The 72089-nt window shown below is 41.0% G+C and overlaps 1 long non-coding RNA gene across 1 annotated transcript; it reads left to right on the top strand.

Moving 5' to 3' along the window:
• The first annotated feature begins 35659 nt into the window (after window positions 1-35659).
• LOC142140290 (uncharacterized) lies at window positions 35660-66876 on the top strand. The gene is made up of 4 exons (XR_012688377.1): window positions 35660-35821; window positions 63249-63319; window positions 63760-64284; window positions 66812-66876. It is a non-coding gene; the product is annotated as an uncharacterized LOC142140290 (long non-coding RNA).
• Window positions 66877-72089: the final 5213 nt, after the last annotated feature.

Here is a 72089-nt window from a genome sequence, read left to right as displayed (position 1 = left end):
CAGTCACCCTACAGAGTTAGAGTATACATGTTTTTCAGCAGCGCATAACATTATGTCCACAATAGATTACTTCTTAATCTCAAACTTCCTTGTTGTCAAGACATTGGCAACTGAAATTAAAACCATAGGTTTATCTGACCATGTGTTAATTTGGTTAACGTTAGAGAGCAATAATCCGCATAGCGGAAACAAACAGTGGAGGTTTCCTGGCAGCCTATCTAATTCTATTAAATTCAAGAATATGCTTGATGCTACTCGGAGTACTCCTGCACTGTATAACCAACAACATGTATGTGGCAAAACTGGGCCTTACATTGAGAATATCGGGCCAGCCCAGTCTGTCAATCAGGGCAAATTGAACAACAGCAGCCCATTCAGTTATTAAAAGCCACTTGGTGGCCAGATTCACTTTGTTTAATAATACTGGCAGGCAGCCAAAGCTGGTCCTTGGGGTGAAATTAGCTCCTATATGAAGCAATCTAATAAAAATCATAGAGACCCATTTGTAAATGCACATCTAGCGATCTAGCTGAAGCTTATAAAAAACTAAAATCTGGGACCAACCACCTTAGTGTATGCGTATGAAGATTGTCCTGAACTGTCCCTCCCCTACCTTCTCCTATGTGTGAGCCCTCACACAGAGGGAGAACACACCACATAACAGGTGCCTAGTGTGTAGACAGCAATAATACAGGGCCGGATGGAGAAGGTAAGTGTGGGGGGAGGGGAGAAGCTTTTAATCTGGTGTGGGTGGGGTTTAGGCTATTAATTTATTGTTGGTTGGGGGCTATTAGTTTACTTGTGGAGTGATGGTAGGGGCTATTTAATTTATAAGTGGGGTCATTCTGCGGCCCATTAATTTAAGTTGGGGTGAAGGGACCTTTTATTTAATGTTGGGGTGGTTTGTGGACTTTTAATTGAAAGTGGGGCGTTTGGGGAGAATAAGAATTATTAATTACATGTGAATACTAATAAAAGACAATGTCACGGCTGGTTGTGGTAAATAGGTTTATTAAATGTAAAATACTATTAATTTATTGTCAGATCTGTTTAGGGGTTAGGGATAATTGTTTTATTTATTAAATGTGAATACTGTTATTTTCATGTCCGGGCTGTTTGGGGCAAAATAAGTTAATTTATTAAATGTCAATATTATTAATTTAATGTTGAGGATGGTTGGGGTAAATAGGTTATTAAATGTGAATACTAGTTGGGGCTTTCTATATCTTTTTTAACAGACGTGACTCCCAACATTCCAGGGTCGAGAAAAACAGCAGAAAAAAACACTGCAATAATATCCCAAAGTCGATGGATAGCCGAGGCAAACAGTGTAGACTCTTAATTACTCTTGCAGTTGTTAAGGAGACTGTGCTCTAAAACACATTCGGAAACTTTAACAAGACTGAGATCAATTCACAGAAGTGTACAGTACTTTATTATTATAGCTATGTCTTATTCCTTCATAAAAACTCCAGAGAACAGGATTGATTCCAGTACTCAAGTATTACTCCGGCACCTGGACAGGTTTGTGGGAGTACACTTAGAAGTACTGAAGTGGTGGGCTGGCGCCAGTTTGCCTCTTTGCATTTATTCAAAGACACAGAAGATAAGTCCCATTGATTGTAAGCTTGTGAGCAGGGCCCTCTTACCTCTCTGTCTGTATGTATTACCCAGTATTTTTTTATTAATGTTTGTTTCCAATTGTCTCCATTCGTCTCTCACCCAATCTGTACTTCTTCAAGCGGGCTCTTAAAACTCACCTGTTCCTTAAGGCCTACCAACCATCCACTTAACCTCTCACCTCTTCTGGTTCTCCCCTGCCCCCTTTCTCTCTCCCCATTGCTTCACTGGCTCCCTTATGTACCTGATTCTGTTTACCCTCCCTTAGGATGTAAGCTCGTATGAGCAGGGCCCATCTTCCCTCCTGTCTCCATACCTGTTCTTCCGCTCCGTCTCTACTGTAACTGCCTGCCTGGAGTTTCAGAAGTACTGGTACTTTGTGTTTATTGTTCTGTACTGTCTTACCCTGCATAGTCTACTGTTTGTACCATGTACGGCGCTGCCATAGCCGGATTAAGGGGGGGCACAGGGGGCACGTGCCCCGGGCCCCCTCTCTCCGAGGGCCCCCCGTCGCCGCGCTACTAACCTCTGATTTATTTTTTTTATTCTCCTGTCTTTTTTTTCAATGGTGCCCCCCCCGGTGGCGGCGCCTGGGTGGAGGGGGGGGGGGGGCTTGCGGGCTGGCGTGTACGGGGCTCCCTTCGTTGGTGGGGGGAGCAGGGTAGTGAAATAAAGAAAAAGAGAAAAAAAAAAGATACTCACCTCACCGCGGCGCTGGCGTCCCTCCTCCTCCCTCTCTGCACTGTTAACACTGAATGAAAGGCGTGACGTCATCAAGGCACGCCTGTCATTCAGTGAGGAGCAGTGCGAAGAGGACCAGGAAAGAAAAAAGAAGACAGAAGAGAAGAAAGAAGCTAAAAGAAAGGTAAGTAAAAAAAAAAAGGGGGAGAAGAGAGGCACAGTAAGGAAAAAAGGGGGAGAAGAGAGGCACAGTAAGGAAAAAAGGGGGAGAAGAGAGGCACAGTAAGGAAAAAATGGGGAGAAGAGAGGCACAGTATGGAGGAAAAAGGGGGAGAAGAAAGGCACAGTAAGGAAAAAAGGGGGAGAAGAGAGGCACAGTAAGGAAAAATGGGGGAGAAGAGAGGCACAGTAAGGAAAAATGGGGGAGAAGAGAGGCACAGTAAGGAAAAAAGGGGGAGAAGAGAGGCACAGTATGGAGGAAAAAGGGGGAGAAGAGAGGCACAGTAAGGAAACAGGGGGAGAATAGAGGCACAGTAAGGAATAAAGGGGGAGAAGAGAGGCACAGTAAGGAAAAAAGTGGGAGAAGAGAGGCACAGTAAGGAAAAAAGGGGGAGAAGAGAGGCACAGTATGGAGGAAAAAGGGGGAGAAGAGAGGCACAGTAAGGAAAAAAGGGGGAGTAGAGAGGCACAGTAAGGAAAAAAGGGGGAGAAGAGAGGCACAGTAAGGAAAAAAGGGGGAGAAGAGAGGCACAGTATGGAGGAAAAAGGGGGAGAAGAGAGGCACAGTAAGGAAAAAGGGGGAGAATAGAGGCACAGTAAGGAAAAAAGGGGGAGAAGAGAGGCACAGTAAGGAAAAAGGGGCAGAAGAGAGGCACAGTAAGGAAAAAAGGGGGAGAAGAGAGGTACAGTATGGAGGAAAAAGGGGGAGAAGAGAGCCACAGTAAGGAAAAAAGGGGGAAAAGAGAGGCACAGTAAGGAAAAAAGGGGGAGAAGAGAGGCACAGTAAGGAAAAAGGGGGATACACATAGCATGAGGAAAAAGGGGGGGGAGAGGCACAATAGTGGGGACAATTAATTAATTTAAGATGGGGTGGTTTGGGCGCTACTGAATGTGGGGGTGAGTTTGGGAAGAATGAGGTCTCTTTAGTAAATGTGCCTATGAATTATTTAATGGTAGTGACGGTTGTGGGAAATAGGTATATTTCTGAAATGTAAATACTATTAATTTATTGCTGGGGCTGTTTGTAGGGAGGGAAATAGGCTTATTTATTAAATGTGAATACTATTATTTTAATGTTGGAGGAAGGCCTAATTATTAATCATGGGTGGTACTGATTTAACGCTGGGGGTGGCTGTAATTTTCTAAATGTACCCATTTTTTTCCCCAAATAGGGCCCCTAACATTCCAGGATTCAGGCAAGCAGCAACTAAAGAAACCTGCAGCACAGGTGGTGAAAGTGAGAAGAACAGGTAGGAGAGAGCAGCAAAGTCTGTGAAATATTGTTATTCTAGTGGGACAATCCCAATTTTTGGTGACCGTTCAATGGTGTACACAACAATGCAGGTTTTTTGTCTGTAGGAGGGTGGCCTGGCCATGCCCAATGATGCATTATCAATGGTATTTTAATTTGCGTTATCATTGCTAGTTTTAGCGTGTGGTATCATTGCTAGTTTTAGTGTACGTTATCAATGGTATTTTTAATGTGTGATATCACTGCTAGTTTTAATGTGTGGTGTCAATACCCATTTTAATGTGGTGTTTTGATGATTGTTTTAATGTACAGTATTTTAGTTTGTGGAAGCAATGATTTTTCTTATGTAGACAACTTAAGCGAGCCCTCTGGGAGAGCTGTAAGTGTCATACTGTGGGCTGTAGGTGATGTAATGCAGGATGTGTCACTATGCCCTTAATTTTAGATCTTAGGGGCTCCCCTGTCTTAAGTGCCCCGGGCCCCCCGAAGCCTTAATCCAGCTCTGGGCGCTGCAGAAACCATGTGGCGCCTTACAAATAAACGATAATAATAATAATAATAATAATAATAATAATTGTAAAGCACTATGGAATTTGCTGGCGCTATTTAAATAAATATTGATGATGATAATGATAAAGTGCAATAATCATCTTTGTTAATTTATTTCTTTGTTCAATTACTGCTAGCACGGCAGCATATGTTACAAACTTGCGGTTGTGGGATCGCAATGTCACTCTAATTACGTGCCGCCACAAATGCAATAACTGAATTAGTAGTATTGGCTAAGCAGCTGGCAATTCATGGAAGTCCAGAATTTCATTACAAACCCTATTGACTATTAATATCAGTTTTATATCAATATCCATGTCAGTAGCAAAGTATCAGTATCAAAGTGCTTTGATTAAGCTTTATTTTATATCCCACTACTCGAGGGATTATTGATCTCTAAGATCTTTCATCACGGCAATTGGGATTGCCATGTTGACAAAGCAATCCCAACAGCAGGTAGTGAAAGCTGCAAGAACAGGTAGAAGAGAACAGAACAGTCTGCCTGTTCTGATTCTTGTTGGGCAGTCCCAGTTTTGTCTGACTATCCTGCTTAGTCAGGTACAGCAGGAAGGTATGTCTGCTTCACATTGCTCTACTCATGAATGGTGAGCTGCTTGCACCTAACAGCAATTGGAATGGAATGCTACCTCTAGAAATCCTGTTTTTGCCCCTGGTTAACTAGATTTATGGGGTGCCATTAACACATACTATGGTTCTACATCCTACATAAAACTGATACATATGTCTGCATGTATTTAAAGCTTTCATATATGTGTTCACTATCAACTGTGTTGGCCAAACTAAGAAATCGGCGAACTGGCCAGCTGTCTGGATACCTACCTGCAGGGCCCAGGGACTTTTCTGTGCTGCCAGCACTTTCATCAGAAGGACAGAAAGTGCTAACAGCACAGAAACGCGTCAAGGATTTTTCTCACAATCTGAATAATGATGGAATTGGAATTCTTATTTCACATGCAAGATGATATTACCAGTCCTATATTTGTTGCTTCATTTACTTTTCAAACTGTGGCGGATGCTCCGGACGAATGGAAACTCTAATCGTTGAGTCATGTGATTGGGACTGCTAACATCTTGGGCTATGCTGAAGTGACTATCTTACTCCACATAGTGGAACTAAGTGTAGGACGCTGTATTAACTAAGCTTGGAGACATCTGTGAGTAGCCGTTTATACAGTAATTCAAACTACGCTGTGCAGTAATTAAATCTATACTGCAATAGTTTGGCTACTGGAGTTGATTCACGTGGACATTGACCTATATAGCAATCAAAGGACGAGCAAATAGGAGACTGTTTCAACTTTTGACCATACTATCAGATAGGTCATATCTATTGCCCGATATTCCAGTATGTCATTCACTATTTATATTTCATTTGCACTTGTGTAATGTTATTAAGATTTATATATTTTGCTTATGAATAAATAATTTGGGGTTTATTGTAACTGCTAATACCACTATTTATGATTACTGATTATTAGGGCAGTGACAACACCTTTTCTATTAGTAATGCCTATGGCCATTCCTAAACTATCCATTATGCAACCAAATTGTGTGAAAACCCCCAAGGCCACCATTTTTAACAAGGAAAGCAACTAATGTGTGCCAAAATAGGCAAAGTGCAGAAAGCAGATGCAGTGACATCACAAGCATTCAAAAGTAACTTTTACACTGCAGCACATGGATTATGCAATCCACTCCCCTAGGGAGTAATGTCCCAAAGCTGAATAGCAATTAGTCCCACCTAATACCTCCTGCAATTGGGTACCAGGGTAAAGTGCCCCAAAAATGACCAATAATAGTTGCCCTAAAAAAATTAAATAAAATCCCTCAATAAAATAATTTCAATAAATAAATACTTTTCTAAAATCTTACTTCTTTCTTGGTCTGATGTAATCCCAACGAGAAGGTGGTATTCCTTAAGATATAAAAAAGATAAAATAAAATACCCCATTGAGTGAATGGACCACTCCTTAGGAGCCTGTGCCCCAAAATAGTGCTAGATCCGGTCAGGGCTGCCAAGAGGAATTCAGGGCCCGGGTACAACAAATTCATGGGGCCCCCCCTTATAGTCGAGAAAGCCCCAAAAAATGTTTGCACCGCAAAATTTTTTTAGTGTGTGTTCATACATTCAGGGGCGTGGCAATGCGCCGTTGGGGCGTGGCTAGCCTGATGGCGGTGCAAAGTTTTTCGGAGGTGTGGTCATGCAGTGTGTACACAAACAGTTCAGTCTTGGCCTACACCTTACATTGGGCACAACATTCACCAAAAATTGGTATTGTCCCTACTAGAATCACAACATTTCACACACTGCGCTGCTCTCTCCTACCTGTTCTTCTCACTTTCTCCACCTGTGGCTGCTGGTTTCTTTAGTTGTGGCTTGTCCGGATCCAGGAATGTTGAAGGACCTATTTTGAAAAAAAAATGGCTACATTTAGAAAATTACAACCAGCCCCGGCGTTAAATCAATAGCACTCACGATTAATAATTAGGCCTTCCTCCAGCCCCAACATTAAAATAATACTATTCACATTTAATAAATAAACCTATTTCCCTTCCTGCAAACAGCCCCAGCAGTACCTATTTCCCGCAACCATCACTGCCATTAAATAATTCATAGTCACATTTAATAAATAGACCTCATTCTCCCTAAACTCACACCAACATTCAATAGCCCCCAAACCACCCCATCTTTAATTAATAGTCCCCACCATCACCCTACAAACAAAATAGCACCCATTAATTAGCCACCACCTACCTCACACTCACTACATTGCGACAAGCCCCCTGTGCCATCACACACATAATACTGTGCCCCATCTTCACAACTACACTGTGCCCCCTTATGCTCACACTGTGCCCTCCATGCTGCCTTCCCTCCTTTTTCCCTTTGTGCCTCTCTCCCACTCTTTTTTATTCCTCTGTTCCTCTCTCCTTTTTTTACTCCTCTGTTCCTCTCTCCCACTTTTTTTTACGCCTCTGTTCCTCTCCCACTTTTTTTTCCTCCACTGTTCCTCTTTCCCATCTTTTTTTCTCCGCTGTTCCTCTCTCCTTTTTTTTCTCCTCTGTTCCTCTCTCCCACTTTTTTTTTATTCCTCTGTGGCTCTCTGCTTTTTTTCCTCCTCTGTTTCTCTCTCCCCTTTCTTTATAGTACTGTCCCTCTCTGTTTTCCTCCCCTTGCCTCTCCGTTTCTTTACTTACCTTTTGTCAACTTCTTTCCTTTCTTTTCTTCTCTTCTGTCTCCTCTTCTGTCTTCCTTCTTCATGCTGGCTGCGGTGCTCCTCACTGACTGATGGGCGTGACTTGATGACGTCACGCCCGGCAGTCAGTGTGAATGGAGAAGAGGAGAGGAGGGACACGGCGCCGCGCGATCACGTGAGTATCGTTTTTTGGGTTTTTTTTGTTTTTTTTCCAGCTCCCCCCCACCAACGAATACCCCCCACCCCCCCACAACCCCCTGCCCCCCCCCCCCCCCCCCCCCGCGGGAAAAAAAAATAATAAAAAAAGATTGCAAAGATTGCTCCCCCCCCCTCTTGGCGGCCCTGGCTCCGGTATTCAGGTGAAGGGGCCGTTTGTATCCCACGTCTAGGGGTCTAATGCCGAGTTAGGAGCAAAGCAAAAACAAGGTACAAATTTGCACATTGGCAAAACCATGTTGCATTGGAGGGGGTAAATTTAAAATGTGGGACAGATTTATGGATAAGGATGGATAAAGATTTTGGATAAGGGTGTGTCCTAGATAAACTTTAAATGTTGGTGTAAAAATTAAGCTGTCCAGTATTTGTGCACTACAGGCAAAAGCAGAAAGTATTTTACCTGCATGCAAAAAATTAATTAATTAATTTGCACCCCATTGTAACATGGTTTATCCTGGAGCAAATTTACTTCTGTTTTCTGCTTTGCACCTAACTCAGCATCAGATATTCAAAATTGTGACCTTATAGTTTTGTTTCATGCTTTGCTGTGCGGTTTTGCCTTTAATAATGTACACTTCAGAAAGCATTAAAGCCTGTGATTTTGTTAAACCCCACTTTAGTAAATCTCTTCCTATGTTTTGACTTCTGCTTCATAATCTTCAACTTGTTATACCTATAGCTAAGCACCAGGTGGTGATATTGTATAACTTTTGTTACTAAGAGTGCTCAGAATTTTAAGTAGTGTATACTTTACGTGATGCAATTGAGTTAACTGTTAATGAAAGGTTTGGACCAATAAACAAACTAATGTCGAAAAAATGGATACTGTCTCAGAGCTCTTGTCAACATTGACTCAACTTTAAGGAGCCATGTTAATACCAGGCCCTATTATAATTATAAAAAAAAAGTCTGGCTGGACATCCTGGGACTCTTTCCAATCCCAATGAAGAATACTCAGAAGAATAACAAACCTTTGGTTTGTCAGTTTTTGCCTTCTCCAGATCTCTTCACACTTGCCTTGGCATTGATGTCAACAAGGTTTTTGATGAGTATCTTTAATACCAGGAACATGGTCAAGGCTGATTTGTGGTGTGGGTTGTCAGATTGGTGCAGAGCTGGGAATATATAGAGCAGGGTAAAGGCAGAACAGGGATGTGGCCAAATTTGTTCTGATTTTTAAACAGGAATGTTGGCAGCTTTGTCACTATGAAAATATAAGACTACCAATATTTGTATAAATATAAAAGGTTTATTTTGTGCAAATTCATATGGATACAATCCATAAAAAACTATAAATGGCAATAAAAGACAACTGTTCAGACTACAATTTGCTCTGGTGTATAGGAGTTAAATATGTAAAATAAAAGTCACATAAAAGGGAAACAATATGTACATTACATTATGCTTTGACATAAAAAGTGGTTTATATCATGTGAAATAAAATACAACAACATAAAAAGTACGAGTCAAAATGATTTGCACAAAGTGAAAAGAACTGTGCACTCAAGCCATAGCCAAGTTAAATATATTGACCCAGAACTGTCAAAAAAGGTATGAGAGAACCCAGTATTAAATATAATTCAGAAAGAAACAAGGTAGAACTGCAGGAAAAGAAATAATTGTGCAGTTTAGCTTACTAGCTCTCTTGTAGCCCATGTTTTGCACACCTCTTGTATTCACTAATTGATACAGCTGTTTATTTGCATACTTTTCTTTTATTCACTTTTCTTCCATAAGGATAATTGGTTTTCCAGGTCTGCAACTGGCATGGAGATGCAGTCCACAAAGGACTGGAAAATATTAACACATCGCCACACAAAAGGGAACTTAATAAAGAGAGGGTTTGCCTCAAAACAATACTGCTACCTTAATCAAGTATATATATATATATATATATATATATATATATATATATATATATATATATACACACATGACCTAGACTTGACTGTGTCTATATCCATAAATGTGCATGATTAAAATTACTGCCACAAACAAATAACCAGTATTAACTTGGATATTCTCTGATCTATAACAGGCTTCCCTCTCTCATACTCTCATAAATGGATTCTGGCATAGTAGTATTATCACCATATTAACTTCCAGCAGTATACACAAACAAACCAAGAATACAGTTGCTAGTTTTAAGCAATTTGCTATGAGACTGTACAAATGTTCTCTTGTGAAAAAAATATAGTGATTACATTGCAAGTATATTTTAGAAAAAAATAGTTATTATACACTCTATTGACTTTTTGTCAAGTGTCTTGTTGGGACAAAATTTGGTTCAAGGTTGCCTGTCTACAATAATCTGAGGCTATGGCATAAATAATTTGGTGGAGTATATATATATATATATATATATATATATATATATATATATATGCTCCCTGAGTGGATATTGTATTTGTATCCAGCTAAATCAATTGCAATTATGTAAGCTAAAATAGCCTAAATGAAAGTATCATTGTGGTATTCTAGGGATCGTAAAGGTTAGGCACCTTATGAGACGGTGATTTTACCATACAGTAAATATTGATGATCAATCTGAATTATTACCAATTTATTGTTGAAAAGAATGGATAATATTAAATGGAAAATGCATTCCTAAAACAGTCATGTAATTATGCAATAAAATAAATCATATCCATAAGAAGAACCTTAGAGTTCACATAATACATGCATAATATATAATATTACTATACTTAATCTAACTTGCGGTCATCACGTGATGCCAAAAAGTAAAACACAAAAGTCCAGAGTGAGTTCATGGTGTTAAATATCGAAGAAAAAAAAGAAGGAGCTTATCACGCAGTTACTTGCTTGGTCCTTAGGTGTTTAAAGAGTAGGTATCAATTAGAGATGCTCAGGCTCCGTTCCTCGAGAACCGAGCACACCTGAACTTAGGGGATCCGAGTACCAAGCCGAGCCGAGTTTTGAAATCTATAAATACCGCCCTCCATGGCGATCTAGCGCCATTTGAAAGAGAGACACAGAAGGGGTAACACACTGTGTAGAGCAGTTGGTCAGCCAAATAGATAGAATTGAAAGAGAAGGGGGCAGCAGTATTCAACAATGTCTACAGTGATACTCAGGAGAGATCCATTGCTAATTCTCATTGCAGAAAAATGCAAATACTAGTGCTGGCAGGGCTGGTGTAATTCTGCAGTCAAATTCTACTGTGTTATATAGGTAATACACAAAGAGGAGAGCTCCAATGATAATTCTCATTACAGAAAAATACAAATACCAGTGCTGTCAGGGTTGGTGTAATTCTGCAGTCAAATTGTACGGTGTTATATAGGTAACACACAAAGAGGAGATCTCCATTGGTAATTCTTATTGCAGAAAAATACAAATATTAGTGCTGGTAGGGTTGGTGTAATTCTGCAGTCAAATTCTACTGTGTTATATAGGTAACACACAAAGAGGAGAGCTCCATTGATAATTCTCATTACAGAAAATACAAATACTAGTGCTATCAGGGTTGTTGTAATTCTGCAGTCAATTTGTACGGTGTTATATAGGTAACACACAAAGAGAAGAGATCCATTGCCCCATTGCTAATTGCCATTGCAGAAATGCTAATACTAGGCTTTTCTTCTGACTTTTCTTTTCTGCCACTGCTGTGTGCCAATGTGTCCTAGATGTGATAGGAGCTGCCGCGTGTTTGAGTCATTGCTCTGTCGCTTAGCATCCAGCCAGGTCGCTGCAGTATTTGTCCAAAAGTGTATGAAAATAATAATGTGACCTGTGAGGTGGTCAAAATTGACAACAAATGACTTGAAATTAGTTTTATTGAGGTTAATAATAATGTAGGATCAAAAAAAGAGCAAAATTATGTGATTTTAGCATATTTTACAATTTTTCTTAAAAAATACAGATACAAAACCAAAACCAAAACACACAAGGGCGGTTTTGCCAAAACCAAAACACAAAGCTAATCCTGATCCAAAACCAAAACCAAAACTACTTCACGGGGGTCAGTGAGCATCTCTAATATCAATCAGCCAGCAATTGCTGCGCTGGAATAGCAAATCATCTATGTGGAATAAATCTGCCTCCGTGTGCTGTACCGATTCAGTAGTGGCAGTGTGATCAGTAACTGGGCGATAAGCACCTTCATTTTTATCTTTGATTTTTTTTACACCGTAAACTCAAAATAAAATAGGAAACTATAAATGTTCACTCCCTCAGGATAGGAGTACCTGTGAAGTATCTGTGTGCAGGTACATTAGGGGTTAATCTAACTATGATGACATTTCTAATGACCATTTGGTCTCTCATAGCATTCTGCTATGCTGTCTCCTGTTTCCCAAGAGGGAGTGTCATGTTCAGGAGACTTGCTGACTCCTGTCTCAGCAGCAGCTCTCCCGGATAAGAGTTTGTTGCAGTCTACCTATCACATAGTATTCTAATAGTAGTTTTAGTAAGGAGATGTATATATCAAAGCAATTTTATCCTTCAATTTGCAAAAGTCGCTATATAGCTGCATGATTAGTTCACCAAGGGACATTTAATATGTCAATAAAACCTGGTAGATTTATATTTTGCAGTGATGTTTCATGTCTACACGTAGATACATTTGTATAATGTTGATCATGATTCTGTGATTCTGAGATGTTTGCGAGGAAAGTTATGGCTTGAATAACAAATTTAGGCTATTCTTGAATATAATATGTTTCATACCCAGGTCTGTAGTTTCCCCCTCTTAGCATTTACACTACCTTCCTAAGGGACCTTACAAGGGTAAAGCATCTCTGTTAATTTTACCTAAAGACCAATCTGACTTGTAGTTATGATACATATTTCTGCATTCTCCTGCAACAGAGACAATATATTCAGTCATTCTGTCCTTTAATTTTAAGAAATTGTTTTGCATAATATTGTGTGTCATTTTGTTATCTTATTTTTTAAATACATTAAGCATTGTGGCTATTCTGGCACATCTAATTCCATTTAATAACATTCTGTCTCTGTATTAACAAATTTGTGTGCTTATTAATCGTGGTCATTTATAACGCTACATAACTTAAATACAGAGTATTATTTGATTAATGAAAAATCAGATTTAGTTAAGTTTTGATTTCAGTATGAGATGAGTAAAGGAAGCTCTTGAAACAAACCTTGTTGGTGGCATAATTTTTATATTTATAATGAGTGTCTGATATAAAAAGAAGACTGTAATAATTGCTAGACATACCTGTTGGATTTGCTGTGATTAACCCTTTGTCACATACAGGTCAAGCACACTCAGGTGAGTGCTGTGTGAGACAGTACTACATAAACAGACGAGAGTTTACACATTCAAATCCAGACTCACCCTAACATAATATCCACCCTACAAGGAGCTTCCACAGGCCTTAAAACTGTGAGGAGTCAGATAACACCTTGAATCTCATATAAAAGATACATGTCACCTCCATTCTCAAACTGAAAAAAATATTGACTACTGAAGTCGTTGGTATCATAATTAATACAGAATGGTGACCTGGTCGGACAAAATAGACTTAAATGCTCCAATACCAGAACCAGAAAATCCCTCAAATGGCTAAAGTTCTAGAATTCTATAGCTCTGCCAGCATCATGTTCTGAAATGAGGAACCACACATCCCCAAGAAGTATGTTCAGTTTGTTCTGGCTCTATGGTTCTGACCATGCCCCAATATATGACCACACTGCCATGTACACAACTTTGAAAAGCTTAGCAGTTTGCAAATTCATACTGGTTCTGTCTATCTGAGTGTTCTCTATGGATTGGATTGGACTGTTAAAGAGTTAGGGCATTGGATATGTTAGAGGTGGTGGCAGGAGTGGTCCTAGTGCAAAGCTTGGATTTGTGTTCTTCTTCACTCTAAACTGGTGGCAAAGGAGAAAAAAATCAGAGCAGCAGCTTGTCACTCACCGGACCGTGAGTGCCTCTGCTCTTGTGCATGGTTCTCTCTCCTTCCTGCCGGCGCCTGTCCTGAGCCGCGGCCGTCCGCCATCTTGATAGGACTGCGCATGTGCAGGATCCCTGAACTCTTATGACCTTGCTTTTAACTTAATTGGTGGGTCAATCACCTCTCCCTATTTAAGGCACCTGTGGCCTTTGTATCGTTGCCTGATCTTGATTCTCACTCCCTGTGAGTCTCTGAAGGTGTTTCCTGTGTCCTGCTCGTGTTTTCAGTTTCCTGCTGGATTACCTGCTCTGCTCATCGTGGTTCCCATACCCGCTACAGACTCCTAGATCTCCTGCTCGTGTCTTCTGCTTTCTGCTGGATTACCTGCTCTACTCACCGGCGGTTCCCATACTCGCTACAGCCTCCCAGCTCTCCTGCTGTGTCTGCACCAGGAAAAGCCTCTCTACTCAGCGGCAGTATGCATACTTGTTATTGACTATTAGCTGTTATCCTGCATATCTGCCTTGGACAAGTTTCTCTACTCAGCAGCGGTATACATACCCGCTATAGACTATTAGCTGTTATCCTGCATATCTGCTTTGGACAAGCCTCTCTACTCAGCAGCGGTATACATACCCGCTATAGACTATTAGCTGTTACCCTGCATATCTGTTTGGACAAGCTTCTCTGCTCTCCAGCTGTATACATACAGCCATAGACTATTACTCTACTTATCCGCACCTGGACAAGTCCTCACCTCCTCGCAGTGGTACAACTTGCTATCCGCAGACCACTGACTTCCCCGCTACCTACCTGCACCTGGACAAGTCTTCCCATCACAGCAGTGGTACAACTTGCTATCCGCAGACCACTGACTCCTCCGTTACCTACCTGCACCTGGACAAGTCTTCCCATCACAGCAGTGGTACAACTTGCTATCCGCAGACCACTGACTTCCCGGCTACCTACCTGCACCTGGACAAGTCTTCCCATCACAGCAGTGGTACAACTTGCTATCCGCAGACCACTGACTCTCCCGCTACCTACCTGCACCTGGACAAGTCTTCTCATCACAGCAGTGGTACAACTTGCTATCCGCAGACCACTGACTCTCCCGTTACCTTCCTTCACCTATTCACGTCCGCCCGGCTCTTCTTGGTTGATACCTGCCTCTGCACTATAGTTGCAAGTCGCTGACTTTCCTACTATTATAGCTGCGAGTCGCTGACTCCTATCTACTCCATTGACATTCTCTCTACACCTGCTGTTGTATAATGTTCCTACTATTCACCCTACTGCCCAGAGGATCGCTGTGTAAACCCCGCCCCTCTGGTAAGCATTATCATCTGGTGAATCCTGGGTAGAACTCCTAGTGCCCGTGACACAGCTATTGCAACAGGACCATAGAGGCTGGAAACTTTCCCATGCTCACACACCACTTGCTTTGTCCTGACATGATACATTACAAGGTGATTAAACAGGGAAGAGGTCTCATTGCACTGGAGCTTGGTAGATCACCAGTTTATACTACATGTTGGAAGACTATGCTAGAATCAGAGAGAAGTACCAGAGAGATATTCTAAGTAAATATCACTGTTATTCTTTGAGCAATAATCCTGCATGATGATTCTCCTGCAAGCATACTAATAAGCAAACATATAAGCTTGTAATAAAAGAAAATAGCTTTTCAAAAGGGTGGTTCCAACAAAAAACATGCAAAATTAGGTGAATTGCCAAGCTGAACGAATAGATAAACGCAGTCAATCTTAATCACCAAACTAGTCACTAAACCTGTTACTTAACTCACACACTATGAACCACAACCATTTCTACAGCAATTAACAGAAAAAAATATATAGAGGGGTATAAAACAGAAAAATGATCATTTGCCCAGTGAAGAGGCCAGAGAGTGATGACACATCTCTATTTCTTGGAACTACCGTTTTTAACAACATTCTCCAGACAATACTAAATAGGATCATCATGCAAGATAATTGCTCCAAGATCAAAAGCAGTAACTATTTCTTGACTACTGTCCGGCGCAAAATTTGTGATTTGCTGTGAAATTTGTTTTTAAAATACCGAGTTCTGGGTCTGATTCATCCAATCTAGTTCTTCACAGCCATCTACAACCTCTGTAGAAGCAGCAGTCAGAACAACACAAGTGAGAACTAAGGAGACTGATTAAAAGTAAAGAATTTAGGTTATCTTTAGTGTCAGTCTATAAAGCTGGTACAGCTTGTTTGAAACAAACTCCTGGCCATCTCGGTTCTGCACAAGACATAACTTCCCAAAATGAAATTTGAAATGTGTCCTGCTGTTCCTTGCTGTATAATTCTTTCTGCAGGGATGGATGGCTGATTTTGATTTGGCTTCACAATTGTCCTCCAGCGCAGCTTCAGTGCCAGAACGATCAACATGTACCATCATTATACCCCACTTTACTGCTATTTTTTGTTGATGTACATCATCATTACCCTCATCATCATCATAAGGGCAACAATTAACATTTTTATTTGTGCTTTTGGAACTGCTGTCTGGTTTGTCAAGTCTTGTGTGTTTTTTCATAAAAGAGACAGTGATGTATTTACATATGTTGAATTTGGTCAATGTTTTGGAATTCACTCCATGGTTAAAGATCTAAATGGTCATCCTCATCATCCCTCTGAGAAGGAGAATCAATTGCAGAGCTACTGTCTCACCATGCTCATCCTCAGACTGCCGTGAATAGTCACTGGCACATGATTGTATTTTTAGATTAGAGATGCTCACTGAACCCCGTGTTTTGGTTTTGGTTTTGGTTTTGCCAAACCGCCATTGCGTGTTTTGGTTTTGGTTTTGTTTGGTTTTGTTTTGCTATTTGTTAAAAAAATTACCTTTTTTTGGCCTAAAATAACAGAATTTAGGTATTATTTTGTACCTACATTATTATTAACCTCACTAACACTAATTTCCAGTCATTTCCATTCAATTTTGCCCACCTCCTAGGTCACAATATGATTTTCATGCACTTTAACAGAAAAATTGCTGCAGTTCTTGCCAGTGATAAGAAAAAGACCATTGTCTTGCCTGGGCATAAGACCAAAAATCCACCTCTTAAGTGTGGAATTATTTTTACAGAAATCCTGACAACAGTTGTCTAGCCATTTGTAGCTTTTTTAAAGCCACACTCAGTAGAGGTAGGGACCTTAACCATCTGGGATCCTCATCCATGTTACGTAATTTTTCAGCGAGTTCTTGGAAAGCTATTGGGAAAATCAGAATCTTAGGTTAAAAAAAAATAACAACAAGCAGTCCAGCATCATCTGCCTCCCTTCTCTCATCTACATCCCAGCACCTGCAATCTACCCCCCCCCCCAACACCTTCATCATCAATATCCCCAGAACCAATAATTTACAGTTAAAAAATCCTTTGCAAGAGGAAGCAAGTATGAAATCTGTCACCCAGTCGCAAAACGGATCACAGACGCCATAAGGACTATGCTAGTATTAGATCTGCGTCCAATGTCCATTATTAATGCAGCTGGTTTTAGACAGTTACTTGAGGTGTTCTGTCCCAATTACCAAATTCCATGACGACCCCATTTTACTCGGAAAGCTCTTCCTCACCTCTACCAGACAGTTCTTAAAAATGTAATCATTGATCTGCAAAATTACATTCTACCCACTGTGCACTTAACCACAGATATGTGTACAAGCGGAACTGGGCATAGTATAGATTAATGACTGTGTCAGGCCACTGGGTTGGTCATTCGCCTTCACCAGCAGGGACAGCAGCAGCATGTACCCAAGTACATCCCATTTTTCAGAAGTAGGCTACTTTGTGTATCAGCAGCTTCACTAAGAGGCATACAGCTGACAATCTGTTACAAAAAGTAAGGTATGTCATTGCAACATAGCTAATCCTGCTTGGACTCTCCTGAGGATATGTTATTTCTGATGACGACCCCAATATTGTTCAAGTATTACAGCGGGGTTGCATTCCATCACATTTTCTGTTTTGCACACACAATCAACTTGGTGTTACAGAACTTTTAAAAAATTGCATGCAGGAGATGATGTTTGTGTCCGGAAAAATTTAGGAGCAATTTCAGTTTTCTGCAACAGCATGTAGGAGAATGCAGCAGCTGCAAGAAGACTAGCATTTGAGGGGAATATACTTTAGTCCAGCGAAGTAGTCACCTGTGAAGAGAGTGCAGACACGGTTAGCTTGAGTCAAGTGATTGCCTTAATATAATAATACATTTTCACAAGGAGTTGCAGAAATTTAACGTGTGACATAAAACAAAGTAAATGTGCTAACTATATTTTAATTGTGGACGAAATACTTAATTTGCTTCGCAAGGATCCAAGACCTATCGACATCTTGTTGAGACGTCTTCTCCTTCAGTTTCTCAGGCAACTGTTTGTTGTACAAAAAAATTGCTTTCCCAAGACACCCAGTGGTGATGCAGATGATTCCGCACAACATTTAAATATTTGCTCTGCTGTAAAAGAAAAGAAAAATCGTGACAGCTGTGCCCTAAAATAAACTACTAATTCCATTTTGAAGGACATTATTGGCAATTACATCATAGTACACAGACTACTATGATGGTGGGATGAATTAGTATTGTTTGAGGAAGATTAGCACTGAACCCTGCCACCTCTCCTGTTTGTGAGTGAGCTATGGTACAATAAAATCATTAAAATGTGACTGCAGATTTACACAAAGAGTGTCAGCCATATTATTTCTATTTCAGCAATTACAATTAGCAATGGAGCAATGGAGCTGTTCTCTTTGGGTGTTACCTATAGAATGCAGTAGAATTTGCCTGCAAATACTACAGACAAGCCTACTTGTCTTCCTCTTCATCAGTGACTCTTAGCAATTGAGCACTCGACTTTGGGTGTATATTACACCCAAACCGTATTAGTGCAAATTAGGAAAAATACAGTTTAATCCCTGCTAGGCCCTCCACCATCCTTTGCATGTTAATAGCAGGATTGGTTGCAGTTATGGGCAAGGTCACACATTTTTTTGTCAAATCCTTCAAACCAGCCCAGATGTCAAACTGTTGTGGTCTGCCACCTGCGTCATCTCTGCTTGTGTTTGGAAAGTGCAAATTGGTGCCAGAACCTCATGTGCCAGAACTGCTGCCACTGGTGCCACCCTACTGCCACTGGCGCAGGACTTACACAATCAACCGCATCCTCATCAGCGCCCTCGTCGGCTACCCAAATCTCCCCCTCATCCTCTTCTAATTCCAAAGTGTCATCCTCACTTGGTGTATCAAAGGCTACACTCGGGATGTTCAGGCACACAACAGCAGAACTGATGAAAGGGTCCCTTTTTATGGGTACACTAACAGAATGCTCACAATTAGACATCCCACTGTTGGATGGACTCTACACAGGGATTGGTGTCATTTGTGATTCAGAGCAAACATTATCCTCTAATGCCTTACTGTTATCTAGCAGCTCGGCTTTAACGCGTAACAGTAGTTGTGCACCACTTGTAGGCTCGGTAACATTTTTTGATCTGCCACTAATAGACAAAGGTGAAGGCCTCATTCTCTCTTTGCCACTGCGTGTGTAGAATGGCATGTTGGCAATTATTTTTTTATCGGCACTTAACTTTTCCTCAGTTACACTTCTTTTGCGCTTCAAAGCGGTACATTTTTTTTTGTGTGTTGTTTTGCCTGATTTCAAAAGATTGTGTAGTTTGACATAGACTTTCCCAGATGACGTACTGGGAACACTACCATCAGGACTGGTGACAGAACCTGGTTGCTGATTCTGCTCATATGTGGACTGCTTTGAATCCATTATGAGCCCAAAGCACTTGTAGTGCTACAAATTGTTTTAGATACTGCTGACAAATATGACTTTTGACAGCCAGAAAAATTAATGCAAAAGAATGGGGGACACCCCAAAAGCACTTGGGAGTGCTAAAAATTATTTTTGGAGACTGCTGACAAATAGGAGTTTTGACAGCCAGAAATATTAATGCAAAAGAATGGGGGACACCCCAAAAGTACTTAGAGTGCTAAATATTATTTTTTTAGACTGCTGACAAACAGGACTTTTGACAGCCAGAAATATTAATGCAAAAGAATGGGGGACACCCAAAAGCACTTGGGAATGCTAAAAATTATTTTTGGAGACTGCTGACAAATAGGACTTTTGACAGCCAGAAATATTAATGCAAAAGAATGGGGGACACCCCAAAAGCACTTAGAGTGCTAAATATTATTTTTTGAGACTGCTGACAAACAGGACTTTTGACAGCCAGAAATATTAATGCAAAAGAATGGGGGACACCCCAAAAGCACTTAGAGTGCTAAATATTATTTTTTGAGACTGCTGACAAACAGGACTTTTGACAGCCAGAAATATTAATGCAAAAGAATGGGGGACACCCAAAAGCACTTGGGAGTGCTAAAAATTATTTTTTGAGACTGCTGACAAATAGGACTTTTGACAGCCAGAAATATTAATGCAAAAGCATGGGGGACACCCCAAAAGTACTTAGAGTGCTAAATATTATTTTTTTAGACTGCTGACAAACAGGACTTTTGTCAGCCAGAAATATTAATGCAAAAGAATGGGGGACACCCCAAAAGCACTTGGGAGTGCTAAAAATTATTTTTTGAGACTGCTGACAAATAGGACTTTTGACAGCCAGAAATATTAATGCAAAAGAATGGGGAACACCCCAAAAGCACTTGGAGTGCCAGAAACTGCACAAAAAAACCCTCCTCTATCCTCCTCTTACTGCTGTAACAACTGGTATTAAGATTACAATGGTATTGCATACAAACAATAATGTGTCCAAATACTGATCTGTGCCTGCGCTGAACTAGCCAGTGTGACCTAACCCTGCTCTCTCCCTCTGTCAAATGGCGATGGATTGCTGTGGAGGCTGGTATTTATGCTTTTCCAATCTCGCGAGAACCGAGCTCAGAAATACGAATATGTCACGATGACGTTTTGCCTCGATTTCGAATCCGAATGGACGGGAGAGTACCGAGTGTGCTCGGCTCGGTACTCGGATAGGCTAAAATCGGATGAATTCGGATCTCGGGGAACCGAGCCCGCCCATCTCTATTTCAGATATACTTTGCTTTCACCACTGGACCTGACATATTTGGCCTTATGTAGAGTTGGACACAACGCTAATAAACTGAAAACATAAGCATAAATCGCATCCCTTTGAAAGAACTATTCAGAGCTGCATATATCTTACATAGTAACATAGTTGATGAGGTTAAAAAAAGACACCAGTCCATCAAGTTCAACCTATTTTGGATCTCCTGCGATCCTGCACTTATATTTGAAATTAATCCAGAGTAGGCAACCGCCCATCTGTTTCAATTTTGAAAATCCCCCCAGACTCAATATTGCAATCCAATTTTTACCCTATATCCACTACTATCCTTTATTTTAAATTAACGGTCGTATCCCTGGATACACCTTTCCGCTAAAAATTTGTCTAACCCTTTCTTAAACATATCTATTGAATCTGCCATCACAACCTTCCCTGGCAATGAATTCCACATCTTGACTGCCCTTACTGTAAAGAACCCCTTCCTTTGCTGGTTGTGAAATTTCCTCTCCTCTAACCTTAGGGGATGACCACGTGTCCTGTGTATGGTCCTTGGGGTAAAAAGTTCCCATGAAAGCTCTCTGTATTGACCCCTAATGTATTTGTACATAGTAATCATATCTCCCCTTAGACGCCTCTTTTCTAAAGTAAACATGCCTAAACTGGCTAACCTTTCCTCATTACCTAATGACTCCATACCCTTTATCAATTTTGTCGCCCTTCTCTGAACCCTTTCTAGTTCCAAATTATGTTTTTTATAGAGTGGTGCCCAGAACTGTACTGCATATTCAAGATGAGGTCTTACCAACGATTTATACAGTGGTAAAATTACACTGTCTTCCCTTGCATCTAGGCCCCTTTTTATGCATGCCAATACTTTGTTTGACCTTGCAGCTGCTGCTTGACATTGAGCACTATTGCTAAGTCTACTGTCTACGAGCACTCCCAAATCCTTTTCCATTATAGATTCTCCCAAATTAATTCCATTTAATTTATAGATTGCGTTCTTGTTTTTGATCCCTGAATGCATAACCTTACATTTATCTGTGTTAAACCTCATATTCCATTTAGCCGCCCAATCCTCCAGTTTATTTAAGTCTCTCTGTAGAGAAGCTACATCTTGCTCTGATTTTATTACCTTACAGAGTTTAGTGTCATCTGCAAAAATAGAAACTTTACTCTCTAAACCATCACCAAGGTCATTAATAAATATATTAAAAAGGAGTGGTCCCAGCACGGAACCTTGAGGAACTCCACTTAAGACCTTTGACCAATTAGAAAATGTTCCATTTATCACAACTCTCTGTTCCCTATTCTCTAACCAGTTTTCGATCCAAGTCCAAATTTTGATTTCTAGACCCAGTTCCCTTATTTTGTAAACCAACCTCTTGTGTGGCACTGTATCAAAGGCCTTTGCAAAATCTAAGTAGAACTCATCTACTGTCCTGCCCTGGTCTAAGTTCCCACTAACTTCCTCGTAGAAACTAATTAGATTAGTTTGACATGACCTATCCCTCACAAATCCATGTTGATTCCCACTAATAATTTTATTGCGTACCAAGTAATCCTGAATACTGTCCCTTAAAATACCTTCCAGTAGTTTCCCCACTATTGATGTCAGGCTTACAGGTCTATAATTCTCTGGTTGTGATCTCGTCCCCTTTTTAAACAACGGCACCACATCTGCTATTCGCCAATCCCTTGGTACTGAGCCTGATGAGATTGAATCTCTGAAAATTAAGAATAGCGGTCTAGCTATTTCCGAGTTTAACTCCATAAGGACCCTTGGGTGTATGCCACCTGGACCTGGAGCTTTATTTATCTTAATATTCTTCAGTCACCTTTGGACTTCTTCCTCTGACAACCAAGTATTAATTAATGGCATGGTTTCATTTCCATTTTTATGTATTACTCCTGCCATTTGTTCCTCTCTGGTAAATACTGAAGAAAAGAACGTGTTTAATATCTCTGCTTTTTCCTTAGTATCATTTATCAATTCACCCATCTCACTTCTTAGGGGTCCTATATTATCTTTTTTAATCCTTTTGCCATTTATATACTTAAAAAACTTTTTGGGGTTTGTCTTACTTTCTTTTGCAACGTGCCTTTTATTTTCTAATTTAGCCAATCTAATTTCCTTTTTGCATGTTTTATTACATTCCTTGTACCTATGGAAGGACTCCTCTGACCCTTCAGACTTAAACAATTTAAATGCACGCTTCTTCCTTTGCATTTCTTCTCTTACCTTTTTATTTAGCCACATTGGTTTAGACTTAATTCTTTTACATTTATTTCCCATAGGAATGAACTTATACGTGTATGTTTCCAACAACATTTTAAAGACAGCCCACATTTCTTCCGTATTTTTTCCTTCAAAGGCTTTGTCCCAGTCTATGCTCTTTATAGACTCCTTTAGCATATTAAAATTTGCCTTTTTAAATTTTAAAGTCCTAGTTGATCCCTTATACTGTTGTTTCTGGAAACTAATTTCAAATGAGACCATATTATGATCACTGTTTCCCAAGTGCTCCTTTACTTGAATATTTGATATTACGTCTACATTGTTTGTTATTACTAGGTCCAGTATAGTCCGGTTCCTAGTTGGTTCCTCAACTAATTGGGACATGTAATGGTCTTTTAGCGTGTTCAGAAACCTATTTCCCCTAGCTGTACCGCAGGTCTCAGTACTCCAATCAATGTCCGGATAATTAAAATCCCCCATAATTAAAATTTGACCTAGTTGTGTAGCCTTTTCAATTTGCTGTAGAAGTTGGGCTTCCTCAATCGTACTAATATCTGGCGGTTTATAGCATATCCCTATCAGAAACTTCTCTGAACTTTTTCCTCCGCTGGATATTTCCACCCACAATGCCTCTATATTATCACCAATATTCTCGTATATAACTTCCTGAATACTTGGTTTTAATTCTGGCTTAATATAAAGACATACTCCTCCTCCCCTTTTATTTACCCTATCCCTCCTGAAGAGAGAATAGCCTTCCAAGTTGACTGCCCAGTCATGTGTATCATCCCACCAGGTCTCAGTAATACCTATAATATCATACTGTTGATTCATTGCTACTAGTTCTAACTCCCCCATTTTACCTGTCAGGCTTCTTGCATTTGCAAGCATACACTTAAGTCTATTGCCTCCCTTAGGTATTTCTTTTTGCTTTAAAAAGGGCCGCTCCTTATCGGCTATGCTTCCCTTTCCCCCCTCTCCACCCCCTTTACTCTTGTTAAATTCCTCCTTACTACTCTCAATGTCTATCCCATAAATACTTGCTTGCCCCTCCCATCCGGAGCCTAGTTTAAAATCTCCTCCAACCTTCTAACCATCCTCTCCCCTAGCACTGCAGCCCCCTCCTCATTCAGGTGCAATCCATCACGACAATAAAGATGGCAACTGACCGAGAAATCAGCCCAGTGCTCTAAGAATCCAAAACCCTCCTTCCTACATCAATCTTTTAGCCACGCATTAACCTCCCTAATCTCCCGCTGCCTCCCTGGACTAGCGCGTGGCACAGGTAGTATTTCCGAAAATACTACCTTGGATGTCCTTGCCTTAAGTTTGCGACCTATGTCCCTGAAATCATTCTTAATATATGTGCGAGTCAGAACAGTACGCAAATTATGTACATTTTAGTAAGATATGCTTAAAGCATACTATACATTAAAAGCTTGTGATATGCACTAAGCATATCATATGCTACGTGCTGTAAGTAAAAAAAAAAAAAGGCTAGTGTCTCACTGCCAAAAAACAAAACAAACTCTAATACTGCCAGCCTAGGCTGGTAACGGCAAAATCAAGTAGACAAAAGTAGGCTCACCCTGAAAATAACAAAACCAGCACTAAACTATGCCAGCCCCTCACAGCTTGGGATCCCCATGCTTTAATAACAACCAGCATTAGGTCAGGCAGCACGGGGCTCTCTGACCTCGAAGCATGGGAAATGTGTGGGGTGTTCTTATTTTAAAAATTGATATGTGTGTTCTCTTTACATTTTTCTCTGGTACACTATAGGTCCCAGAGGGCCCTAGGTGGCAGGGCATGCTGGCATTTGTGGTTCTTCAAGAACCAACATACCCTGGCAGACATGGGTATGCTGGTTTTTGTAGTACTACAAGCACCAACATGCCCAAACAAAAGTGTTCTGAGCATGCTGGGACCTGTAGTTCACCATAGACAGAATGACAAATTAACTCTTACCTTTACTTAATTTTACCACTCCTACTGCTCCAGCGGTCTGGACAGGGCTGTTATGTCAGCTTTTTGCAGGCCCTATCCACTTAGAGAATTCAACCCTGTGCTTTCTGGCCAAGGGCTTTTTGGTATTATGGCACGGGGACTCCCAGCACTACTATAGTGCTTTTCGTCTCCAAGATTTTGCCAACTCCAGCCTAGGCTAGCAACACTCAGGGCCATCTCTTCCATTGGGCACAATGGGCAGGTGCCCGGGGGCCCTGCTGGCATGGGGGCCTGTCCGAGGCAGCTCTGTAAAAAAAAAAATCCTGAAAAAAAAATAAAAATGAAAATACTTACCTTGCGGTCATGTCAGCGGCGAATCGGCTCCCTCCTTGGTCCCCTCTTTCGTGCTGTGCTCGCAGTGAATGCTGGGCGTGATGTCACACCCAGCATTCACTGCGATTACAGCACGGAAGAGCGCAGAAGAGACTCAGCGGTGCGGAAAAAAGAAGAAGGGAATTGGACTTAAGGTAAGTTAAGGGGGCCCCTATATATATATACATGTAAAAAAAAGTGATATATATATATAATCACTTTTTTTTTTACATACATATATATTTTGTTTACACACACACACACACACACACACACACACACACACACACACACACACACACTATTATATATATATATATATATATTATATATATATATATAAAACAAGTTAACCCGTGCATGATACTCATGCATTCTAGTCAAATCAAGCTACTTAAGGTGTTAAAAAGGTTCTTGTCATGCATTTGGGCCTAGCCCAGGCCTCCTCAGGGGAAGAGCGTTACTTCCCGACGCAAGCACCCTTTTTTAACGTGGTTTTGTCCACATGTCACTACCTCATCATTTTTCTCCATCACCTCATCCTTCATCTCCATCGCCACATCCTTCATCAAGCTACTTAAGGTGTTAAAAACTCCCCACTGTCACCCCCGGCAACCACCAACCACTCCCAACTGTCACTTCTCCTTCAAGAAATATATAGGTCAGTGTATAACTCTGCCCAGCAGGTGGCGCTGCAGCTTGGTTTTTTTGTTCCACACACGACACTAGGCATTTATATAGTAGATTTTATTTTTTTTAGGGGCCCGGTGCACTGCATTGCCCGGGGGCCCATAAAGTAGTTAAGGTGGCCCTGGCAGCACTACTAAAAATAATATATATATATATATATATATATATATATATTTACAGCAATTGCAATGACCTTGCTGAAGATCACCATAAACAGCGTGGATTTTGCACTGGAGGAGGAGGCAGGTGCAACAGACACACCTCCGTCTTGGTGACCGCTTCCTACGCTTCATAGCTGTAGATGTATCTCTTTGTACTGAGCATGCGCAGTATGGAAAAGTGCTCTTCTTATTTCCATCTCTCTTTGAGCCCCAATGTTCTCAAAGTCCTCAAAGGTAGACTAAATAAGGAAAGATTTAATCAAGGGAATTAAAGAAATTCATAAGTTTTCATTATCGTTTGAATTGCCAACATGGGCCAGCCATGCCATTATTTTTCCAATTCAAAATTGTTTTCCCAATACAAGGGCTTCAATTAGAGAGGATGGACAGATTGATTAGTGACAGTGACAAGAGCAGAAAAAATAGGTTTTTTTGTATGTGTGGGCCAGTCTGTGCGTTGTAAAACCTAAACCAATTGAAATATCAAGCACTGTTTTGCCTGGGTATTTGAACATCTATATGGGTAATGACAAGTACAATACTAAAATACTTTTCAGCATCGCTGTGCGTGGCCAGCAGCACCACTAAACATACAAAAAAATAAGAATTGAGAGAAGGGATTTGCCGAGAATGGCCCTAAGATATAAACTGAATTCCTGTATTCTGGTTATCTCTATTCAATTTCCAAACAAATTTCTGACATTTTATTTGGCTTGCTTGTGAATTGTTGGCAACTGCAAAAAACAGAATCATTGAAACTTTAAACTTCCTGAACCGTTTCACACTTCTATATATATATATATATATATATTATGCCCACATGAAGTAAATTGAACTACAAAGAGTCAACAGGTAACCCCACCATGGTGATGTCTACAACCTGTCAAGGATTCTAGTCATCCTCTAGCTAGAAGATTGTATATACGCATACTTGCCAACTCTCCCGGAAAGTCCGGGAGACTCCCGAAATTCGGGTCCCGGGCGAGCTGGCATTTCTCCCGCATCCCAGGTTTCACCGAGAATCGCATCATTTGACGCGATTCTCTGTGATTCACGCCATTTTGGAGGGCGAGAGGGGGTCACGGTGGGCGGGGCCAAAATGACACAATTGGCCATGCCCCGCCACCTCCCACCCTCCAGTCACGCCCTCTCTCCTGGAAATGTGTATACGCAGTGGTACAACTACAGCCAGTGTTTTACAGACTAATGCGAGTACAAGCAGTGCATAGTTGTGCTTATGAAAATGAAAACATTTTAGCAGGATTGCAATTGTCTGCCATGTTTACCCTTTAATACGCATAGGTTTCTCTTTTTGCCTGCATAGCAATTAATATATAAATATTTGCTTTTACAATTATCCTTGCAATACAGGTTTTCTAATGTTTTCTACCTGACATAAGACCCTGCATCTGTTATCAGATTCATTTATTTTTTTCATGTCATTTTGCTGTAACAAAAATGATATGGTTGCCAAACACAACAAAAGTGAGTCATATGAAATTTGCCCCTATGTATGTACTCTCTACCCGGTAGCTGTAACACCTTTGTGTATTGGATTATATTCCTGACTGAACAGAAAGTCAAGACCCAGCATTCAATGTGATACATTCCTATATTGTTACTGCAATTGTTCCTCCATGGTCCTCTGTGGACAATAAATTAATTCTCTTTAATGGAATTGTTCCCCCGCATCTGCTCTGAGATTCTTAGAGTGAAGAGCAGGTGGGGGGAGGAACAATCTGTCAGTATTTCAGTCTAAAATTGCTCTGAATACAGCTATGTGAATTGCTCCCAAAACTGCTGGAACAGTTCATGGACTGGGCCAAAAAATTGTACTTTCACAAATGGTTTTACAAGTGGAAGCAGATTTTTCTCAATGCTACTTTGCTCTGCTCAAATTGTCTGTGGCCAAATTGATCCCCTATAATACCTTCAATCCATTTTATTCCATATTACAGCTGCAGGTACTGGATAATGAGGATTATTCACACAGCGTTCATTCAGGGATATAGTGTAATCTGATTGTAACATTTATATGAAGATTGTACCACATACAGTGTGTGTCATTTTGTAAGTGTATATATTATATCGTTTGCTGGACTTCAAAAACACAGATGCAACAGAATCTGCTTCAGAAATCTTTCTTTAACTCTTTCCCTAATCTCTTTTTCTGTATCGAGTGTGAATGTCTTTGACACTTTAAGCTGTAGCAGTATAGGGTGCAGATTCAGAAGAAATAAAGAGCTTGAACATCAGTAGTTTTCGGGTCTTTACTGGCCGTTCATACTGTAGTTCCTGACAGTGCCCCACGTCAAGACTTATTATAGAAAAATAAAGGTCTTTATTGCTGATGACTTCTGGCTACAGATGGACAAATTGATTTGTCTGATTCAGAAATTCAGTGAATTAATTTGCAAATCGAACCGTATTCACCCAATATGCGTTGAAAAATTAACACCCACTGGAGAATCAGGCTAATCTCATTGCATGGGAGCAGGGCCAGATTAAGGGAATGGAGGCCCCCCCCCGTGATCCGAGCTGCCAGCGCCCCCCCGGCACTTACCTCCTTCTCCGACGCGCTGTACGCTCTTTACTGAGGAGATCTCGTGAGAGTGAGACTCACGACATCTCCTCAGTAAGGAGACTACAGCTCGCCGGAGAAGGACCGCAGTGAAAGTGCTCAGCAGCACTGATCGCGCCGGGGGCGCCCCCACCCCCGATCGATCAATACTGCTGCTGAGCACTTTCAAGGGCCCCCTGGATGCCATAGGCCCCTAGGCTGTAGCCCAGTTAGCCCTATGGTTAATCCAGCCCTGCATGGGAGACACATAGTCCAATCAGCAATTACCATGAAATGTCATGTCTATTGCTTTATAAAAAAAAAAAATACTTACAGCCTCTGGGACACTCATTCTTCCTTCATTGTACTAGGGGGAAACATATGTGGGTGCTCTCATATGGCTATTAGTAGCCCAGGCTATTGTACACTCATGTATATAGTCATGGCCAAAAGTTTTGAGAATGACACAATTATTGTTTTTCACAAAGTCTGCTGCTTCAGTTTTTGTTATGGCAATTTGCATATATACCAGAATGTCATGAAGAGTGATCAGATGAATTGCAATTAATTTCAAAGTCCCTCTTTGCCATGACAAAATTCACATCAAAAACAACATTTCCACTGCATTTCAGCCCTACCACAAAAGGACCTGCTGACATCAGGTCAGTGATTCTCTGGTTAACACAGATGAGAGTGTTGATGAGGACAAGGCTGGAGATCACTCTGTCATGCTGATTGAGTTAGAATAACAGACTGCAAGCTTTAAAAGGAGGGTGGTGCTTGAAATCATTGTTCTTCCTCTGTTAGCCATGGTTATCTGCAAGGAAACATGTGCAGTCATCATTGCTTTGCATGAAAAGGGCTTCACAGGCAAGGATATTACTGCTAGTAAGATTGCACCTAAATCAACCATTTATCGGATCATCAAGAACTTCAAGGAGAGAGGTTCAATAGTTGTGATGGGCACCAAAGAATGTCCAGCAAGCGCCAGGACCATCCCCTAAAGTTGATTCAGCTGCGGATATGGGGCACCAACAGTGCAGAGCTTGCTCAGGAATGGCAGCAGGCAGGTGTGAGTGCATTTGCACACGCAGCGAGGCAAAGTCTTTTGGAGGATGACTGGGTGTCAAGAAGAGCAGAAAAGAAGCCGCTTCTATTCAGGAAAAACATCAGGGACAGACTGATATTCTGCAAAAGGTACAGGGATTGGACTGCTGAGGACTGGGGTAAAGTTATTTTGTCTGATGAATCCCCTTTCAGATTGTTTGGGGCATCTGGAAAAACACTTGTCTGGAGAAGGAAAGGTGAGCGCTATAATCAGTCCTGTGTCATACCAACAGTAAAGCATCTTGAGACCATTCATGTGTGGGGTTGTTTCTCAGCCAAGGGAGTGGGCTAACTCACAATTTTGCCTAAGAACACAGCCATGAATGAAGAATGATACCAAAACATTCTCCAAATGCAACTTCTCCCAACCATCCAAGAACAGTTTGGTGACGAACAATGACTTTTCCAGCATGATGGAGCACCTTGCCATAAGGCAAAAATGATAACTAAGGGGCTTGGGGATCAAAACATTGAAATTTTGGGTCCATGGCCAGGAAACTTGTGGTCAATCCTCAAGAGGCGCGTGGACATAAAAAACCCTACAAATTCTGACAAACTCCAAGCATTTAATAGGCAAGATTGGGAGGCCATTAGTCAGTATGTTGCCCAGAAGTTGATTGACAACATGCCAGGGTGAATTGCAGAGAGCTTCAAAAAGAAGGGTCAACATTGCAAATATTGGGACATGTTCAATTGTCCGCGGTTTCCGCTGCGGAAAAACTATTACCGGTATTACGGTAATAGTACTCTGGATTTCAGCTTGCACCTCCCTGAGCTGCGAGCCGAAATCCAGCAACAAAAGTATCGTAATACCGGTATTTACGCGCACTATTACCGTAATATCAGTAATCGTGCACGAGGCGCGGTAATTTTGGCTGTAACGCCGACAATTGAATATGCCCCATTGACTCTTAGCATAAACTTAATGCAATTGTAAATAAAAGCCTTTGATACTTATGAAATGCTTGTAATTTTACTTCAGTATATCATAGCAACATCTGACAAAAAGGTCTAAAAACACTGAAGTAGCAAACTCTGTGAAAGTGAATACTTGTGTCATTCTCAATACTTTTGGCCATGACTGTACACTGAATTTGCAACATAGTTGTGTAAACAATACTGCAGCATAGCAATGCCTTATTTACATTTTCCCTCTGGTTTTTTTTTACATATTTTTCAGCTTCACTGAAAGATGTAAAACACAACTGTTTTCTGTAGTTGTATTTAGCCCTATTTGCTTTCTATGTGTATTGTAGAAATACACAGGCAAGCCTACAATATTTAATTATAGTGTAAATCACAAAATATTGGTGGTTAAACATGTACTATAAAAATAAAGAAAACATTTGAATACATTTTTTTTGTGAAGTGTCCTTTTTATCATTTCAAAATAAGCATATATATCTATAATGTCTGAATTTTAAAATAGTAAAGGCTAGGTGTTTGCCAGGGCATAGTACCTAAGAGAGATCCAGCTCCCACAGTCCCTCCATAACATAAGGAGAAATCCTCCACTAATACCAAATTTTCTCATATTTATTAGTCAAGTTACAGCTAGTATACATAAACCGTTTGTGTACTACAGTATAATTTACAAGATCAATCCAGTCCTTTAAAATAGGGCCCTCCGGAGCCATATATTTTCTAGCAATGATCACTTTCACTAACATAGGATATTGACAAGTTACCTAATGAATCTATGCGTGTTCTTATTTAGACTCAAGCCGAATAAACACACTCTCGGGTTAATAGAGGATTTCCCACATCTAAATTTCCCACCTCTTGCCAGAAGGATAGCACCACTGAGCAGCTCCATTTCATATGCCAAAAGTCCTCCCCTGCGCTCCCACATCAGGGGCAAAGAACTGGCTGTCTCCCACCAAATTCATCGGAGGGGAGTGAGGTATGCCCTATGTAGGAAGAAAAATTTAATTTGGTGAAATTTGTTAGTAACTTGATATGAACCTTCCAAAATATTACCCCAAGTTTTATCATCCATCTCTCCTAGGTCAGCTTCCCATGTGTGTCTCAATCTCCGAACACCATCCATGCCTTCTTTTTCCAAAAAAATTGAGTACATAGATGAGCCTTGGTGCTTTGTGTCCAGCCTCGCTAATTGTATCCGTAGGGGGTCTGTAAGAAGAACCAATATCCAGTTTACTTGTAGGGACAGCCAGTTACTTCATAATAACTTCATGTAGAAAATTAGTCATGAACAGTGACAGACTGCTTTTGCACATACGAATCAAGTACATTGAGTTATGGACTCATAGACCAGACTCAAAAGTGACACACAGTTCCTTTGAACCCGAACTCTCTTCAGTTGATTAATAAAAACATATACGTTAAACGTGCAGCAATAGCAGTCATCTTGAAAAGTTGTTTTATTATGCTAGTGGTTCAATGTTATTACACATAAGGCATAACGGATATGAAAAAAAAGTTCGGAGAAGCCAGCTCAGGGAAGTATTAGGAACAGACAAGCGTTCGTATGCAGTCATAGTACAGTCACATTTATAAAAGTATTAAGCTCACCAAAGCATTGTTTTGCTTTTATTTGGCCAGCTCCTAGCATTCTTCCCAAGCAGTTACCTCAGACCGTCTCTTTTCTGGAGTAGGACACCACAGCATATCATACTGCTCAGTTTTCAAATCATAGTTACAAGCTGCCCGCTGAAATAGATCTGTGCAGCTTATGTGACACGGATTCTCTCCTTCCAATCACTACAGAGCAAGGCTGTTCCAGAGCTTCCTCTTCCCCATAAACACTTACTGCTATGTCAGGTACATGCACAGAGCTTGTTCATACAGAATACACCCACTGTCGCACAGTACAGCCCTGGCCACATTACAGTCAGCGCAAATGTGTTTCTCCTGCACAGAGTGAGCCATTGTGGAATATGTAGTATTCCACCAGGCACTAAACTTCTTGGAAATGGATCAAAAAGTTAAACTTATATGTATAAAATGGGCTAATGTACTTTCATTTGCTTGTATATACAATATATGTTGTGTGATATTTACTTATGGATGTATCTTAAACATAAAGGCATATGTCTAGGTGGTATTGTATGGACAATTATGAGCATGGAGTAGACATACCACATTCATAATTTTTAACTGAAAAACCTGGACACTCATGTGACCTGAAATCTACTCAGAAATGGAGAAAATTTGATTCAGCACTACCTCAGAAACAGAAACCTTCACTGATATGTTCTCTCAGTCTTCAGTCACAGCCACTGGAAGTATATAGGGAATTCCAAAGGCCTTAAGAATAGCCTTTTGATTGATAGGCGATCCCTTTGGAGCAAATTTAGACCAGAAAAAGAAAACAAATAGCAAACATACTGCATACCGTAAATGACAAATAAACGTAAATATAAAATTGAGCAGTGAATCTGCTCACCGTAGATCAGTGTATTCAGTGCTTGAAAAGCTATGGATAGAATTTCCAATCCACTCAGTGACAATTGTTGCTTGCTAGAAAACTGTCTCCAAATCACCCGCTCGCAGAAGATCAATCACAAACCCGAATTAAGGGAAGTTAAATTGTGAATCAGAAAACAAATTGGCGAGAGTGAATCTTCTTAACGTCAGAGTGCTTCAAATCAAACAGAATGAAAAATATACAATAGCGTAAATTGGTGATAAATCAGGGTGGAGCATGAAAACATTTTTTGTTATGCTGAACCAACCTCATTTTTCAATATTCGTCCAATAAATCTACAAAAATTCCACCTAGATCTTCATTCAAAACAAAATTTTATTTCTAATAGGTAAAAGCAATAGTGTAAAACCAGTAAGGAGATAAACAAATCAAGGATCAGTTGAAATTTAGATCATAAACCTAAACACTATACTTCCTTTTACGTTCCACACAAGGTATAACAGTTATGGGAGCCTATCTGCAAGTTGTATAATGATATTCGACTTTGTAAATGTTGTCCAATTCTTTTTTCATTTTATTTGATCGACAGGGAGTATATTATGTTAAATATTAATGTAATAAATGCTCAATCTTGAGCCGCAAATGGTTATTGTCTCTTTAACCTCACCCTCACTTTGCTGTTGGAGAGAGAAGACATTACTGCTTGCTTAAACCATGAAACCGATTTGTTTATATAGAACTATGAACCATAGACCTTCTTTAAACATGTAATTATGGCGTAGAAGGTAAATAAGCATTCATTGTGTTTTGAACTTTATAGAATGCTTTAATCCTCAAGAATATTGAACTACAAAACAAATTAATTAAATGCAAACATAAAGTTCTAAACGATAATCAAACAATGTAACAATTAGCAACATTTATTCCTTTAAACATAGTACAGATGTTAGTTCAATTTTGTCCTCTACTAAACTGCAGTGCAGGGATTCTAGTCATCCATTCAACAGATGGAATCTGCCTTTGTGTTATGGATCTTTTGACACCATTATCTTTTCAAATAAGTTTGTGTCATGTAGACCAGTAATAAAACTTACACAGCCTCTCCATTATAAAACCCATTGATTGGCCTGCCAATTAAGCCCTTTGTGATTCTGGGTACATTGTGCTTCAGAGGATGATTTAAAAGCAATTGATTTAATAGCATCTCCTCCAAGCAATAGGAAGAAACTGTTCTTCACGAGTATGACAGTCCCATCTCCCTGCATGGTTGACACTGTGTGTATTATATCTTGTGGCACATCAGTAATGCCTCTTTCTGTACTAACTATGTCCTGCTTGGGAATTAAATGCAACAACTACAAGAACAAAATCCTATTAATCTAGTTACAGACAGGGAATTGTTTTACATCCGAGAGTATGTGATACTACTGTTTTTATATCTTGTACTTGTCCAATCTTCTGAAATAGGCCAAAGATAGTGGATGTAACTACAGTACTTGGGAGAGATCCACAAACACTCACTTATTAATGGCCCATAAAAGGGGGGATTGAGTAGTCAGGACCCATGTTACAAAAGGAAAACAAAACAAAGACAATAACTGGACTAATGTGTGCAAGTCCATATTCCCTGATCAAAAATTATTTGGATTTTGGCAGAATGGATCTGATTTTAGTAGAATATGATATGATACAAGCACATTCAGACAAAGAACCGAATGATTGTATTGCAGTAGTAAATGTTACCTTCTTCGTTATTGTGTGCCCTGGGCTACAATTTGTACAGTCAATGGTTAGCTGAATGGAACATTATGTGGACAAAAGAACCTATCATTCTAAACATTCACAGTTATGAGGTATTTACTTTAATCTGGCTGTGCTACCATCCTGAATCATCCATAATTGGCTGAATTTTACTCTACATATTGGTCTTTCTCTCTCTTTCTACATAAAGATTTCATACCTGTTTTTTTGAAGATGTTTGGGCTGCTTGGTTCCTTTTTGTGGGTTATCTCCACATGACAATATTTCTCTCATGTGACGTGCATACTAAGCTGGGTGCAGTTGAATTATTTTTAAATGCCTTACTAACAGCAAATTTTATTGGACCTGAGTGCTTTCTTGTAGGCAGGGCCATATTTCTAAATATGAGAAAGGGGCATTTGTCTTGGGCCCACCAGAACAGGGGCTCACCATTAATCCTTATTAATGAAGCTTTATTTAAAAGAGTAGAATCTCCTTTGTCAAAAAGGGGCATTTTTCCTGGGCCCGCCAGAACAGAGGCTCACCATTAAACCTTATAAATGAAGCCTAATTTAAAGAAGGGTCTTCACCAAAGATATATTGAGACACAGAGTAATTTTAACTCAACAATAATACACTTTTGGGGTTTTGTGGCAAAATACTGCTTTTATCTGATCGCAAAGCCCAATACTTAAACCTTTGCCCAATATCCACTAATCGCTAAAAGAAGCCCTGCTAAAAGAAGCCCTGCTAAAAGAACCCCTTAGACATCTTAACTTTTGAAAGAAAGATCAGCGGAGGCAGGATAACAACTTACAGTCTTGAGCATGAGAAACCTAGCATGGGTAGCACACTCCAAGCATTTTGGACTCAGGGCAAATATCAAGGTTAGTGTATGGCTAGTTCAAGAGAGGTGATGCTTTTAATTTTATTAAAAAGAAAACCTCAGCTATCTTTATATGCATTTTTCCTTTTGTTTCTGTAATAGGTTTTTTCTGAGATTTTCAATGGAATCTAATAAATTGTTACATGTCCTTACTAAAAACAAAGTATTGACTTACATCACTTTTCAGTTAACCCATTTACAAAGAAAATAATACAGAATATGGCAGCATGGTTGATTATATGGCAAAGTCATGGAATGCTCTGTGAGAGGGCTGCAAGGAAACAACAATCTCTCTTACAGTTCGTTAGCCTTTATTAGCGTAACTGTGCTCTCCCAGCCTCAACGGGAAAAATTATTCTCGCCCTGCAGCAATGTACTGAAGAGGCACTGCAGCCCCAGCTGTCTGGCTCTTGTGCAATTGTAAGACATCTTAAACATTGTCAAGTTAAGGCACTCCACAGTCTACAAAAAGGATCATTTGTAAATGTTCTTTATTCTTATTCCCTTTTTCTTTTATTTTTTGACAGACATTGGTCAGGTTTGCAATATTTGTATATTCACAATTAGCTCTCAACTTTAATTAAACCGAGTTGCTGGCTAAACTATTCTTCTGCCATACTGTTTTATACTAGTAGAAAGGACAGCATACCACTGTATCAGGTAATATGAAGGAAACTAGTGGTGCTCTGTCCACTTTCTTCAAATCAAGACAGGCCAAATGGAGGGAGGATAGATCATCATCAACATAATTTATAATTTATAATTTATTTATATGGTGCCAATAAAATCCGTAGCTCTTTACAATTGGCAATAGATTGGTGTTTTTTGCATTTTGGTTAAGGGTACTAAACTTAAACTTCTAGAGTCTCCACTCTATCCATCAGTAACGAGTCTTCCACCCTGCCTCAGAGCACTCTCAGTGCAAATCTGCGATCATAATAAGCCTTATATCTTGAGTACGGAATCTATTGTTGTTTTACATTTTTATTATTATTTTATTTATGGTTTTCACTTTATTTCAATTTCTTACTCACACCTTGATTTATAATTATAAGCTTCTCTGCTTAACTCAATTAATGGTCACCGCTTCTCTCTTCTCTCTCACCACAGGCGGTAAATCCCCTCCTTCCTCCACTTGTGCCTTCAAATGTACGAAGCTCCTTCTTCTCACACATCACTGAAAGATTTATGCTGCACCTGCATGCTGCTGTTTGGTCTTAATAATTGCCATAACAAAGCATTGAGTCACCAATAACACACACACACACACACACCTGACAAACTTCACTTCCAACACAGATAATATGCAGTTTCATATTATGTCCCTATCCCTTTTACATTGCAGTGCCTGCAAATGTTCAAGTTCAGTTAATCAGAGCAGATACATCTAGGTTGATTTTCTAGGAGTGCATGATGAATAGGTCCTCTTCAAGACGAGTTTCTTCTATATGAGCTTGGTCTTGCTGATAACCTGGAATGGTCATTTTCTAGGTTCCATAGACCTGTTCTTTCTTCAAATAGGGGATACCACCACTCTTCCACTGTAGTTATTTAATTCTGCTACACAGTCAACACTTCATGCTTTTCTTCAGTCACATGCCTTTGTTGTGCACTAATCTAGTTGCAGATAAAATGCCCCAATGCAAACATAATTCCTTTGAAGATTTGACAAGAACCTTTATAGTATGAAAATTTGACAAGAATCTATTTGACAATGATCTTTATAGTGATGATGTGGATTTTCTTGAACTGACCACATTGATGCTTTCTATGATAGGTATGTTGAAAGCATTAGCCATATTAGGACTTGGGCCAAATAGAATAATCATCGAAGTATGTAAAATGGCAAAATGGAATGAGGTGAACTTCAGACCACTTGCAGCATAGCTTTGTAATGTTCCAATCAGGACACATTGGAGTACACAGCAACACATGACATTGGTGTGACTTGAATTGTTTCCCTGAGTTTACTGCCTCACTTTGACAGACATATGTTGAAGTAATGGCATCTGCTGATATCAGTGAGGTGGCAAAACAGTTTGCATAAAGCTTGCTAAAAGGACTAATTTTCTCACTTGGCCCAAGGTCTGGAAAATAAGACCATTTATCAATTTAGCCACTCAGAAAATAGACAGATCCAGTCATTCACTGCTCAAATGATTCAATCCCACATAATTCAGTTCCAAATTATGTCTGTCCAGTTGGCAGAAAAAATAAATAAAAAAAAGCGAGCAATGTTCTATTAGGATTTTTGTACATACCTTAAAATTATTTAATTATTTTTGGGCATACCACTTGTGATGAGTCCAATCGTATGGCAATATCATGTCATAGACATTTGAGGGTGATGGGTGAAGATCTTGGCATTTTTTAAATGGTATCCACCACTCTTTAGCAGCACAGCTTACAGGAACATTCTGGATGGATATGTCTTGTCACACAATGTAAAGTATACAGCAATACTTTGGCAATAGGTTTGTTCCATGCATTGAAATATGGCACAAACTTTGCTGCTAGAATGGGAAGACAGCTAGCACAGGATGTAGGTCATAGCAATAACAATGAAACATTAAACTAAGAATGTATAATGAAACATTTCTTACCCATTGCAGCTCAAAATATTCAGAGAGCAGTTAAAATGTGCACTCTATTATGTAATTTATATGTTTGTAAATGTTAGAAATCTATTCATATAGAGACAACATGTATTTATTAAAATTACAAATTTCTCTGAAAAGGATCAAATTTGATAGTCTGTTACCCTAGATTTGCCTGGATGATTTGTTTTTATTAGTATGCTAATGGAGAGTACCAAACTCTTTCTATACATCACAATATTTTGAATACATTTTTTTACAGTTGTCCTAAAAAATAAATAAACACAACTCAGCAGATTTCTGGACACATTAACATTCAAAGCCACCATCACCCAAAACATTAAAATACATACACAGATTGCATACAATAATATTTTGTTTTGGGAGCCATACAGACAATTTTGTTCCAGTGAAAAATGATATTCATAATAATCTGTGCCATCCACATTTTCCAGATTAAGAAGCACAAAAGGGTAATAAACCCAAGATTGATATGTCCCTTCTCTTCTTTTCCCATCCGTTCCAGCCTGGAGCAGATTGTACAGAGCTAAATAGGATGCTCTTGGTATCATATATTGGTCAAGAAAAACCCTCTGCATTGTATATTGATAGGATGATCTAGGATGACTTCTGTTTTGTACAGCGGTCATGTCACAGTTTTCTGTATTTCTCGATCCGATTCGAGACCCTTTGGTCTATCTGGAGCCGGACTGAAACGGAACCTAGAGGCCTTGATGATCTCTCTGCTCATCTAGAGTCCTCAGAGTAGCACAAGCAGTATAGGAGGCTAAGAACCGGAGTCTGTGCCTGAGTACTGAACTGGAATGTGGCGTAATAACCGACTGGAACTGTTCTTGGGAACCCAATCCCGGCTTCTGTAGCCAAACACATGGGACTGGAACCCACTAATAAGAACTTAGATAGGAAAAACATGGAAACTCAGAACAGAACAAACTGGAGGCAGGGACTCGGACCACAAAACCGTAACATGGAATGGTGAACTCAGGACTGTGTGGCAGCCACAGACCTGGAACCCACAGACAGATACACGGAACTGGAATAAGCCCTAGAGACTCAGAACCAGCCATAGTAACAGAACAGGTGATACCGGTAAAGCCACTGGTACTGCAGAATAAATACTGGATGGTGCAAAGGTCTTACTGAGGTAAGCGCTCTTGCTAAATCCAGAATATTGCAGGAAGATGAGCGGCTTGGAAATGCAAAGTACTTGCAGAATGATGGACTCCGGGTAATGCAGGATGCTTGAAAGAAGATATGCATTTTAGAATGCAGGATACATGCAAAGTGATATGTAGTTGTTAATGCAGGATGTACACAGAAGATGATCACTTTGTAACACAGGGAATCAGGAACAGTGCAGGAAGAACTGGAACCAGTAGCCAAGACCTATCCTCAGGAGAGAAGTGTGTTGCTCTGGCAATGAACACATCTCAGGAGCAAGTTTAAATAGGGTGAACCAAACAATTATTGGCTGCACAGTTCATGTGATCACAGCTGCTGAATCTGGTTGGTATGGAATGATCACTTGACTGCATTCAAGATGGCCACACCCATGCAGCAAAACAAATAGTATGTGTTTGTTTACAAACAGAGATGTGATAGACAGAAATGCTGCAAGTGACCAGGAGGGACCCGTGTAGCTGTGATATGACAACAGTGGATGTTGTAAGTGCGGCTAAAACCCTGATGTGTGACAGGTCACTAGGATACTCACTGTATTGTATGGTTGTCCATAGGATACTCTCGGTATCTTATATTGGTCACTAGGATACTCTCTGTGTTCTATATTGGTCACCTCTTCTTTCAGCTGTGCCCTCTTCAAATTAATATGTAAGCTCTAGTATGAGCAAGATCGCACCCTTTGTTTTCATGTCTGCATTTATTTTGTCTACCTTATGTCCCAGTTTTATGTATGTCCTGATTTCCCATGGAACTGTGCTACAAAGCACTGTGGTGTCTAACAAATCTACAATAACACTACTAATGTTAATGCGGTACTCTCTGCGTTATATTTTGATCACCAGGATGCTCTCTCTATTGCATGGTGGCTGTCATATGGATGATCTCTGTACTGTATGGCTATCACTTGGATACTTTCTGTATTGCACAGTGACCACTAGGATGCTTTCTGAACTGTATGGCAGTCACTAGGATGCTCATTCTATTGTATGGTGGTCACTGGGTTGTTCTCTGTGTTGTATTAAGGTCTTTGAGACGCTCACTGTATTTGATAATTAGGATGCTCTTAATATTTTATGGTGGTCACTGGGATGCTCTCTGTATGGAATACATTGATTTTCTGTCACTACGGTAGAATGCTCTCTGCATTATATGGCCTGTAAATGGATTTTTCATATTTTAAAGCCACCCTTGCCACGAAGAAGAGACAGATTGCTTTGGGAGAGTGGAACCAATTTTGGGCATAGGGACATACACAGCTCCATGGAGCAACCTAGCATTCTTGGTACAGGTAGTCATGCGCAATGTAATTTATTACATTTTTTGCACACTGCTATCGAAAAGGGAACCAGCATTGTGATAAACAGTGGATGAGGCCACAATTAGAGTGCTATATTATACAATGGCTTGGTTTCATACAATGTAACTACTATCACTTCATATGTAATCCTGCACTACTGATGCAATAAATGCGTGTACTCCACCCACTGGTGTACTGACTCGTTTGCTTGGTTCGGGTGCGAATGTTGACAGGGTAAATGTCAACACATCCATGCTGCCTACATGGTTAAAAGGCAGACATTGCGATTGTCCACAGTAGTATGTCGACAGTCACAGTGTTCACATTAAACAAGCATTGCCAATGAGTCCTGTGGTTATACAGCCGACCGGACCCATTGGCACAAAACACTTATAAAAAAAATCCAAACAGCAATAAAAGTTAAAACTAACCCCCTCTCTCCCAAAACATCTAAAAATTGTGCCTGACCCGACAGTAATACAGCCAACGGACCCACAAGCCGATGGCACACAAAGGGTTACCCCTCCCAACCCCCCCAAGAAAAATCAGCGTGTCCCTCTCCCCAATCAGATTAACCCTAGTTTTTAGGTACTAGAAAAACCCGGTGGGGGGACAAAAAGCGTGGGTCCCCCCATTATACTAGAACCACCTCTAGGCTTAGCCAGCCGGGGCTGGTAGCTCTATAGCAGAACACACAGTGTGGGGTCCCCCTACCATAATGAGAACCAGCTCCTGGTCAGCACAGGGCTGGATTCTTTAGGGAGTTGGGGTCCGCAAATTCAAATGCAGGTCCCCTCTGTAGGGAAACCCCGCCCAATGCTGAAAGCTCTTTGTCTCTTTACACACCCCAGGGCAGTGGGTGTGCGGTAATAAAAGGGATCTAATTAATAAAGACACAATTTTGTGTTGGTGCACTACAGGTCCCATCAAAGCAAGGCTGTCATCAACAGTTTTGGAATGCTGGTGCTTATAGTACTAAAAGCACCAAAATACCCATGGAAGCCAAGGCATGCTGCCACTTGGGGGACCACAAGTGTGAGCATGTCCTGACTCCCAGGGCCTGCTGTATCCTGTGCTGCACCAACCCAAAATTTAAATTAACCACACTCCTCGTTTTACCAATCATTTTATTAAAAATTAAAAATTCCAGTAATACTTGTGTCTGTCTTCTTCATCTGTAAACAATCAAATCTTGTATAACCAATGGCTTTCCCATGCTGTAGGAAATCTGACCCCATGCTGACTAGCCTGGGGCTGGTTATCATTATGGCAGGGGGACTCCATGATGCTGGTTCCCCTGGTATAGTGTTAAGAGCCCTGGCTGGCTAAGCATAATGCTGGTTGTAGTAAAATGCTGTTTCTCCTCTTAATTTTGCTAGTACCAGAACTAGGTTGGTAGCACTAGGGTAAATCTGATTTGGGAGGTGAATGGGGGGGTGGAGTTTAAACTTTTTGTGATGACATCTTGTGGGTCAGAAGGCTGTATTTCCAGTACAAGTTCTTAGGTGTTTTGGGAGGGTGGTAATTTTAACCTTTATTACTGTTTGGATTTTTTTCATAAGTGTTTTGTGCCGGCGGGTTCGGCAATGCTTCTTTAATGTTGACAGAGATAACATAATGTTAAATGACCACAATAAGTGTTACATCTATAAATAAGGTACTATGTTACAGTTATCCCAAACAAGTTCTCTGTATCTTGAGCAATAATAATCTAATTAACATAGAAAATGGTTCTACAATCATGGCCAAAAGTTTTGAGAATAACACAAATATTATTTTTCACAATGTCTGCTGCTTCTGTTTTTTATGATGACAATTTGCATATACTCCAGAATGTCATGAAGAGTGATCAGATGAATTGCAATTAATTTCAAAGTCCCTCTTTGCCACGACAATGAACTTTATCCCACAAACAACATCTCCACTGCATTTCAGCCCTGCCACAAAAGGACCAACTGACATCAGGTCAGTGATTCTCTCGTTAACACAGGTGAGAGTGTTGATGAGGACAAGGCTGGGGATCACTCTGTCATGCTGATTGAGTTAGAATAACTGGAAGCTTTAAAAGGAGGTTGGTGCTTAAAATAATTGTTCTTCCTCCGTTAACCATGGTTATCTGCAAGGAAACACGTGCAGTCATCATTGCTGTGCACAAAAAGTGCTTCACATACAAGGATATTGCTGCTAGTAAGATTGCAAATAAATCCACCATTTATCGGATCATCAAGAACTTCATTGAGAGAGGTTCAATAGTTGTGAAGAAGGCTTCAGGACGCCCAAGAACAAGAACATCCAGCAAGCGCCAGGACCGTCTCCTAAAGTTGATTCAGCTGCGGGAACGGGGCACCACCAGTGCAGAACTTGGAGGATGGCTTGGTGTCAAGAAAGGCAGCAGAGAAGTCACTTCTCTCTGGGAAAAATATCAGGGACAGACTGCAAAAGGTACAGGGATTGGACTCCTGAGGACTGGGGTAAAGTATTTTTCTCTGATGAATTCTCTTTCAGATTGTTTGGGGCATCTGTAAAAACGCTTGTCCAGAAAAGGAATGGGGAGCGCTACGATCAGTCCTGTGTCATGCCAACAGTAAAGCATCCTGAGACCATTCATATGTGGGGTTGCTTCTCAGCCAATGGAGTGGGCTCACTCACAATTTTGCCTAAGAACACAGCCATGAAGAAAGAATGGTACCAAAACATTCTCCAAGAGCAACTTCTCCTAACCATCCAAGAACAGTTAGGTGATGAACAATGCCTTTTACAGCATGATGGAGCACCTTGCCATAAGGAAAAAAAGTGATAACTAAGTAGCTCAGAGATCAAAACATCAAAATTTTGGGTCCATAGCCAGGAAACTCCCCAGACATTAATCCCATTGAGAACTTGTGGCCAATCCACAAGAAGGAGCAAACTTTGTGAAAAACAATACTATTTCTCAAAACTTTTGGCCATTACTGTAGACATAACTATTTTGATCAATACTAGAAAATTATTTTCAGATAAATATGGATCAATATTTTTGTTATAAAGACATGTTAACCAAATGTGTGTCAACATGCCCGGCGCTGCCATTAGGCAACCTTAGGCAGTTGCCTAGGGCGCCGGGACCTGCAGGGCGCTGCTGACTAGATTTTCTAATCTAGTCAGCGGTTCAGCGGCTCGGGAGAGAGGTGCGCCGCCGCTGTTTTTCAATGTCCGCGGCGCATCTCACACATGATCACTGATTGATGTCAGTGATCATGTGATAGTCTGTCCGGCGGCGCCTCTGAAGTATCACACTGTCTGTCACTGACAGACAGTGTGAATAAAGTTCTTCCCGACGCCCCCCTCCCCTCCCCTCCCAGCATGCATCGCGAGGAGCAGCTAGAGGAAGAAAAGGTAAATAAAATCTAAATTTTTTTTTATTTAGGGTGTTTGCGGGTTGGGGGGCGCGGCGGCGATAATTTTGCCTAGGGCGCCAAGGACCTAGCACCGGCCCTGTGTGTCATTAAAAGTGGCATGACATTAAAAAATGTGTGTAGTTAAAAATGTGGCAGCTATATTGCACAAATCCATTGGTCCTCATTACGTTCCACATTGCAAAAAACCCAGAGCATAGATTCCAATGCAAAGAGCCATCAAACTGCATCACCTATCCTTTTGGTAGCCACGTTGCATGGATGTCTTTGTCAGTCAGGTCATTTAAAATGTGTAAAATATAGAGATGCTCAGGCTCGGTTTCCTGAGAACGCACACACTGAACTTAGCAGATTCGAGTACCACTTTTGTGCACCCTCTGAGTTGAAAACAAGGCAAAATGTCATTGTTACGTCATCGGATCTCGCAAGTTTTGGATTATATAAGTACCGCCCTCCATGGCGGTCTAGTGCCATTTCACAGAGGGACACAGAAGGGTTAGCACAGTTCTTGACAGTCTCTAGTGCAGTTGGGCAGCGTCATAGGTAGCAAAGAAAGAGGAGTGGTAGTAGTGTTCTTCAAAATCTCCACTGACATTCAGGAGAGCTCCATTGCTTGATTGCTAATTGTCATTTCTTAAATATAAATAATAGGTCTGGCAGGCTTGGTCTTCTAATTCTGCAGTCACATTTTACTGTGTTATATAGGTAACATACAAAGAGGAGTGCTCCATTGCCAATTGTCATTGCTGAAATAGAAATAATAGGGCTGGCAGTCTTGGTCTAAATCGGCAGTTACATTTTACTGTACCATAGCTCACTCAGAAACAGGAGAGGTGGCAGGGTTCAGTGCTGAAACAGAAATTGTAACAATAGGGCTGCCATTGTTCTTAAAAGTCTCCAGTGACATTCTACTGTGCCATAGCTCATACAGAAACAGGAAGGGTGGCATTGTTCTTGTCACTCTCCAATCTCAGTCATGATGATACTAAGCACTCTTCCTCATGTGCTAAAGCCTATGTTCATGTGCATAGTGGTTTTAAGTCAGGGAAACAAAAATGTAACTAAAAAGCTTGTACCTTTTTAAATAAAAAACACCTCTCTATTAAAGGTGAAAGTTTACCGTAGAAAAACATAAAATTGCCAACATGCCATTCTACCCAAAATATTGCCAAACATACCAGCATCAGCTAGAACCCTTCTCTCAGCTATATCTCAGCACCTGCACTCTACACTGTCATCATATTCACCCTCATCAGTGTGTTCATCATCCTCAAACAATACTAATTCATCCCCACTGGAATCCACCATCATAAACTCTGTGTACTTTGATTTAATTGCCGGAAATGGCATTCCTCGTGGAATTTATAGTTCATTTTACGGAAGAGCTGTCAAGACTTTTGGGCAATTCTTTTAGACCAGATAAAATGTCAAAATGTTGTGCAGACTCATCTGCATCACCACTGGGTGTCTTGGGAAAGCTAAGTTTTTTCCTAGCTGCAATTTGCAGAGAAACTGAAGGAGGAGATGTCATTGTGTCATGTATAATACCCTACGGGAATAAAACCTTCGGCGCTAGCAGTAAAAATCAATAAAAACACAAATGTAAATATAAAAAAATAATGAAGAATAATATAATAAATATAAAAATGGATAAATAACAGTAACACTGCAGCTCTTTAGCGGTTCACCAACCCGATTAGAAGTAGAAAACAAAAGAAAATCACAAAAAGTGCTGTGAAACTGTTAATATCACAAATTACACACTCCCATTCAGAAAAAGTCCTAACAGGAGCAAGATATGCAATGTAACATTTATAATTTATAGAGTGCAATTTGTGATATTAACAGTTTCACAGCGCTTTTTGTGATTTTGTCATTGAGTCATGTACCACTTGAGCTGTCAGCTTGCTGACCAGGAGCTCATTGCATCTCTTGAGATCTGGATCAGTTGGAAAGAAAGAGAAGACATAGCTCTTAAACTCAGGATCAAGCACAAAATGTAATGATCCGATTTCAAGATGTTGATATCTCTCAGATGCTGGCGAAGAGAATAAAGTATTTAATCTACAAGTCCAACATAATTAGCGGAATTGCATTATTTCATTTCCTCCTTCAATTTCTGTTTCTACTTTTCAAAAAGTCTATCACTTGAATCACTTGACTCAAGCTAGCAGTGTCTACACTCTCTTCACAGGGGACTACTTGAAGTGGCTTCAGTACCTTGCACAACACGGAAAGTATTCTCCACTGCGCTGGACTAAAGTACATTCCCCCTAAATTGTATTCTTCTTGCAGCTGCTGCATTCTCCTACATGCTGTTGCAGAATCCCGAAAATGACCCTATGCATGTCATTGTCATTTTTTGAAAAGTTCTGTACCACCAAGTTGATTGTGTGAGCAAAAGAGGGAATGTGATGGAATTCCCCCCGCTTTAATGCTCTAACAATATTGGTGGCCTTATTAGAAATCACATATCCTCAGGAGAGTCCAAGCAGTATAAGCCATGTTGCAATGATATCGCTTAGTTTTTCAAACAGGTTGTCAGCGGTATTACCTCTAACCTGCGCCTTGTCTTGTCTCTGATACCCACTTCTCACTCCCGCCTTCAAGAACTCTCCTGTGCTGCTCCCCACTTTTTGAATTCCCTACTTAATCAGACTTTTCCACAGTCTTCAAATCTTCAAAGATGCTCTTTGAAAATCCATCTCTTTTTTAGAGGTGACCTTATCTTCGATAACACTATTCACACTAATGCACTCTCACAACTATCCCAATCTCCACTCTGAGCCACACTCACTCCTCTTGTTTCAGCTGTGCCCTATTCCCTTTAGAATGTAAGTTCTCTAATGAGCAGGGTCCTCCATACCCTTTGTTTTAATTTCTCCATTCATTTTGTTTGCCTTGTCTGTTCTTGCTTTGCGTATGTCTTGTTTTATGTATGTCATCATCATTATCACCATTTATTTATATATCGCCACTGATTCCACAGTGCTGTACAGAGAACTCATTCACATCAGTCCCTGTCCCATTGGAGCTTACAGTCTAAATTCCCTAACATACACACACAGACAGACAGAAAGACTAGGGTCAATTTTGATAGCAGCCAATTAACCTACTAGTCTGTTTTTGGAGTGTGGGAGGGAACCGGAGCACCCAGAGGAAACCCACGCAAACACGGGGAGAAAATACAAACTCCACACAGATAAGGCCATGGTCGGGAATTGAACTCATGACCACAGCGCTGTGAGGCAGGAGTGCTAACCACTTAGCCACCAATATGTCCTTGTCTTCCCTACTGTACGGCACTGTGGAGCACTTTGGTGCCTTACAAATCTACGATAATAATAATAATATGCCTCTTAGTGAAGCAGATGATACACTGAGTAGCCTGCCTCTGAAAAATGTGACGTTCTTGGGTACATGTTGCTGCTGTCCCTGCTGGTGAAGGCGAATCACCAACCCAGTGGGCGGTCAATATCATATAATCTTTAGTTTGCCCATTTCCGCTTGTCCACATATCTGCGGTTAAGTGTATAGTGGGTAGAATGGCATTTTGTAGGCCAATAATTAAATTTTTAAGAACCTTCTGGTAGAGGTGAGGAATAGCTTTTCTAGTAAAATGGTGTTGTGATGGAATTTGGTAACGGGGGACAGAAGACCTCAAGTAACTGTCTAAAACCAGCTGCATTAATAGTGGATATTGGACGCAGATCTAATACTAGCATAGTCGCCAAGGGGTCTGTGATCCGCTTCGCGACTGGGTGACAGCTTTCATACTTGCTCCTCTTGCAAAGGATTGTTTAACAGTCAATTGTTGTAAACTATTAGTAGTCTTCTTCTTGGTCTGTTTCTGGGTTGAAGATCCACCCCCAGCAGCGGGAGCAGCAGCAGTGGGCCTAACGCTCAAGGATTCTTCTGAGGAGTCCTGGACAGGGGAGGAGTCATCTCGCCTTAGAAACTTGGATGCAGGACTAACTCCGATCACTTGTGAGTATATTGATGATGAAGGTGTTGGGGGTATAGATTGCAGGTGCTGGGATCTAGCTGAGAGAAGGGAGGTAGCTGATACTGGACTGCTTGTTGTTATTTTTTAGCATAAGTTTCTTATTTTCACAAAAGATTTCCATGAACTCGCCTCAAATGGCGTAACATGGATGAGGTTCCCAGATGGGTAAGGTCCCTACCTCTATTGACTGTGGCTTTACAATGCTACAAATGGCTAGACAACTGTTGTCAGGATTTGTGTAAAAATAATTCCACACATAAGAGGTAGATTTTTTGGTCTTATACCCAGGCATGACAATGGCCTTCTTCTTATCACTGGCAAGAACTGCTGCAGTCTTTCATCATCATCATCATCATCATCATCATTTATTTATATAGCGCCAACATATTCCATAGCGCTTTGTTTGAAAGTGTATGAAAATAATGCACAGAGTTTAGAATAAGGCGCAAAAAGGGAGGTGATTGAATAATAGGTTTCTGAGTATCAAACATCAATCAATATTGCAACAATGACAACATAAAACATATAAACAATGTCCATAATCACGAAAAAAAGCTGAAAGTTGCAGTACACAGTCTCTCTAAATCATCTCAATATATATCCAGATAATCCCTCGGTGTACTCTCATATTCTCCCAGGGTCCACCATGCAGTTCATATAAATGCGGGAGACAAGAAAACAAAGGTGCTCCGATTTTATCTTATGTATTCTAAACTCTGTGCATTATTTTCATTACAATTTTGAAAGTGTAGTAGGTACTTACTTTCAAGTGAATTGGGCTGCATTCCCCACCCGCTTCCCTTATCATATAGGAGTGCAGGAAGAACACCCTATCTTTTGTATGAAAATAATATTGTGGCCTGTGATGTCATCAAAAAGGACTGCAAATGACTTGAAATTAGTGTTATTGGGGTTAATAATAATAATATAGGGGGGAAGCAAAATTATTGTATTTTAGCAAAAAAATAGGGATTTTAGAAAGAAATAGGGACCCAAAACCAAAACCAAAACACGCAAGGGCGGTTTTGCCAAAACCAAAACCAAAACACAAAGTTAATCCAGATCCAAAACCAAATCCAGAACACGTGGATCAGTGAACATCTTTAGTAAAATGTACACTACACAGTGCAGAACCAATTTTGGATTCCTAGTTTGCTCATTTGCACTTAGATTTCCACACAGGAATATCGCACCTCTGTGAGGCATCCCTTTCCTCGTTAAAACTGTTAGATCATACTTGCTGTTTAACTGTGGTTACATAAAGGTTAGAACACAGATACTGTATGAGAGCCAAGCACTGCTTATCTATAGACAAATTCTATAGCACTATTGTGCTTTGCTGTAAGTGTTATCTTGTTAGAGGACAAAGCATCATCCTCATGTGGTACAGTATCTGTGTTTTAACAATAGACTATGTGGCTGACAGACATCCCTTTGTCATCTGCTAACAGCTGAGCACTTACATCTGCATGATAATTTAAAGGCTACAAATACTCCCAGAGAAAGCATTATTGTATTACAGACATGTACCATCCAAAATAAAAATATTTTATGACACTAAGTTACATTGAAGCCAGAAAATCATGCCAGTACCCACAGGGGAGCAGCTTCTCTGTCTGCCTGATAGAATTACATTGTAACTCTTTTCTTCCTCCAGATGTTATATCAATATTCATGAGGCAGGCAGGAGAGACAGGCACCTCCATACAGCAGACTGCAGAGTACACTCAGCTGGTTAAGAATACATAACCAATTGCAAAGACTTAACTCTATACAAAGTTGTATTGTACATACTTATGTTATGTTTGTTTCTTACTTTACAATGCTTAACTGTGCCCATGCTCAATATAGGCTATATATGAATTCAACTGCCATCAAACCAACTTATAAACAAAATAAAAATACATATTAGAGAATAAGGAAATGATGACTGTAAAGTAACTTGTACCCGTTCATAGGCACACTGAGGAGGGGGGGGGGGTCCTAGTGCCTGGAAAACCCCCCTCCAAGCAAGGGGCACTATATAATTGAGGTGGCTGGGCCCTGCCCCCGCTTCACACGGCTCTGCTTGAAAAGGGAGAGCTGCGTGCACCTAACAGTAGTGCCTACAGCATTGCCCATGTATATTATAGGGATAGGAAGAGTTGAAGAGCAGCCAAGCACTGTCTAATATTATATCCATGCTCCCATGCATGCTGGTCACGCCCACTGGTTGCGTGGTGTGGAAACCTCCCTCTACAAATCCTGCATTTGCCCCTGCTGTTAGGCAGCTAATGTTTTCTTCTCTTTATCCTATTGGTGCATTTGCTAGTTACTGGAAGGTGCAACATTTACATCCTGGAAGTGGTAACTGCAGTGTCTGTCATGGAAAATTGGCCACTGTTTGAGAATCAGATAAAGAAAATAATATATAGGAAGGGGAGTGTAGAAAGTGGAGGGCAAACAGTACTTGAACTATCTAGTGCCATTACTCATTATGCCTTTCATTAAAGTGTGGTACAGTCCCTCAATGTAGGAAAGTTCTTCATATTAAGGTGCAGAGTTAGGTGAGATGTGAAATCATTTAGAGTTAGTTATAAAGCAAGGAATATTTTGTTATTTTCTATGCGCATGTGTGGCCCTAATACGTATATTGACATGTACTGTGCATGTGCAAAATGGGCATTTATGTATAAATAGTATAAATAATCGGATGTTATCCAGCTTAACTAATCTCCTGATGAAGTCTAATTAGATGAAATGTGTCAAGGTTAATTATAAATGACAAACTAGTTGTACCCTTTTAAACTCTCCCTTTCTTAACTATTACTGTGACCAAGTGAGGATATAACTACCAGCAGATCAAGTTCCTGTTTCCTGACCCATTAGAGTGGTAACTATTGACAGCGACAACTGGTTTCATTATACCGGGAAAACAGATGAGCCTTTGTTTTCATTACTTATTGTGAGTGTGCATTTTGTATAATTTTCAACAAATTCTGTTTTTATAAACAATACTATGCTATACGGGCTATCATATTCCTTCTTTATATCCATTTATGGAGTGAAATGGACAAGCAGTGTTGAGCCAAGCAAGAACCTGTACAGATAAGCTGATTATTATTATTTTCTCTGGTACGCACATATATATGTGGTATGAGATAACACAATTTATTCATTGGTCTGACAATATTACACTGTTTTTGGTTATCCTTCTTCTTTCATTTCTATGGGCACGCATGACTAGAGAAACCACACACGGTTCGAGCTGAGCTACCCAAAATTCATGTGTTGATGAGCCTCTTTACACCTATTGGTTTTGGGATTATCTTCCTGAAGCTAATACACTAATAGGCGCCCCCTTTCTCCTTCCCTCTTTCATCTCTCAGATTTCCGTTTGTTCGGCCTTACCACCCAAAATATTGAAGGCAGTCAACCGCCTTGTATGAAGGAAGTGTTCTGGTGTGAAATGGATAATTTATGAACAGTGTATCAAATTCTGGACTGAGCGCCAATATTTATTTGTTAAGTATGTATGTTTGTGTCAGAGAGCAGTTACATTTTCAAAACCGTACTGCTGAATTTTCACCTTATTACACATATGACTGAGGAGTTTTGCATGTCTCTCTGGCAGAATATAGTCCCTCTATTTTTTGTTCCAAACCTCACCACAAAGCCAAATTAAATGACTTTCAAGCTATTTACAAATTAAAAATTATGCAAAATGTGACTTTACAAAAACAGAAACTGAACTTGTAGATTGCATCTCAAGAACTTTGCACCTCTGCGAAATTACCTGTTTTGCAATGAAATTCATCTCTAGTTTGTATCAAATATATTTAACCACATGTCTGAAAGTGGTTTCATCTAATTACATTATTTTCCCTTTGATGAAGCTGTTATATCAATGATTCATAAAAAAAAAAAAATTGTGCTTATGTTTGAGATTATAAAGTCTTCATGCCATTAAATATCAATCTTAACAGCAATGTCACAGAAGTTTGGACTGGCTAAGACTCATCAAGGCTTTCCTCTTTCTCTGACCCTCTATGCAGTATGATATTGTTTTACTACTGATCTTTTGGCTTCTTTTAGTGGCATTAGTGTAGGAGAGAGCTTATTGACAATTTTGCCTGTGTCATTCCATCCCTGAATTACAGCGAGTTGAGTATTTTGAGGTCCGTCCTGAGACCAATATCAAGTTTTGAGAACTCTACAACTTTAACCATTATCTAGACATGGTGGTAATTCCCTACTGAGTTAGATTGAGGGGTTTGAGTATGTAGGATTTGAGGCCCAAAAATATTTTCCCACATTTTTAAACCTACACCTGATCCCAGTTTATTTCCATATTAAATGTAAATCTTAATTTAAATTTCATCTATAGAGGAAATGTTTGTAGCATATTGACATCATACTCATTGCCTTTCTTTAGCGCCATACACAACCTTGTATTAAGCCACTTTAGAGATACAAGCAGGGCAATTTTACCTAGTATCCAGTAGACTGCAACATTATAAAGATAAATAGTAAATAATTGCTATTATTGAGTGAAAATGTCATACATGCAGAAATTGTCACCAAGTGCCTCGTCTTACAAGCCCTAGAGCAGTGCTACACAATGTAATGAGGGATTAAATGCTGGGATCAGTGTAGTGAAATATTTTTAACATTTTTAAATGTAACTTAATATATTTTAGGTATAGTGTTCTAAATAATGAAAAACTGGAAAACCCCACAGCCCAAGCATTTTGGACAAAAAAGCAAATGTCTATACTTGATATTAGTGGTTTCATTTGACCTATTTTTAGTGTATTTGGTCACACTATGCTGTGTCTGGAACCTGAAGTAAGAAGTCAGGCAATGGTGCAGTAAGAATCTTTTAGCTTTTCTGAAGAAAGTAAAATCTTACTCCTGAATCACAAGCTCAATGTAAGTGTGTGGGTCAATAGGTCATATGATATGCCCAATATCCAGAAGATCACTTAGGTCTTAGCCCAATGTTGCTTCACTTTCAATCCAAAACCATAATAATGAACAGGGTGGGTGGGAATTTTTACTTCTAACTTCCTGGAAGAGCAGTTGAGCCAACCAATGTTAAAGATGTACCCACTCCCACAGCTGTCTGAACCCCTACCAGTGGCGGATCCAGATCGCCCCCCCTACCAGGGGCTTGCTGCCAACAGCTGCACACTGTGCAGGTCCGTCCAGCCGTGACAGGCAGGGACAGTGTGCTGCCCGGCTGCTCTGATTGTGTTTTAAACACAATCAGAGCAGCGGGGCAGCACACTTTCACTGCTGAATGGACCTGCACATACTGTGCAGCCACCGGCAGCCTTAGAACACAGAAAGGGGGCGGGGCCTAAATTGCCCCCCCTAAAATCGCCCGGGGTAGGACAAATGTCTGGGTCCGCCCCTGACCCCTACTGATACTGCTACTCTCCAACTGCAGTCAGCACCATGGATACTTTTGCAGGAAGCTATGGATTCACTCAATGTTCTTTGAGTTTTTAAGCCCTGGAGAAATGGCAAGAGTAGGTTGACTGCCTTTAGAGTTGCTCACACAGTGTAGTTCCATGTGAGTGGAATAGCATATTTCTGGCTATGTCACCACTGGAAGTCATTGGCGTGGGCTCATTACCTTCATGTGAATTGGATTGCAGTGTGAGCAGCAATAGAAGCAGCTCTCTCCCTCCTACACTGAATGCCAAAGCAAGATAACAGATGGTGGTGGAGGAGAAAATGGGTCTGATCCTTAAAGCTGCCCACACAGCACATCTTCATGTGGGTGGAAGGAGTTTGCAGCAGGCCGTGTTACCATCAGTGGGAGTCATTGGTGCTGGCCCAGTTTCCCCACCCTTCACATAGCTGGAGTTGGTTTGTGAGCTGCTGTGAAGAGCAGCCCTCACGCTCCCTTCTCCATTTGACATTAAAGCAACATATGAAATGGTGGTGGAGTGGGGATTAAAATATTGGATAAAGGAGGTTGAGGGACTATGTGTGGGTTTGTAGGTGGTTCATGTGTGTTAAGGAGAGAATGGGAGTTATAATGTGTGAAAAGGGGAGGGGTGGGAACATATTGTAATGTGACAAGGGAGGGTTTGGGGCTATTTACAGCATTCACAATCTAGGCTTCACAGTGGTTCATGGGCCTATTTTGTCTAAAACTGGTCTTGCCATGGGCCAAGCACCTTGCGTCATTTAAGGAGGGAGCCTTTTAGTGTTCAGCTCACTCTCACACTCACTATCTTTCAGCATGGTTTAATAAGAGCACAGGACCATGACCACGAGGATGGACTACACATGACTCTCCCTATTTGCAGAGTCCAGATCAGAGAACTAGGAGAACGCCACATTATTGCAACTATCATTTTTTTGTGCACAAGAATAATTTTCTGTACACTTCAAATTTATATACAAATATCCACTTTCTCATTTAAAAATGAATTCTTATATTTTTACTGCCTGGGACTGTAAGAGTAGTTCCTTGTTTCAGCACTCACAGATTTGCAAGAAGACAATTGACTGTACAATTTATTTGGTTTCACTATATTTCATTTATATTTTTATGACTTTATTTATAAGTTTGTAATTTTGTCAGTGTGTTTTGATGTTGAATACCCCTACCTCTATCTATCTATCTATCTATCTATCTATCTATCTATCTATCTATCTATCTATCTATCTATCTAGTGGCCATTTTATTACGTAGACCTGTACACCTGCGTGTTAATGCCAATTCCTAATCAACCGATCATGTGGCAGGACCTCAATGCTTAAAAACATGCAGGCATGGGGTTCAGTTGTTGAATGAGTTGAACAAAATAATGAGGAAGATGATGATGATGATGTAAGGAAGCCATCAGTGGTAGCCTTTGTGAGGTCACAATAAGTAGAGGTATGGACTTTGACTATTTAGGCACCTCCTGCCTGTCATTTGCAGTCAGTTCAGTTAAGTAGTTTCCAAAATTTGGAAAATTGTGTATAGTAACAAACAGTCCGACATCAGCAAACAGCAGAATGGATAGACACATTATGCAATCTTAACCATCAACACCTTCATCCTCAACCTCGTCATTATTAGTACACAGTAGTACACAGTACAGTATGCAATTCTCAAAAGCAAACTAACATACCTAGCATAATCCATGATTCCCAAAACGCGTCACTGTGTGCTACAGCTGCTGCTGCTGGGGGTGAAATTTCTACACAGAAGGGGACCAGTAAGAGAAAGCATAATTTTAAACAACAATTGTCTGTGAAGTAAATATTTGCAAGAGGAACCAAATATGACAGCCAATATCCTGCTGCACAGCAGATCACTAGAGCCATGACAGCTATGCTAGCATTGGATGTGCATCCAATTTCTGCCATCAATCCATCAGGTTTTAGTAGATTTATTGAGGCTACCAAATTCTTAATTCCATTTCTACTAAACAGCAATTCCTCATCTGTACCAGAAAGTTAAATAAAAAGTCATTCAGTCCCTAGGAAATACAATTGTACTAACTATCCTCTTAACTACGGATATGTGGACAAGCGGTACAGATGAAACAAAAGACTACATGAAAGTGGGTCAGTGTATCACCATCAGCAGTTGCGCCTGTAGCATCATCATTGTCTTCCTCATGACGAGGACCTTGTAGGTGAGAGTGAGATGTTTAAAAAGGATTCTGTAAGGGAAAGAGAGCCAGTGTAAGGCAATGCAGAGAGGGGAGGCAGAAGAAGAGCGGTGTGAAAGGAAAATAAGTCCTGCAGTCACACTGAGTAAAGAGCAAAAGAGGGCGAGGTGAGAGCCGAGGAGACCAATGAGGAAGAGGTTACCGTAATCAAGTCGGGAAATGATGAGAGCATGGATGATGGTTTTAGTGGCATCCTGAGAAAGGAAGGTACGGATGCGGGCAATGTTGAGTAGTTGAAAGCGACAAGATTGGGCAAGAGATTGAATGTGGGGGGCAAAAGAGAGAGAGTATCACGAATCTGCAGAATATTTAGTGGATTCCTGTTCTCTGTCAATGAATGGAACTCACTTAGGAGCGCAGAGTCTAACGGGTAGGGGGTTTTCACCAGTGACCCCGGCAAGGAGGTATGGGCTTAGTTAATGAAGATAATAGCAAAAGCTGGCTGCATTTAGTAACTCAGAGTAACGACAGGAGAATCATGATACAGCAGCAGCTCAAATAGTCAATGAAGATGATAGCACTAGCTGGCTTTAATTAGTAACTCAGGATAATAGCAGGGAAATCACCGATACAGCTGAAATTCAAACAGGGCAAATGTAGAATAGAACTTTAGCTGATCCATACATGATAATTGTAACTACAGGTGAGTTACTGGTTACAGCGACAGTTCAATATTGTCACGAATCAATGCAGGAATACAGCTAAGGAGCCATGAATAAGGTGAAACAACATACAAGTTTATTGCTGAAGAGTCAGAACACGTGTTGTAATAATGAGCTTGCAGTAATTACCAGGTATACAGGGGTGCACGCAGGATTGTCGGGGGGGGGGGGGGTTTCCCCCCTGACCCAAAAAAACCCCCAAAACACACGAGAGAGCTGCTGCGCAACTCCGTTTCGTTCGCGCTGTCCTATACAGCAGCCGCGGCTATGTCAAAGAGGCGTCCGCGACGGTGCTGTATACAATACAGCACCGCCGCGGATGCTTCTTTGACAGCGCCGCAACTGCTGTATAGGACAGTGCAACTATGGTGGGCACTTAGTTAGCGGAGAGGGGGGAGACCCAGAAACCCCCCCTGCGTGCGCCACTGGTATACAGCAGTTGCAGGTAAACAGGAGGTGTGGAAAGATTCCAGGCAGCAAGTACAGGGAAATGCAGGGGTAAATACCAGGTTCACAGGTGAAACAGGTCAGCAGAATGTAGAGATCTCAAACAGCATAAATCCAGGAGCACGGCAGGAGGAAGTGACCACAGAGTGTAACATCAATAACCAGCAATGTGTGCTGGGAGTGACAGGTATATATAAGGGAAATGAGAACACACCCAGGTGCATGGGATAATTGGAGAACGGGTTAACCCCTAATGCAAACATGAAAGGCACGATAGCAGCACCTCTGGTGATCAGAGGTACTGCTGCAAATACACACTAATAAAGTCTAATAGTCCAGGAGGCAGGAGCTGCCAGGCAAAGCAGTATGCACTGCAAAGCTTGCAGGCAGATCCTGACAAATATGCACATAATAAGGAAGGAGAACTTAGCTGATCCATAAGTATGTGATTCCAATAACAAGCAAGTTACTTGTACAACGGCAGTCCGACACATAGAAGCAGCGATGGAGTTGAGCTGGCTGATCCGTGGATAGTGATTCTGGCAGTAGGTGAGTTTGCTTATTACAGCGGCAGTCCAAGCATGGAAGCAATAGTGAAATTGAGCTAGCTGATCTGTGAATAGCGATTCTGGCCACAGGTGAGTTGCTTGTTACAGCGGCATTCCCAGCGTGGAAGTAATAGTGGAGTTGAACTGGCTGATTGGTGAATAGCGATTCTGGTAACAGATGAGTTGCTTGTTACAGCGGCAGTCCCAGCGTGGAAGCAGTAGCGGAGTAGAGCTGGCTGATCCAAACGAACAAAACAAGGCACAGCGGAGGAGATAAACCAACAGGAGCCAAATCCCATAGGGAGAGTATGTAACTCAAAGAACAGGCAATGACAGAGGGACCATGGGAGGTTTAAATAGCGCTCCATAATCCTATGCACCAATGGGAACCGGTAGGAGGTAACAAATAGGGGCAACAGGCAACACATGCACAGAACCAACTACATAGGAGCCTTGACACAAAGTACTAGCCTGGATCACCGCTTGAGAAGTGTTGTTAGCCAAAAGACATTTAGGATCCAGGATGAGATGAGCCAAAGATGGATCCGGGTCAGAATTACAATCAAAGGCTCGAGAGAGCGCATCTGCTCTTTTATTCAAATGACCTGATTTAAAGGTAACACTGTGACCACCGAGCTTGCTGAGGATGAAGACATTGTGCGGTTTGTAAGTACAACAGATTCTTATGATCTGTAAAAATCATCACTACATGTTGAGCTCCTTCCAGGAGATAATGCCATTCAGATTATGCTAACTTCATTGGCAGTAATTCCTTGTCTCCAATGGTGTAATTCTGCTCTGCAGGTAAGAACTTCCGGGAAAAGAAAGCACATGGCAATAATCGATTAGATGATGACTATTGAGAGAAAACTTCTCCTATGCACCAATGGGAACCGGTAGGAGATAACAAATAGGGGCAACAGACAGCACATGTGCAGAACCAACTACATAGGAGATAGGAGCCTTGACATGAAGTAATAGCCTGGATCACCGCTTCCAGGAAGGAGGTAACATCGCCGGCACTTATCTATGGGACCGGCATTTGACAGAGAGGAGTCGAGGGTGACGATAAGGCACCGGAGTTGGGGAACTGATGAAATGGTGGTGTTCTTAACAGTGATAGAGAGATCAAGGTGGTATGAAGATTTAGAAGGAGGAAGACGATGAGTTTGATTTTGGAAATGTTTATTTTGAGAAAACATGAGAACATCCAAAAGGAGATGGTCAGATACACGAAAGAGGAGGAGGAGGGATAAGGGGAAGAGAGGTAGAGTTGAATGTCATTGGCGTAAAAGTGATACTGGGGACCAAAGGAAGTGATGAGATCACCCAGGGAAGTAGTGTACAGTGAAAAGAGAAGAGGGCCAAGAAAAGAGACCTGAGGAAGGGTGGAGATGGGGGGGGGGGGGGGTGAGTCAGAAGTGGATACAGAAAAAGAGCAGTTGGCGAGGTATGAGGTGATCCATGCGAGGACAGAGCCAGAGAGGTAGAGAGAAAGGAGGGTCTGCAACAGGAGCTGGTGGTCCATGGTATCGAAGGACACAAAGAGGTTAAGGAGTATAAATAGGGAGAAGTGACTCCTGGATTTAGCCAAGAGAAGATAGTTAGTAACTTTGGCTAGGGCAGTTTCAGTAGAGTGGAGAGGGCGTAAACTGGATTTTAGTGGGTCAATGAGGGAGTTGTCTTAGAGGTGCCTGGTGAGGTGGGTGCAGACAACCCACTCGAGAAGTTCAAAAAAGAACAGCATGCGATGTGTGGCGGTTTTTGCTGGCTATTTCTATGTCACTTAGTAGTGGGGCGCCATAAGGAGCAGCTGCGTTCATCTTATGTTTTATTATTTACTTCCAGTTGCAAAACATTATGAATGAACATTCCCTATGGACCACTTCAAAAGAAAATTAGCATTGGATTGTAATAAAATGGGCAGCTTAGGGTAATTTTGATTTTTATTAAACTGCTTTGAAAGTCAGTGTACATGTTTTTTCCCAACTTTTTAGGTTTGTTTAACTACATGTTCCAGCAGTCAGTGACACCCAAGTACTAAATGTACACCAGGGCTTGCTGGGACTTCAAGTTCCCTAAACCTAACATTTTTATAACTTTTACACATTAACCTTGCAACCACAGCCCAGAGATACCAAGAAAAGCACCAGTCCAGCCTGCAATACCCTGATGCTGGTTCCCGCATTTGCTAGGAGACTCTCACTCTGCCCGTCACCTTGCATTAGTGGTGAACATGGTGAACAGCCAAAGCTATAAACACTGGTGTTGGTTACTCGCATAGCAGGGTCAGCACTTTCTTTAAATAAATATTTATTCATTGCATGTACGTCTATGGCAGTTATAACCATAAAGGTGATAATGATAACTGCCAAATTGCCGACTGCCTGGCTTAATGCAGTTAATATATTTAGCAGCGGGAGTCAGTCGTTGTCCTCCAGTTTTAAAAGCACTGTTTGTGTTTATTTGTTTATGTTGCACTTCCACAATGTTGAAATGCATCACACCATGGTTAGAAAATAACCGAAGAAAGATTTATTGAATAAAATCTGTATAGAAAAACATTTATTGAATATATTCATGCAGTAGATAAATAAACATTTTGGGAGCACCTTTGCAGTGCATTCATGTTCTTCTTTCAGGCTGATGGCCAAACTGAGCCTGTATAACTACTGGCTGGCTCTTGGTATCCTGAGCAAACCATTCAATGTATCTTCATTGTTTTCTTTATTTCAGTAGTCATTAGAAAATGTGACTGTGCTTCCCGTAAGTTTACAAGCAGTGCCCGCTTACCCCTAAAACCATTGTAGTTCAGTTTGTGAGACCATGTGCCGTACAAAAGGTACATGTTCTTGCAACAGTAAAGGTGCGAACTATTGTGCTTTTTTATTGGAGCAAAACATGACAATACTGTAAAAAAATGAACTGTTTGGAAAGAGCCAAAGGGATATATTTACTAAACTGTGGGTTTGAAAAAGTGTAGATATTGCCTATAGTAACCAATCAGATTCTAGCTGTCATTGTGTAGAATGTACTAAATAAATAATAACTAGAATCTGATTGGTTGCTATAGACAAAATCTCCACTTTTCCAAACCCGCAGTTTAGTAAAGCTAGCCCAAAGTATAATTAAAACATATTACATATTCTCATATTTCAAAGAATACTTTGTTATGTTTTTGTTTATGTAAGAAAGTTTCTATTCAATCCTACTGAAAGACATAGAATAGTTAGTTAGTTAGTTAGTTCTTAAACAGTGACATAAACGGGGGGGGGGGGGGGGGCATCCTGAATCCACATTTGCAAAATATTTTTCCAAGCTTCCGCAGATATAATCAATAATAGGTTTTCAGGCTTAAAGGTGTAGTGATTGCTCCCAATATTGTCCACTCAGGGGGCCAAAGGGACTCCCTAATTTGGTAAATGAGTGGATACAAATTGGTGGACTTGTTTCCAGAAATAATTATTAAGGTGGCATTCCATTATACAAAGTAAAAATGAGGCATCTTGGAGTTTGCATTGGTGTATGATAGGTCAATTAAAAACCCATGCTGGGGGAAAGATAACCCCATAATCTCTATGAAATATATTATAAAACACACACACACACACACACACACACACACACACACACATATATAATACAAAAAAGAAGGGGCGCCAAACATAGTGCATTAAATGTGTGACACAACAAGTATATTCCACATATGTATAATTCCCGTACCAGAGGTTCGAATAATAACAACTTGAAATAAATGCAGATGAGTCCTCTCTAGGTACCGTCTGTGATGGATCACTGAACCATGGATTAATAAATCTGACAAATACTTCTCCCAAAGCAAGTAGTGATGTCACAACTCCGGAGTGATCTAGAACTCAAACATGACCAAAATAGTGTAATACCGTCATGAACATATTAACGGGCAAACATGATAGAAAAAAGCTTTTAATAAAATGGAGGCACAGATGCCTCACACTGCAGCTTAAGTACAATATGCTTGTACATGAAAAAGATTAAAATAAGCTTGTCTGTCCTGTCCACATGCAATGATGATAATCAAGCAGGGCGAATTCTGGCCAGTAAGCCCACACTGATGCACATGTCCAAGAACAGCAAGCCAAAGCCCTGATGTGTTTCGTCCTCCTATTCGTAGACATTCTCAAGGGGTGACCCATTTAAAGGAGCTTGGCAATATTCCCAAGCTAACCAAGGACATTGCCATGACAGCAACTGCAGTTGTACAACTCAGTTCAGAATTTGCTAGTTATGCTGATGAAGCGCTCAGTGATGAACTGCTCAGCTGTGAACCAGTCACTTCTGCTGAGGTCACATGTAATGCTCCACAAATGGATACCAGCAGTCTGCTGAGTTTATTTACATTTGGTGACACTGGGCTGAATCTCTGTTCAACTCCCTAAGTAAGTACCTGTGGCCCTGATATCACAACCTTTTCCATTGTGAACATTGGAAAGGGAGAAAAAGGACATGGGGCATTAATAATATTATAGAAGATGTCAGTTTCTCAGTTAACCAAGTGGTTCATAAATCTTAGCCAGATGAGATTCACAATGTTCAATCATCTCACCTCTATTGTGGTACATACACAGGGATGAACCCATGCTCATACAAAAAGCAAAAGGAACCAGCAGCAGTGAACTACCGAAAAGCAACAGAGCAGTGACCCTGGACCCAGCAAATCCAGCTCTGACAAAAGTCTGGATCGCACTAGCTTCCCAGGGCCTGCAGCCAGAACAGATCACCTTGCTGTTGTGGCTTTAATATGTAATATATAATTTCTTATCTTGGATTCCAAAAAGCCTAATTTTCTAGAACAAATTACTTGTAAAATACAATTAAAGCTGCAACAGAAGAGATGACAGTTGGAAACACCCTTTGTTATCATACCTGCACCAAACGAATCTAATTAAAATGATTATATTTCCAAAGATATTATATCCAATTCAAATGTTATGTTTAATACTTATCCCTAAAGACAAAAAATAATTAACAGGGAATTTAGAACTAAAACACTATAATCTTGCAGGGAGAAATAGATTTAGGGAATGGTTGCATCTGAGAGACATTTACACTAACACTTCAGTGAAAAATCCTTTTACAAAACATGAGTTTAACTTCTTTGTTACAAACCCACAAGCAAGAAATACCGAAGATACAACCCCTCATTGAAGTCATCCATGATAATTTTGACTTCCTGTTATCTTAAATGAAGAGGATCCTTATTTCAGTCTCCTGGACAAAACCATGTTACAATGGAAGGGGTGCAAATGAGTGTTCTATTTTGCACATAAGTTAAATACTGACTGTTTTTTCATGTGACACACAAATACTTGATAGCTTATTTGTACACTGAAAGTTGATATTTGTCTGCTACATGAAAAAACGTCAGTATTTAACTTATGTGCAAAACAGAACACTCATTTGCACCCCTTGCATTGTAGCATGGTTTTGTCCAGGAGACTGAAATAAGGATCCTCTTCATTTAAGATTCTTAATGAATCAGGCCATGAGTTCTTACTTACAGTACACTACATATTTTATGACAATAGTTTATGCACAGTGTGACCCCCATTTTTGTTATTTTTCCTTTGCAGGTTTATGATGAATAACTATTATGACAGATCAAAATAAAGCCAGGAGAGCCGAGAACACCCCATATTGTCAGGTACATTTAAACTTGCTACAGTGATGCCTTCAATTACAGTATTTATGTACCGTAATAATATATTGTTTAATTTTGGGAGGTCCCCCTATCAGGGGCATAAGAGACATCACTGTGTCCCAGAGAAAAAATTGGTTAGGGGCCCATGATGCTGCTCTAGCCTCCTGATCTTTTTTGATCAAAGCAGTGATCTAGCGCATGCAACCACAGTGCATGTGCCAGCTCAGAAAAGTCTCAAAAGCTCATACCAGATTCTGCCCCAGATTTTCGGGGGCAGAAGGGGTTTTGAATGGGGGCAACCAGGCACCTCTGGCCCGCATAGTGCATCCGCTGTAGTTTTGCCACTGCCTCCAATCTTCCCAATTTATGTTTATTTCAGTATGAAGGTCTTTATAATTTATTTAAATATGGGCACAGAGTCATCCTTTTTTCTTTCTTTGCAGGTGGCTGCTCGAAGTCTGGAAAACAGCAGTTCTGTGTGTTCTTTTTTAAAAAAATTGCTATTGTAGATTTTTAAGGCACCAAAGAGCTCTGCAGCAGTGAGTTTTACATCTTATATTTTAATTTTAAATTCAATTACCTCTTTATAACATTTTGAAACATCCGGATGTGTTTGTGTTTCTTTATGGTTTTTGTTAGATGCTGTACAGTGCAGTGGCCCAGAAAAGCTTTGTGCCTTTTGTGGAAATACCAGTTGACACAGGTACTGAATGGGAGATATAATGTCACTCATTCAGTGATTTTAAAGATCCTGCAGCTCCCCCACATGGTGCACTGACTGCTGACATGAAGGAAAAGCAGTCAGCAACCTATAACATGTGACGCTGCTGGATGCTTCTCCTCTATGTCAGTGTTATGCAGGGAGTGTGCTGTTAGGCTATAATGTCACAGCCAAGTGCCTCACTCCCAGTCTGAGGAGCCAAGGAGGCTGTTCCCACCTCTCACCTGCCAAGGTAAGAAACAGTGAGGTGGGTGAATGTAGAGAGTGCCCCTGCCATCGCTATGCCCCTGGAGGGGCTGAATATGTGCCTGGTGCCCGTGAAGAGGGCGAAGATGTCAGGCTGTGCTGCGCCCCTGGAGGGGCTGAAGAGTCCCCTGGTAGCTGAGCCCTGCAAGCGGGTGAAGAAAGAAGGTTACTCACCCGTCCATCGATCCAGCGGTGAGTATCGTGGCTTCTTTCTTGCAGGTCCCGTCCGCGGAGGAAGGATGAGCCAGTCAGGGCGAGGCAATCGCGGCTCGCGCCCGGCCATTCAAAAGATTGGCGCAGACGGGAGCCAATCAGCGCTCGCGCCGGCTAATGACGTCACTCCGGCGACTATATAAGTCGCCGAATGGCGCCATTTTGTCAGAAGGAGTCCGGCGCCGGAGGGAGAAGGACGTCGTGGGACGTCCGGAGTGGAGGAAGAACAGAAGCAGCGGAGATCGTCGGCGGGGAGCCCTTGTAAGGGCTGAGAGCGCCCCCGCCACCAGAGAAGGCAGAAAACCCGCGCCGAAGAGGAGAAGAGGCGCCGCCGGCTGGAGGGTCTGGAAGACCCGGAGAAGGAAGAAGACGGCGTGGCAAGTTGAGTATCCTGCGCAGAGCAGGTAAGTATACTCAACGTTAAATTCGGGCACTAGGCCCCGGGCCACGGTCGGGCACAAGGCCTGTGGGGACGGAGTAAATTAGGGGCACAAGGCCCAGGGACCTGGGCACTAGGCCCCTACGAGTTAGTGGGCCAGTAGGCCATAATACTTTTGATAAAGGGGACAAGCCCCTGTTAGTTAGGCAGGGGGCATGAGAGCCCCAGGTGCAAGGGCACAAGGCCCTTAGGTAGTTAGTGGCCTAGAGGCCATAGGAAGACCAGAGGGCCGAGTCAGGGGGCTGATAGCCCATAGCCTGAGAAGGGCACAAGGCCCTAGTTAGTAGTCAGGGAGGCCACAGGCCTCAGTAGGCAGGGGCTAGGACCCCTAGGTAGCAGGGCACAAGGCCCTAGTTAGTGGGCTCAGAGCCCTGAGGTAGAGAGGGGGCTTAGGCCCATTAATCAGAGCACAAGGCTCTGTGTGCAACTGGGCAAGAGGCCCATGGTGTGAAGGCCAGAAGGCCCTGGAGGTGGTGTGATAGAGGCGTGGGAGCCTCGAGAGTGTAGGCGCGGTCCTGTGTGAGGTGAGCACACGTAGTTAGGAGGTACAGTAGAGCGGAGGCTCATGTGGTGCTGTAGCAACCGGCTGGTTGGCTAGCAGCGGTGTGCTCTGGTAAGTAGCTTACAAAGTACTGTATATTGTATTCTGTCTGTGCGGCGGGTATTGTTGAATTACGGTATTTTGGGTGTGCTACGTAATTGTGTCCAGGGGCAAGACGTCAGGCCCCCATTAAAGGTAGGCTCTTGTTCCTGTGTTGTTCTGTGCTAACCCGTGCTGTGGGGACAAGTGTAGTTACCAGCATACACATAGTCAGGGGAGAACACACGTAGTTTTTCTGTCCCTTAGGTCCCCGGGGTCACACTGGTTTCCAGAGGGGGTGGCTGAGTGAGTTCGTGGCAGTGCAGCACACCTTGAGGCAGTTCCAGGGGCGGCCGTGGTTCTGATTGAGGGTCCCCAAGGCCGGTCCTGTGCAGGTGGACCTGTGGTTCCGGACGTAAGGACACGTGTGAGATACCCGAGTACAGGCAGTCGGGTGGTTCAGTTCGATCGGCTGTTCCGTGCGGCAGTCGGCCCGCGGGTTAGTGTGCTGTTCCGCTGAGCCTCAGCCGGGCTTGAAGCAGCCGGTCCTTAGGGTCCGTGGGTGACCCCATCGTAAGGAGACAGTTCTCCTTGGTTAGACCTGGGTGAGGGGGTTAGGAATCGCCCTCCGGTATAGTCCGTGAACACCGGCTGGTGTTCCCTGTAGTGTGTAGTGAGCAGTTCCGTTAGTGCACCACACCTAGGTAGACATAGTTGTTTGACCTAGTTGCGTTGCCGACCATTAGAGTGTTGTTAGGGTCGGGTCACTGTTGTAGTCAGTCCAATTTTGTGGGTGCCATCTTAGTCTCACTGAGAGTGTAGAGGGAGGCTGTGTGTTCTTGCCATCCGCAGGAGTCGGGAAGGTGCAGGAGAACCGGATCGGAAGTGGGAGTGTCCCGGTGAGTATCACGCTCGATTCCCCCTTTCGGTTAGGCCCTCACCGGCAGGTGTGTGAGGTACTTGAGGCGGGATTAGTCCTCGGACTAGTCTTGGTTTTAAGTGCCTGTAGTCCCCCGCGTCTTGGGGCGGGGGACTATCAAGAGCAAAGCGAGGAGGCGGCAAGTGGGCTTGGACTGAGAGTGTCCTTGTTCGTTGCCGTATTCTCGGACAGCCCTTACCTGGTCGGCACGGCCGTAATCTTTGTCTCTTTCTTAGAGGGACGTGGTTGGAGGTGACAAGGGTTGCGGCTACGGATCTGCTGGGATCGGATCGCAGCTGGGATATCTGAGGCGGACTGGAGGTGACCATCGTTCATAAGGTAAGTTGCGTCTGTCCCTGTTTCCCCGCAGGGAGGAGTTTCATGAGCACTTCTGAGTGTGTGTGTGGGGGGTGCTTCCTAATGCGCACCTAGGGCTTGCCCCATAGCAAAATTTGGTAGAGGGCTCTACTATTCTGAGCATTATCAAGGGCTGGAACATGCGTAGAGACTGATACATGCGCAGAACAGCAGAGTGGGGTCCAGGGGAGGTTTAATCTGTATTGCTCCCACTATACACTTCTGCACAAGCTCATGGCCTGTTTGGGTGCCACTGTTCCAGCCACGTGCCTTCTCAGAGGAGAACCCTGCTATTCTCTTCTGTGTATATGAACAGTAGAGTGAGGGCTTAGGGATGGTTCCCCACACCTGTGCCTCATGAGATATTACACCCCATACAATAACTCAATCTCAATTACACAATCTTCATGGGACAAGGCAGTATCTAATTTTAATTTATGTAGCATTATGAATGTTGGTTATTTAAAAATTAATATTTATTACTATGAATATGCCAAAATGTACTATATGTATGTAGATTGTATTTTTTATTGCAGGATGAGCAATTAATTAAATAATTACCATACACCAGGTTATATTGAAAAACTTCCTTCAAATGTGTGCTTTATAGCACACATACCACCCAGTTTGGCAAAGTCCTGATGATGAAACACACTAGGTGCATGGCTTGGTGTGATATTTGAAATCCATCCTTGTATGCTGCTCAAGTCTGTATGCTGCAATAGTATTGTGATAAGCATATTGCTTTTAATACAATAAAGGAGAAACTTTTACACCATGTGTGTATTTTATTATATATCCATATTGTAAGAAAGTGCATTGAACATATCATGTAGCCTTTTGGGAATATTAGCCCCTTTCTTCTTTTATTAATGTGATCATAAAATGTCTTTCTAGAGCTGGATGCTCCTATATTCAGTAATTTGCACAAAACAGTCATACCAAATGTAAACATTTTCTGAATCACTACAGCAAATTATATAAGGATTATCTGGGTTTGGATATTGCGACAGGAAGAACATTATTCAAAACATTATGATATCCATTTATTGAGCATTTATTCAGTTGTTTCCTTTATATCATACCTGATACATCAGCTGGACATCAGCAAGTTGCTGATGTCCAGCTGACAGCCAACAATGATGTTCTTAAAGGCATAACAGGGACAAAACAGATAACCAGATACATCAGGATCAAAATGAATAAATTGACAGGCTAAACCATAATTAGTACACTGTTTTACTACATATTTAGTGAGTATTGTGCCTTTAATGTAAATGCACGTTATATATCTGCTATATTGACAAGACAGAGCCATGGAAAGCCATGGAAAGCCATGGAAATCAATACTCCCTATGAGCTAAACAAAACTTTGCATTTCTTTGATGCAGCACGTGTTGTTCATGATCATTATTACAGTTCACAACATGCATATTCTCAGTGTGGGGATTAAGCGCTCCTCTGCCCCGCTCAGTGCACTGATCCGCTCAATAAGTCTAAAAGAAATGTACTCCATCTACATGTAATTATTGGCATATTAATAGATATATACAACATACATAAACTCAATGATACATAGCCAGTATACATACATGAGTAGACACATCTCCATCCATAATTTACATAAATCATCATTGTTAAACACACTTACTGCATATCTTGCAATATGTAGAAAACAGTATGGCTAGACAGATGCTAGTAAGTTATTCTTCACCATGGAAGTGTGATTTATTCATTAACTCTGAAAATATGTATGAATATATTTATTTTTCTATATAACTCAGTTTGCTCCTTTGTCTTTCAAATTGAATATAAGTACACAACATACTATTGGCAATATACTGTTTTTACTGAATCCAGATACATACTGTGTTTCTCCTGTTCGCATTCAAATATTTCAATGACCAGTTACCTAATTAGGGGAGATAAGTGGTCAAAGTGGAATTTTAGAAGTGGCAGTATGAAAATCTAGAAGTGCATGGAAAATGTAAGTGAATGGAATTTGATAGTTTTACAATCAGAGCAGTTGAAAGCAGTAGGAGTCGTGGCGGTATAGCATACCACCATATACCCGCCAACTACAAACAAGTAGGAAAAAGTATTCCCACTTCACTGCTTGGTTCTCTTTTCCTTCTGTGACCAGCAGCCCTAGAGCAGCAGTAAATTTCTTTCATATGATTAGGAGCAACATAGCAAAGATATTGTAATCCAGGGCCATATTTTGTTTTCCATGTGTCTAAAAAAAAATACTTTAAATAAATGTAATTTTCTATACATATCAAACACATAGGCATACACAATTAACCATTTTTTATCTAATGTACTGCTGTTTTTATTGGTATGCGGCATACTTAAAAATGTATGTCTCCTACAGTAGTGCAACATCTAACTAAAGATCTGAACACAACATATTTTGCAGGGAAAAAATATTGAGCGCAGCAATAACAGCTAATCTCTCAGTCATACATTTCATACAACTCCATATGGGATGCCAGAGCGCAGGGCTTCCATAATAAGGATAGTGTTAGGAATGTTAAATAAACCATCTGTCTTTGAATGAAGTATAACAGATTCACATATAAAGTCCACTTTTTCACATATGTTGTTATTTCCAGACAGAGATAATAATTTTGAAGACATCTGGAAGCTACCATCTTTTAATAGACCTGCCATCACTTTACTGTGAATATGTGAACTGCAAATATGCCCCTAAATTTCAACTGCTCTGCAATTGATTATCTTTTCTATATGTGAAGTCATATAGGTGTATGTGCGTATACAAAACAGTATGTGTGTGTCTGTGTATATATGACAACTCCTTCCTAGATAACCGACTTTCATTTAGTACATTATTTCTTGAGTGTGTACACGCACGCACGCACGCACACACACACACACACACACACACACACACACACACACACACACACACACATATAATTTACTACAAACAGATATAGTAGTATGTTTGAGAAAGGATCAAACGCCGCTGATTGGGCTTTATCCAGTTTACCAAAGGCAACAAAAGTAGATTTTTCCAATCTGTTCCCACTCTCTAAGCTCCAGGCTTGTCCCAGCTACTAGTAGAATAAAGAGAATTAATAAATCAGTTTGAAATCCGCTGTTCATGGGAAATGATTCACCTTTTCACTCACCTATGTAAGGTGAGTGTATTTTAAATACTAATATTTATATTTTTGTTATGCAAATCACACAACATTGTATGTTTCCTTTTAGGGAAACTCGGATAGTCATTGTCACATTTTGGAGAATATGCTGTCTTGAAGACACAGCATCATTCACTCTAATTAGCTAGAAGCAACAGATCCCACTATGAAAGGTGAATGAATTTACTTCAGATTCAACCATTAATTCATTTGCAACTGAGAGCACTATGTATTATTCTTTTTTTTGAGTTACCAAGTGAAGACATCCTAATTTGCAGATTGATATAGCACCACAGAAGAAACATCACTATAGGGATTTTACAAATGATTGAAATCATTCACACACAGCTTTTTTTCTCACCTTCGATGGTGAGTGTGATTAAATAATCACTAATTGATTTAATATTTGTAGCTGGTAAACACTATATATACTTTTCATTTTTCCGGGTTCATCAGCCCTGGATCCACACAAGTCTCTTACTTCACCTGGGAGGTCGTATTGGGAGCATTCATTCGATCCATGGCAGAATCTGAAGATCAAAAGTATGTTTGTTGTACTACGATTAAGGAAGAGCCATTGAGACAGCTGATGTAGGTTTCCTGATTCTCTTACCATAATATGTATTTTTTGGATCAAATGTTGGAGCGCACAACACAACTTTTTATTTCTTGTTCACTAATACTGAAATTAAATGTTATCAGTATATGAAACATTTTCTCAAGTTAATGTTCCAGTTCATAGGTTATTTGTAAGGTACAAAACATACAAGTTTGACAAAGAAGATGCTGACATGAGACAAAGGGTTGAGAGAGTAGAGAGGGCACTCTTTGTTTACAATCTGTGAAGCATTGTGCTAATATCATCCTTAAAAGCCACTGTTGTAGTAAATTGAGCCAAGTTATTGCATATAACAATTATAAAATAGTAATAATAAAGTGCACTTTAAACAATCAGTTAGATTAGTCGCAAGGTCTGTAATAAAACATACAAGTCTGTATAAAATTCACACAGTAAACCACTGACAGCATGGGAAAAATGATTGCTTCATGTGCTAGCTCTTGAGCTCATCATGTAGAGATGTTTTCTTTGTTCTAAACAGCAGGTTTTGTGTTAGTTATGTTGTAGACTGTGCTTTCAGCTCATATGCCTGCTGATAGATGAAGAGATCAGTCTTTTGATTAAAAAAGGACTATTGGTCCCTGGAAGCTGATAACTGGGGCTATGAAATCCAGAAATGAAAACACCTAGAAGCCCTCTCGGATATTTTTGTTATTATTATCTTTTATTTATGTGGTCCCACAAAGGGTCCGCAGCACCATACATAGTAGAAAACAGAAGACGGCATACAGTGAACTACAAAAATGAAATAAAGTGCAATTGAAATCTGAAGAGAGAGCAGAAAAAGTGCTGGTGAGATGTGGAGAGGAGGAAGAAAGAGGATGGGATAAAAATGATAAGTGAAGAAAGATAAAGAGAGGTGGTAAAGGAGGAGAGGGGATAGTTTAGACGGAGGAAGGATAAGCAATCCTGAACAGGTGTGTTTTGAGGGATCGTTTGAAGATTTGCAGGCTAAGGGAACCCTGATAAAATGAGGGAGGTCGGTCCATAGAAGGGGGACAGCACAGGAGAGATCTTGAATGCATTAGTGAGACGTAATAACCAGGTGAGAGGAGAGGCGGCGGGCGCTTGCAGACAGTAGGGGGTGAGAGAGAGAATGAATGGAGATGAGGTTGGAGAGGTGAGTAGCTATGGAGGAAGAGGAGCTTGAAGAGGTTTCCATAGCAGAGGGGAAGCCAGTGGAGAGCTCGGCAGAGAGGGGAGGCAGATGTAGAATGGCTTGGGAGGAGGATTAGTCTCGCTGCAGCACTGAGTATTGACTGAAGAGGAGTGGGGGAGGTCAGTTAGGAAAAGGTTGCAGTAGTCCACGTGGGAAATAATCAGAGAATGAATGAGAGGTTTAGTGGCATCAGTGGAGAGGAAGGGTCGGATATAAGCAACATTGCAGAGATGAAAGCGGCAGGATTGGATGAGGGATTAGGTATGGGGGGGTGAACGAAAGGGAGGACTCAAAAATGAAACCTAGGCAACTTAGTTGAGAAATGGAGGAAACATTAGTATTACTAATAGTGA

Source organism: Mixophyes fleayi, chromosome 2 (genome assembly GCF_038048845.1).
Source record: "Mixophyes fleayi isolate aMixFle1 chromosome 2, aMixFle1.hap1, whole genome shotgun sequence".
NCBI lineage: Eukaryota > Metazoa > Chordata > Amphibia > Anura > Limnodynastidae > Mixophyes > Mixophyes fleayi.
The sequence above is the reverse complement of the archived record's forward strand: the minus strand, read 5'-3'. Positions and strand labels throughout refer to the sequence as shown.